Genomic DNA, 68,098 nt, shown 5'->3' on the forward strand with positions numbered 1-68,098 from the left:
GCTGTGAGAGAGCGCCCACCCGGGGTGTGTCCTCCACGGCAAGCTGGTGTCTCCCCTGGGGTGCCGCGGGGGGGCGCCGGTGAGCCCAGCAGGCAGGACCGCCCGGTCCCAGGTCCTGAAGCCCAAGCTCTGAGAACTCAGGTGTAGCCAAGTTCCCCGAGGCGCACTCTGCCCCACCCGCACCCCAACGCATCTGGTGCCCTTGTCCGTGTGCGTCTCCCTGCGAACCCCGGCCGGTGGCCTGCTGTCTACCTCCCCCTGAAGCTTCAGGGGCGAGGGCTGAGTGGGAGGAGGGTGCTCCCGGCAGGGCTGTGCCAGGCAAACCAGTCAGGCCTGTGTGGCAGAGCGGGCTGGGATGGGGCCCTGGGCGTGGGTGTGAGTCAGCAGCCCGGGGCTGGGGAAACGCTGGGGAGGAGGCTGTCTGGGGCCTCCTCCCAACAGGAAGCCTGGGGACGCCAGCACTCCCACTGGTCCTGTGCAACACCCCCAGGGTCCTCCCCCAAAGGCCTGTGTTCCTTGGGCCGGGGAGCTGCAACCCGGCCAGCAGGCATCACGAGCGCCTGCCCCGTGCTAGGGCAGGCTGGACGGGGCCCTGCTACCCCATCTCAGTCCACAACAGGCCATCTGGGCCTGAGACTCCGTCTCCTCCACCAGCCACTGGCAGGAGGCCACCGGGCTGGGCGAAGAGTTGTGTCATCGCCACACAGCCCCCAGACGAGCTTGGGCCCCCATGGAGCTCAGAGGAGCCCACTGGCTGGGGGCTCGCAGGCTAGTTGGGCTGGGGTCGCCCGTGGCCGGTGAGGGTCTCCCCTGGATGGTCAGTGTGACTGCGATGCAGCCATGGACCAGGGGCGGGGCGGGGGCAGGGAGGAGGCGCTGGGCGGCCCAGGGCAGGACCAGACTCGCCGCTCCGCACAGCCAGGGATCTGGTTGCCCAGAGTCACCTCCTCCAGTTTCTCGATCTCCCTCCCAGTCTGGCCGACGAGGCCTGTGGCCTGTAAAGTCCTGCGCCCTGTGTCAGCACGTTAGTCAGCCCTCGCACCCGGCTGAACCACCACGCCGCTGAGTCCCTATAAACTCGCCAGCGTGGCCCAGCCCAGTGAGTGGGGCCCGGGAGGCCCACAGGCAGCGCAGGGCCCAGAGCTGCCAGCCACAGGCACCGGCCCAGGGGCAGGGCAGGAGCAGAGGGCCCGCCGTGGCCTCCCAGCGATGCCCACTGCACCCGCCTGATCGCGGCTGGCTAGCGATGAGCCCGGGCCCCCAGGAGGCAGACAAGCTGGTGAAAGGCGCCGGATCAGGGCCATGTCAGGGAAACGAAGTCGGGCTCGGAAACCCCGAGGCAGGAGGGCAGGCAAGGCACAGCAGGCCTTGGGTCAGCAGGGCCCTGAGGCCCAGCCCCCGCCCCCTGCCGCAGGGGGCCCTCGGGACGAGGTGGGGGTGGCCCCCGCAGAGCACGTGACCCGCAACACGCAGGCTGCCCGGGGACGCCCCAGGGTGGCCGAGCCAGAGCGGCCCCGAGCAGCCGAGGGGCCAGTGCAGGCCACTGCGCTGGGGTCCAAGCCGGTGGCGGTGCCGGTGCCCACTGCGGACATGGAAGGCTGTGGGGCAGGGGGCCTGCCGGGCTTGGGTCCCGAGCTGCTGAGGCTCCACGAGGTCCAGCTGTGCCTGGCCCAGGAGCAGCTGCTGCTGGAGGACCGGCGGCGGCAGGTGCAGCTGCAGATGCAGCTGTGGCAGGAAGCGCAGCTGTGGCAGGAGCAGCTGTGGCAGGAGGAGCAGCTGTGGCAGGAGCAGCTGTGGCAGGAGGAGCAGCTGTGGCAGGAGCAGCTGGAGCAGCAGCAGGCCTGGGTGCGCGTGGAGGGGCTGGAGCTGGCCCTGGCGCTGGAGCAGCTCCGCAGCGAGGGCCTTGAGGTGCTGCAGACCCAAGGCCAGGTAAGGGGGCGGGGAGGCCCCGGACAGCCGCGGGGGCGCGGGAGCCATTCGAGCATCGCATGGATCCCTGCTGCGGCCGGCTTGGGGGGTGCTGGGGGCCGGCTGGGGGCCATAATCAGGCGCTCGAGGCGGGTGCCCCCTGCACAGGACACTCCAAGGACCATGTGGCAGCCAGTCCGCACAGGGTGGCCCAGGGCTACGCAGGGAGAGAGCGCCCAGAGAGGATACTCATTCGGGGACACTGAGGCAGAGGTGTTCGTACAGAGGACCCAGGCCTCCTGGTCAGGTGGGCCAGCGCACGGAGCTGCTGGAGCAGTCGTTGGCAGTGTGCGGGGCGTGTGGGGAGAGGGTGCAGCAGGACCTAGGTGGACGGTCAGCAGGTAGCAGCGGCGAGGAACATACCCACCCTCTCCCCACCCCACAGGGCTTCCCGCCCGGCCGCCCAGCCGCCTCCGCTGTTTACTGCAGGCTGTGTCCCCAGGGCTTGGGATCACAGCAGAAGCGTGCGGCTCTGAGCCCATCATCCTCATTCCAGAAAGGCTGCTTCCGCAGACGCCGCTGGGGCTATTTTGGGAAACTAGGGTCTAAACCCAGCTTGGCGTGGAAGGTCACGGCCACCCCAGCAGGGCGTGTGCGCTGCGAGCCCTCTGCGCTCCAGGGACTTGGGCCAGCCCCACTCCAAGCAGAGGGGCTGCATCTGGGGCATTGGGTGGGTGGTCCGTTAGCCAACACAGACCCCGGTGCAGGTCTGGGTGCCAAAAGGGCCCAGAACTGCAGCAGGAAGGTGCTGATGGCGTCACAGAGAACTCATGAGTGCCAGGACAGAGAAGAGATGCGACTCAGGGAATGAAAGGACCATGGGGGAAGGGGGAGGGATGAGAGGAGGTGCCCTTCCTGACCCACAGCAGGACAGAACCAAGGGCAAGCTGTTGCCATTCACTCTGGGGGCGGCCATGCATAGGGTGACCTAAGACAGCAGCTGCAGGCAGAGAAAAACAATGGGACGGCCCAGGTGGGATAGAGGGTCAGAGTGGACCACACTTAGCTTGAGAATCCCTCACATGCATTCTAAGTGAGCTCTGTCTCAGAACCTGTGCCCATTGCACCTGGGCCTGCGTCCCATCTCCACGGGCTCTAACGCTGTGCTCCTCCGAGCACTGCCCCTGAAACCCACCCAGGGGTACAAGTCTCACGGTCAGGGTCTGGAAAGGACTTCTGAGCTCTGAATCCTTGGTCGGCCGAGCCCAAGCCCAACTCAGAGACCCCCTGAAAGCCACTGTCCAAGGGAAGGGTCTTCTCAGAGCGCCCCGGGGGCCACAGCAAGGGTGTCCCAAGTCAATGGGCAGCGGCGGTGCTCTAGAGGTCAGACTCGCTTACCAGCCACAGCTCTTGGCTCCGCCGCAGGGGAGGACGTCTGCCGCTTCCCTGGTGCAGCTTTGGGCCCCCCTTTCTTGCTGGTCATCTGCCTGTGGGGGAGGGAGGAAAGGTCAAGGAGTGTGAGCTTAGAGAGGCCTGTGTGCACTGACAGCCTCACACCCCCTGCCCAGACCCCCTTACCCCAGCCTCCTGTGGCTTCTGGGCCCACCAGCTTGGTCCTGCTTTGTGGCCTGAGGGTGCCAGCAGCTCCCCAGCCGGATGGTTTCGAGGACCTCTGGCCCAGCTCACCCCCTTGCCCTTTCTCACCTGCCTCTACTCTCTGGTCCATCTGTCCTTCGGTCCTGGGCCCTGACAGAAGCCCCAGGCTGGGGGCTTCCTCCTAATGCACACGCCAGCCCGCTCTCGAGAATGCTCTCGCCTCCTCACTGCCTGCAGCCCCCCCGGGACACCGACACTCTGGGCCCCCAACCCTCTCTTGTTCCAGCTTTGACACGTGTTGTTGTCAGGGCCTGGAAGCAGTGCCTTCCTCCCTAACCCAGGTGGCTGACTCCAAAGTTTGTTTCCCTTGGGACAACTCCCTTGGCACAAGTTGGGTTGCGCCTCCCCTACGGCGCACCGGTGTCACCGGTGTGACCCTGTGCCTGCGTGCCCACCACCTTCTGGTGGGGGGGGGGTGTCTCAGAGCGTTTGGGGAAGGAATGAAGGAAACTGAGAGCAACCCTAGCAACCAAGAGGACAGGATCATGTGGCAAGACGGACAAGGAGGATGACCGGCAGAGATTGGCAGGAACAGGATTCGGGCATGGATTGGGGAGGGAGAAGCCTTGGGCAGGGCACTTGGCTTGGACACATGGTTGACCATAGGGCAGGCCCTAAGTGGGATCTGATGGGGAACTAGGGTTCTGAGCAAGGATCAGAAGTGTTTGGGGACTAAGGACTTCTTGGGGGGCAGTGTGTGCTCACCGGGCCACCTTCCGCATGGAGTAATGCTAGCAGCGAACCTGCTGAGAGGACTCTCAGCGTGCGTGTGGGGTCCTGTGCATCGCCATGCTGCTGCAGGGGAAGGGTCCTGGTGTGCTGCGGGATCCATGAATGTGGGCTTCCCTGCTGGGGTGTGGGGTGTGGGGTGTGGGGTTGCGGTGTGAGCGCTTCCCACGTGCATGCGCGGTCTCTTGTGTGCGTGTGCGGTGCTGTGCATGGAGGGTCTCGTAAGTGTGCAGGGGTCCCTGTGGTGTCCCAGGTACAGGGGGCGGGTAGCCCCGGTAGGTGCAGAGTCCTCCGTAGGTGGACGGGTCGGCGTGTAAGGAGGCAAGTGCGTGTGGCCTCCCTTGTGTGTGCCGAACGCCCTGTAGAGTCCTTGTGTGCGCGACTGTGGGGTCCGACCTACGCGGGGCGGTGGGGGGGCACCGTCCTGGGAGGGAACTGGGGTGTGGGAAGGGCCCTCGTGCGCGCAGGTGTGCGGGGGTCTGTGCGCGCAGGGTCTCCGTGTGCCAGCGGGGTCCCAGGAACCGGTGAGTACTGTGTGCGGAGGGCGGGGGGTCCTCCGTGAGGGCGTCGGGTTGGGGGGTGCCCGGTGTGGCGAGGGACTCCCGGTGCTCGCGGGGTCCCCAGGCCCGGGGCCGCCCCCGGCTTGGCGCCGCCCCCGCGGCCTCACCTGCCTCACCTGCCGCCCCCGCTCGCCGGCGAGAAGCCCCGCCCCCTCCGTCGGGCTGGCGGTTTCCTAGCGACTGAGCCGGAACTTCCGAGTCACCTCGACTTCCGGGGCGAGGGTCAGGGGTCAGGCATAGGGACCTCGAGCTCCGGCGAGCGGATGGGCCCCGGGGGCGGCGGGGGCGGCGGGGGGCGGCGGGGCCCGGGCGGCGGGGCGGCGGCGGCGGGGGCCGGGGCGCGGCGGGGGCCGGGGGGCGCCGGGGCGCGGGCGGCGGCGGAATGCGGGCGCGCCGCGGTGGGGCCGCCCCGCCCCCAGGTGCTGCCCGGGCAGGCCGGCGGCGGGAGCGGCGGGCGGGGCGGGGGCGGGCGCGTGAATCAGGCCGCGCGGCGGGCGGGCCGCGACGGGGAGTGGCTGCCGGACCGACCGGACCGCGAGGCCGCTGGGCGGCGGTCGGCTCCTGCTGCCCTTGTCCCGAGACCCCCGCGCACCTGGCCAGGTAGGGCCCCCTCCCCGGGCTCGAGCGGGGCGGGGCGCGCCGGAGGGGGTGAGGGGAGGCCGCGGCCGGGCCCCCGGGGGTGGGGCGGGGACGGCGCGCGCGGCGCCCCTCCGCGCGGCCTCACCTGGGCGGCCCCTCCCCCGCCCCCTGCACCTGGGTCGGGGCCGCGCGGCCGAGCGCCGGGCCGGGGGTAGGTCGCCGGGGCCGCGTGTGCCGGCGTGGACGCGAGCGCCCTCGCACGACGCCGGCCCGGCACGAGCCGAGTGGGAAGGGACCCCGGGCCCCGGGCCCCGGGCCCCGAGGCCAGCCCGCCCCGGGCCGTCCTTACTGGCTCCCGCCCTCGCGGCCTAGCTGGAGCCTGGGGAGGTAGCTGGGCCTGGCCTGGACCCCTCCCCGAGGGGGCCCCGCCCCGGGCTCCTTGGACCGGGGGTGGCCGGGAGGTCGACGCGCAGTCTGGTGTCCTGCGTGAAGTGCCGGGAGAGCGAAAGGCCTCGGTTCCCTCGCGCCCACGTCCCGGAACTGGGGCGAGTGGATGGGACACTGGGCCCCGGCAGCCGCCGGCTCCTTGCGTGCATGGAGCCCTTTTGGCCCTGCGGAGCACACCCCGAAGACTACGGCTCGGCTTCAGTCGGCGCGTCCCAGCGGGCGGGATCCCACCCCCAGCCCCAGGCTTGCGCAGACTTCTGCGGGGAACCCGCGCTCCCGCCCGTACCTAGCGCACGCTCACTGCGCCTTGAGTTCCTTCCAGTCCCCGACAAAACCCACCTCCTACCCAGGTGGGAAGGCCCTAGTTAGGGGCCCTGGAGGATTTGTCCGCCTTGTGCCTTGTGTCCGGGGTCAGAGGTCAGCAGCAAAGGAGCTGATTCCTGCTGAGTCATGGGTGGGGTGGGACGGGTGTCCCTCCCTCTCTCCCTTCAGGCAGGCGTTCAGTAGGCAGATGTGTGAGGGGGAACGCCATTGGGGCCCTGTCAGGGGCTGGAGAGGGGCCGCTGGCCAGTCCACAGTTCAAGGGTGTGCACGGTGAAAGGAAGAAAAGCAGTGGGCTTAGGGCTGTTGCTGTGTGAGGCCATGCAGGGCCCCCTGGCGTGGGCACGCAGGAGGGCACCCCCTTCCTGATGAGTACTGCCTGCTACGGTGGTTCCTGGGTGCCTTGGCACTGCCCTCCTCCCCATGGCTACCAGCCTGGACGGTTTCTGTTAACTCCCCTTCCTAGTGGGGTTGGAGCACAGGATCCCTCCTGTGTTCCCCCAGCTTGGGAAGGACTCTTTCTCAAATGTAGGGAGCACGATCGTGCCCCCAGGCCCTGCCTGGTCCAGCACAGACCCCATACCACGGAATTCCAGTCTTCCCGCCCCCCACCCTCTGTCGGGTCCTGGGGGAGGCCCCACTACAGGCAGACCTGCACCTGGTACCCTGGTGCAGTCCGCCCCTGAGACCAGTACGGGCATCTCTCGTGTAGCTGCGCGGAGTGATGAGGGACGGCAGATCTGGTTTCCTGCAGATCCTCTCCCTGGTAGCATGTCCCACCCCCACTGCACATCCAGTTGGCCAGTCAGTCCCCAGGGAGAGTGGACAGGGAAGGCGCCTCAGGTCATCGTGCACAACAAACAGTCTTGACCCCGACTCCGTCCAGTTCCCAGCTGTCTCCGAGCACCCAGTGACCCCGGCCGGTCAGCAGCACCCAGCCACTCCTGCAGACCGGGGCACACTGCACTCTGGCAGGACCAGCATCCAGGAGCCTGGGAGCTAGGCGGGATCTGAATCCCGCTCAGTCCTGGCCCCAAGCAGTGGCTGGGGTTGGGGGGGCCGGGCCTGGGGCTCCTTCCAGGGTAGGAGGAGGACTATTATCCGGGCGGTTCAGGGATTGGAGGTTCATGACCCCTAGGGGTTCAGAAGAGTCCCCCCCCCCCACGGTGGCCTTCCAGAGCTCATGGCCACTTCTGTCAGCCTAGGCCCCCTCGCAGGCCCCTTGGGGAGGCATGTGGACTGGAGTGGACCAGGCAGCGTTCAGGTGTCCTCGTGAAGTGGGCACAAGGGGAGAGGCACATATGGAGCCTGGGATGAGCCTGATGGCCACAGCCGAGAGTTCAGGCTACATCCAGAGCCAGGGGGCGGGGGGCAGCAGGGCCTGACCAGAGATGGAAGACCACCCCCCGCGCACAGCCCTGGGCTGAGCCATGCTGGACTCCAAGCTTGTGCAGTGAGAGGAGGCTGCGGCCGGATCTGCCAGGGGCGTGGTTCCGGGAGTTTTATCTAAGGTGGCACGGTGGCTGGAAACAGGGAGGGATGGGCCAAAGAGAAGGGAGTGGTCCTGGTGGACAGGGACAAAGGGCAGGGGTCAGTTTGGAGGGCCGTGAGGTGTGCCAACAAGTTGTGGGACTCGGAGTGTGTGACCCCACAGGACAGCTGCGGGTGTGAGAGGACTGCAGACAATGCTGGGTCCTGGGACAGAAGTGGCGACAGGTTTTGTAAGCTGAGCTCAGGTTGGGCCAGGCACGGTGGCAGGCCAGCCCTGACAGCTGCATTTTACAGTGGGGTTAATGAGCCAGTGGGGCACAGTGACCGGCCCTGAGGCCCCACTCACGCCCCTGTACTGTGGACACAGACACATAGGCGGGGGCCACCTGGCGTGTCAGCACGCACTGTAGTTCAGGGCCTATGAAAATGAGCTCATGCCCAAATGAGAAGAAAACGGCAAATACATAAAGAATTCGGCCTGGATTATATTTTCTTTATACCAACAACCAGAATGTATTGGGTTGTTCTTTTTCGTAATGGAGGTACAGAGAAGTACCTGGGTCACGGGCCGTCCGGGAACCCTGAGTGGGGATTTTGTGCAGCCGGAACCCCCGACTGGAAACCAGGGTGCGGGCACTCCAGAGGTTCCGGTGAGAGGAGGGGCCCCCGCACAGGGTAACATGAGACAGGGCCAGGGCACCTGTACCTGGGCCCCCCGCTGGCCTCCCCCCTGCTAGGGGACATCCTGGGGCCCAGGGGTGCCCAGAAGGCCTCCACGTGTGGCCTGCACTCCACAGCCCACCCAGGGTCACGGACAGCCCTTGCTACAATGTGTGTCCACACACAGCAGGGTCGGGGGAGCAGCCCCAGTTCCGCTGCCCCAGGAATGTGTCTCCTTGCCCCTTCCCCAGGCTCCTGGCCCCGACATGGCCCGTCGCTCCCAGAGCTCCTCGCAGGGGGACAACCCGCTGGCTCCGGGATACCTGCCGCCTCACTACAAAGAGTACTACCGCCTGGCGCTGGACGCCCTGGCCGAGGGGGGTCCCGAGGCCTACAGCCGCTTCCTGGCGTCCGAGGGGGCACCTGCCTTCCTGTGCCCGGAGGAGCTAGAGCACGTGAGCCGCCACCTGCGGCCCCCTCAGCATGTTGGCCGCGAGCCCCCTGAAGGCAGCCCCCCCAACGCGGACATGGATGGCTCCTCGGGCACCTACTGGCCCATGAACTCAGACCAGGCAGTGCCTGAGCTCGACCTAGGCTGGCCCCTGACCTTCGGCTTCCAGGGCACTGAGGTCACCACACTGGTGCAGCCACCCCCGCCGGACAGCCCCAGCATCAAGGATGAGGCTCGAAGGATGATTCGCTCTGCCCAGCAGGTGTGCCTTCGCAGGCTGGGTGGTCAGTTGGGGGAGCTGCCTGAGCTGGAGCCCCAAGCCTGAGTAGGAGTGGGGGGGCGGGGGCAAGCCCCACCCCGCCGGCTGGCCACGCCCCTCCAGCCTTCTTTCTGGGTCACGTGTTTGGTTATTGCACACTGTGGTTCTCCCTGCCCTCCTACGTGGCCAGTGTCCAGAAACTCCAGGGCTCTGGGATGGCTGGGCCCCCTTCCTGGTCTGGACTTGGGGTTCAGAGAACTCTCTCTAGTCGAACCTTTGACCCAGGCTTGGCCCCACCAAACAGGAACCAGAGATGGAAGCTGAAGGCAGCAGGTCTGGAAGCCAGAGGCCCCAGACTGCCCTCTGCACTCTGGAGCGCAGTGTCCTCGCAGGGCCAGAGAGCTAGGGCCTGGGTGGTGCCTCTGCGGCGGGTTGTGCGGTTGCATTTGCCTCCTCCCTTCCCCAACACGAGGGAGGCTCTGTGCCTGCCTAGGGCTCCATCTTGGGCCTCCTGGCAGCCAGCAGCCCCACACCCCCTCTGGTAGGCGTTCTCCTGGCTCCCCTTCCCTGGCAGGGCCCGCTGTCCCCAGGAGGGGCCAGAGGGCGATCTGTGGTGTCTGGGTGATCCTGACGCCCGCCCAGGCAGGCAGGAATGGCGAGAGAATGGTGGGGACAGCAGAGGGGTCTGTCCTCTGTCCCTGACCCGCTCCCCCGCAGGTTGTGGCCGTGGTGATGGACATGTTCACAGACGTGGACCTGCTCGGTGAAGTGCTGGAGGCAGCGGCACGCCGCGTCCCCGTCTACATCCTCCTGGACGAGATGAACGCGCAGCACTTCCTAGACATGGCCGACAAGTGCCGCGTCAACCTGCACCACGTGGACGTGAGTGACCCCGGCGGGGGTGTGGGGGGGAGGTGGAGGGCGCCTCGTCGGAGACCTAACGCCTCTCCCCCAACCCCCAGTTCCTGCGCGTGCGCACTGTGGCGGGCCCCACCTACTACTGCCGCACTGGGAAGTCCTTCAAGGGCCACGTGAAGGAGAAGTTCCTGCTGGTGGACTGTGCCGTGGTGATGAGTGGGAGCTACAGGTGCGCCCAGCCCGCAACCCCGACACCTCCCCCACCTAAGGGCAGCCTCTGCCCAAGCCCTGGTCCAGTAGCCCCTGACACGGCGCACCCCCCCCCCCGGGTCCTTGCAGACAGGACACCACAACTGCAGGCGGCCTTCGGCGCCCCCCAACACTCCCCCACACTCGGCCCCGCCCCTCTCCTTGACTCTGACCATGACACCCCCCCCCACCCGCAGCTTCATGTGGTCCTTCGAGAAGATCCACCGAAGCTTGGCGCATGTGTTCCAGGGCGAGCTAGTCTCCAGCTTCGATGAGGAGTTCCGCATCCTGTTCGCCCAGTCCGAGCCTCTGGTGCCCTCCGCCGGGGCGCTGGCCCGCATGGACGCTTATGCGCTGGCTCCGTACGCGGGAGCCGGGCCCCTTATGGGCGGCCAGGTGACCGGGGCGCCGACCCCCTTCTCCTTCCCCAGACGAGCACACCTCCTGTTCCCACCGCCTCGGGAAGAGGGCCTGGGTTTCCCGTCCTTCCTCGACCCCGACCGCCACTTCTTGTCGGCCTTCCGCCGGGAAGAGCCAGCGCGGATGCCGGGGGGAGCCCTGGAGCCGCACACTGGGCTGCGGCCGCTGTCGCGGCGGCTGGACGCGGAGGCGGGACTCGGGGGCGAGCCCGCGGGCCCGCGGGGCTTCTTCCAGGCCCGGCACCTGGAGATGGACTCCTTCAAGCGGCACAGCTACGCCGCCGCCGACGGTGCAGGCGCGGTGGAGAACTTCGCGGCGGCGCGGCAGGTGTCACGACAGACGTTCCTCAGCCACGGGGACGACTTCCGCTTCCAGACCAGTCACTTCCACCGTGACCAGCTCTACCAGCAGCATTACCAGTGGGACCCGCAGCTGGCGCCGGCGCGCCCGCAGGGCCTGTTCGAGAAGCTGCGTGCTGGCCGCCCGGGCTTCGCAGAGCACGAAGACTTCGCGCTAGGGCCCGGGCCCCGCTTCCCCGAGCTCGGCCCCGACGGACACCAGCGGCTGGACTACGTGCCGTCCAGCGCGTCACGCGAGGTGCGCCACGGCTCAGACCCCGCCTCGGGGCCGGGGCCCCGCGGCCTGGAACCCAGTGGGGCCCCACGCCCCAACCTGGGCCAGCGCTTCCCGTGCCAGGCGGTGGCGAGGCTGGGCCCGGATGCCGCGCCCGACGCAGAGCCCGAGCACAGGGGTGGGCCCGAGGGGCGGGCGGGGCTGCGGCACTGGCGCCTGGCGTCCTACCTGAGCGGTTGCCATGGCGAGGACGCCGGCGAAGAGGGCCTGCCGGCGCCCATGGAGGCCGAGGCCTATGAGGACGACGTTCTGGTGTCCGGGGGCCGAGTGGCCCCCGGGGACCTGCTCCCTTCAGCCTCCCGTGCACCCTTCCCGGCCAAGGGCCTGGTGCCTTGCTCCGGCGGCGGCGACAGCCCAGAGCGCGAGGGCCTGGAGGAGGCAGGTCTGGCCAAGCAGGACTCTTTCCGCTCCCGCTTGAACCCGCTGATCCAGCGCAGCTCACGCCTGCGCTCCTCTCTGATTTTCAGCGCTTCGCAGGCCGAGGTCGCCGGTGGGGCCACAGCGGCCACCACTGAGAAAGCGCAGCTGCTGCACAAAGAGCAGGCGGTCAGCGAGATGCTGGGCCCCAGTGGCGAGGCCGTGCGCTCCGCCACTTCCACCAAGGTGGCCGAGCTCCTGGAGAAATACAAGGGCCCGGCGCGTGATGCTGGAGGGGTGGGGGCCCCAGTCACAGTCGCCAGCCACAGCAAGGCTGTTGTGTCCCAGGCGTGGCGGGAGGAGGCGGTGGCGCCGAGTGGGGCGGGAGGCGAGCGCCGCAGCCTCGAGAGCTGCCTGCTGGACCTGCGCGACTCCTTCGCACAGCGGCTGCACCAGGAGGCAGAGAGGCAGCCGGGAGCTGCCACGCTTACTGCCGCCCAGCTGCTAGACACGCTGGGCCGGAGCGGCGCCGACCGGCTGCCCTCTCGCTTTCTCTCCGCCCAGGGCCGCTCTGCCTCCCCACAAGGGCGAGTCAGCCCCCCGCTGGAGGGGCATGGGCCACGCCAGGCACCTCACCCTGAGCCAAGAGGGAGCCCCACCTCTGCTTACCCTGAGCCAAAAGGAAGCCCCACCTCGGCCTATCCCGAGCGCAGGGGTAGCCCGGTCCCCCCTGTACCGGAGCGCAGGGGCAGCCCGGTTCCCGCTGTACCGGAGCGCAGGGGCAGCCCCGTCCCCGCTGTGCCCGAGCGCAGGGGCAGCCCCATCCCTGCTGTACCGGAGCGCAGGGGCAGTCCTGTCCCCGCTGTGCCCGAGCGCAGGGGCAGCTTGACCCTTACCTTCTCTGAGGAGTCTCCGAAGACTGGGACTGCGGAGGAGACGGCTGGCGGCCCCATGGAAGTCCTGCGCAAGGGCTCCCTGCGTCTCCGCCAGCTGCTGAGCCCCAAGGGTGAGCGGCGCACGGAGGAAGAGGGCGGCTTCCCAGCGCCGCAGGAGAACGGGCAGCCGGAGAGCCCCCGGCGGCCGTCGCTGGGCAGGGCGGATAGCACGGAGGCGGCCACCGGAGACGAGCGGGGCCCGCGGGCGCGCACGGCCTCCACCACGACCAACGCCTTGTACAGCAGCAACCTGCGGGATGACACAAAAGCGATTCTGGAGCAGATCAGCGCCCACGGCCAGAAACACCGCGGGATCCCCGCGGCGGCCCCGGGCCTGGCTCACAGCAGTCCTGAACTGGGCCGCTCCCCAGCTGCTGGCGGCCTGGCTCCGGATATGTCCGACAAGGACAAATGCTCCGCCATCTTCCGCTCGGACAGCCTGGGGACCCAAGGTAGACTGAGCCGAACACTGCCAGCAAGCGCGGAGGACCGCGACCGGCTGCTGCGCCGCATGGAGAGCATGCGCAAGGAGAAGCGCGTCTACAGCCGGTTTGAGGTCTTCTGCAAAAAGGAAGAGGCCGGAGCCCCAGGGGCGGGGGAGGGCACAGCGGAGGACGACACCAGGGACAGCAAGGTGGGCAAGTTCATGCCCAGGATCCTGGGTACTTTCAAAAAGAAGTGAGCCTCCTGCTGCCCCAGCCCCCGACCAGGCGCCTGCCTCACTGCCTCCCACCAGAAAAGATGCCTGGCGTTCCCCAGGACTCGGGGTGGAAGCGGCGGTGGTGGGGCGCGGCCCCACCTGGAGCTCGCCCACTGCGGCCGTGGCCTGGCCTGGCTCCTCCCTCATGCCACGCCTTACTCCTCCAGCTCCACCTCTGCCGCAGTGCCCCAACCGCCCCCTTCCTAGCATCCCCGTCCACCATCTCGGCTTCAGGGCTCCTCTAGACCTGCACTCACCTCAGGGCCTGATCTTTTTGTGCCTTAGGTCCCCACCTTTTCGGGGGCCCATCTTTTTGTGCCTCAGTCCCCCATCTTTGGGGGCCCCAGATCTCAGGGCTTCCGTGTCTCAGGACTCCCCTCTGCTCACTGCTCCCCTGCCCGGATGCTTTGCCACTTTCCTGCGTGCCGGCAGCCCAGCCTCTCTCTCTTCCCCGGGCCAGCGTCTCCCCCTGCACCCCGCGGCTCCAGGCTCGCTTCCTACCCCGCTGCATTCCCCCTCCCGGTCTCCCTCTCTGCCTCCTGGCACCCTTCTCAGTGGCCATTCACTGGAGGGGGATGGGGCAGAGCTGGTTCCGGCAGCTTGTGATGGGGGTGGGATAGACCCAGACCCAAAAGGGGTCCGTCTCAGGAAGCATGGTCCAGGGGCTTGCTGATGGGGCGGGGGGGTGGTGCCCAGGGGACTCCTGAGAGACCGTCCTGCCAGAACTGAGGCCGGCCTGGTGGCTCTTCCTGTGGGGCTCCAGCCAGCACCCCAGCCCCCGGCAAGGGCTGAAGGGCTGAAAGCCCCCGCGTTGGTAACACTCGGAAGCCGGGTCTGGATGGAGGCTTGTACTTGAACCTGAGGGCGGGGGTCCGTGCAAGGCTGCAGGACCCCTTCACGTGTCCTGTTCTGGATTCTTCCTGCTTTGTCACCAACCTGCAAAATGGAAGTTTCCCCGCCGCCCGTTTCTGTATCTCTTTCACCTCTGGACAGTGACTTTGATTTGGAATAACACGTTTTGACGCCACATGCTTAGGAAGCGCCACTGTAAGGGCTAGCATTGGGAAACTAGTATTTCTGCAACCTTTTTTTTTTTTTTTTTAAGAATAAGAAATGGCAGTCACTCAGCCTGGGAAAGGATTTAAGGAACGAGGCCGTTGAGCCGAGGTGGCAGTTCTGACTCCAGGCCCCTGGAGAAGGGCGGCAGGGGTTGGGGGACACTGGGTCAGGTGGAGGGGGTCACCGAGGAGCCAGATGCTCTCCAGTGTCCCTCGGCCTAGAGGCACTTGCTAACCCGTTTGCTTTCACATGTCTCGGCGCAGCCCTTGTCTGTGTCCTCCGCGTCGTGCTGAATGACACATGTCAAATGTGATTCTGCACATCTTGGTGTTAACAATAAAACACAACAACACATTCCTAAATATAGATACCTCCCAGTTAATACATGGCAAACGTTAGTCTTGGGAACTCACATTTCCTTCTGGATGGCCCCATCCCTTCGGGGAGCACTAGAGACTCCCCCCCCACACCTGTACTGCCATCACCTGTGGCCACATCTGACCCAGGAGACTCTCCATCTCCTCGCCCTCCCAGGACCTGCTCCCCTGCACAGGCAAACTGCTTTAGTCCGATAGTCCCACGTCCAGTTCTGCCAGCCCTCCGTATAGGCACACCCCGCTGGGGGCTCCTGGTCACCAAGCCCCTCTGGCCACGTGCCCAGGTGTCCAGATCTCTCAGCCATTCTGCCACCCCCCCCCCGCAGGGCTGGGCTTCCTGGGGCCCCACCTGCTCCTCTCTGGGCTATGGGGTTCCTTCCCTCCCCCTCATCCATCACCTGGGGGCTATGCCTCAGGCTCTCGGAACTCAGCCCACTCCCCCTTCACCCCCCAGCCGCCGGTCTTCCGACTGGCTCACCTCCAGGCCAGAACCGGGCCATCCGCTCTCACTTCCTCTGTGGGCTCCCTCCCAAGTCCCCGTCTGCTTGCCCCGTCGCTGGCGGCCCCCTGGTCTGGGCCCGCCCTCTGCCCGGCTCTCGCCGCTCTTCCTCCGGCGCCTCTAGCAGGTGCCGGCAGCCTTCACAGGTGCGCGGAGCTCCCGCTCCTGGCCGCCCAGCCCCCGGCACAGCACAGCCCACACCCTGTAGACCGTGAGCTCCAGCCGGCAGTTGGGAAATGGCCTGTGTTCCAGCGCCTGCCTGAGGTCAGTTGTGGTGCAAGGCTCACTTGGGACCGTGAGACAGGTGTCCCCCGGAGCCCCTCGGATCTCTTCAGCTCCCACTCTCCTGGACCCGCCCCTGCCAGGACAGACCAGCTGCCGGTCACTGTTGGTGGCCAAGAGCACAATGATCACAGGCAGGGGTTGGACCCTGGGGCACTGCCCTATCCTCTTCCACTTTTACTCTGGCTCAGAGTTGCAAATGCTGTCACGTGATGGTCTGCACTGAGGCAGCAGGTGCACAAGTCCCTACTCACGCACCCCCAGAACCTGAGGACAGGCTTGTCCCTCTGATGGTGCTCTGGCACCAGGCAGGCCCCAGACCATTTGTGGAGAGAGGATGGGAAGCTGGCCCTGAGGAGCCCCCCCAGGCCAGTCATTGGTGGTGTGAGCCTCCAGGGACAGCACTGGGCACCGGACAGACAGGAGCCACACAGGGACAGCAGGTGTCCACGCAGCTTCTCATGGGCTCTGTACTAGACACGGGGGTCCTCCGAAGGGGGTGGTTTCCAGGGAAGGGGTGGTGTGACCTCGGAGGGAGTCGCCACTGAGAACAGAAGATAGGCAGGCAGGCTGGAGACGGACACGAATTTATTGGAGGACGTGATTGAGGATGGGTGGGAACCTCACCCACCCCACCGGGGAGACCTGGACAAGCCCCCTGGATCTCGAGAATGTGGCCAGGCAAAAACGCAGGCCGGTAAAAGGGGGTTGTAGAGCATGGGGGACTCGGGGGGTAAATCTGGGGCTGGGAGAGGGGCAGGGGACTGGGCAAGGGGCACGGGCTGAGCAGAAGAGCCGGGCTGAAGGCCGGTGGGGCGGCTTAGGCGCGGGGACCCGGGAGCAGCGGCAGGCGGCCCAGTGCCGAGCGGCAGACGGTACCGTACGCTTGAGAGTAGCCCCCGAGCGCAGCTCTTGCGGCGCCCTGGACCCCCTGCGAGGCCGAGGTGCTGAACATCCTCCGGCCGGGCCGGGGCTCGGGCCGGCCGTCGGCGGGAAGCCCGCGAGGGACCTGCACACGGTCCAGGGGCGGCGTGAGGGGCGGGACCAGAGGGAGGGTAGGGCCCCGACTCGGGCGACCCCAGCGGCCGAGGGGGCGGGAAGGACGTCCCGGGAGCTCACCCGTCGCGCACCGCTCGCGCGCAGCTCTCGGCCCGGGTTCCAGTCGCTCCGGACTAGGGCCTGGATGGCCACCCGGGCGGCGGCCTGCCTGGCGAGGGAGGGGGCCGCCCCCTTGCCACTGGGCTTCACCTGGGAAGGGGCGCGCCACCGGGTCACTGCCCGGCCCTCAGAAGGGATTGAGGGGGCCCCTCCCGGGCCGACCTACCCACGAGGGTGCCGAGGGGGCCTCCGGCGTCGCCGCAGGGGGCCTCTCCCCTCTCCCGAGACCTCGTGGGGGCGGAGGCTGGAGCAGGGGGGCCGAGTTCTGCCGTGGAAGGTTCTTGGCTCCGCGGGCGACGTCTGTGGGGTCGGAAGATCAACCCCCGGGGTTAGTCTGGCGCAGCCGACGCCCGGTGGCTCCACCCGGAAGGGGCAGGGGCCGCGCCCGGTGCGGGGAGGCCGTCGGAGATCACACACCCGGCGCGGGCCGCTGAGCCGGGCCGCTCTGAGGTCTGCGTCCGGGGTTCCGCGTGGGCGAGCCCGGAGTCGGCGGAGGGGCGGCGCTGGGTCCGAGCAGGTGCGCCTGGGGCGGGGGGGCGCCGGGTTCTGCGCCCGGGGGTGTGCCCCCCACGCCCTTCTCTCTGGGGACCCGGCTGTTGGCCCTGCGCTCCAGGATCATCTGCGGAGAGGGAGGGGCGCTCAGGGGTGCACCGCGCGGGTGTAGAGGGTCCGGGGGTCGCTGAGGCAGGGGAGGGGCTCGAGGGTGAGCGCGGATGGGGGACGTCAGTGGTCGCCGCCACAGCACCTGATAGACGCGGCTGCGATACTCGGGGGCTGAGAGCTGAACTCCTTCGAGCACCGGGAGCCGCACAGCTGAATCCAGGGTCCACTCACGGGCCGGGCAGTGGAACCTGCCGCGAGCCAGCGAGGCGGGCGTGGCAGAAGCGGGACTCTCCGTCTCTCCAGCCCGGCGCAGATCCGAGACCCAACATCCAGCCCCAGCAAGGGAGGAGCTGGCCCGCGGCACCCTGCCCTCTGCACCCCGCCCGCCCCGCCCCTACCTCTGCACGTAGGGGTGCTGCAGTGCCTGGGCTGCGCTGAGCCGCTTGTCGGGGGCAAATACCAGGAGGCCCCTGAGGAGATCCAAGGCCTCCGGGGGTGTGTCTGGCGGCAGGAGGGTGTCCAGCGGCTGCCGTGGCCTGCGGGCGCCGGCTACTGTCCCCTCTCCAGGTGCAGGCTGCTCCCACACCCATATCTGTGGCAGCTCTGGTTCCGACCCTGACCCTCTGCCCAGCACCCTTTAACCGACCTGGTGCCTCTCTGTCCCCATGCAACACCCTCAGGCAGTCTGGCAAGGGGCGAGACCCCTCCCCGCCTTGCTTCGGTCCCGTCCTCTCCAAGCCCTGCTGCGTTCCTGTGGGCCTCCCCACACCTCCGGCCATGCTGGGGGACGCTGAAGGTTCCTCATTATTAGTGTGACCAAATAGCTGGCTGTGGGACCGCCATCAGAAGCCCAGGGCCCAGGTCTGGGCTGGCGGACTGGCCCACAAGTTGACAGGAAGAGTGTCAGAGCCAGGCTCCTAAGCACCCCCACTCACCAGGCCCGTAGGCAGGGCAGGATCGAGGCACTGTAGCTTGAGCCAAGAGCCAGGAGGTCTGCAGATGGGTGGACGGAAGATGGTGTGTGACTGGGAGGGCCTGGTCCAGTGGGACCACTCAGGGAGGTCGGGGGCCAGTGGTCTCTTCCTGCCCTGGGGAGTACCTGCCTTTCCAGGCGTGGGCTTTCTGGCAGGACTGGGAGCTGGAATGCCTAGATTCACGCTACCTGTGCCTGCCCTTGCACAGTTTTCTCCTCCCGCTCCTGCACACGCACTCCACATCTGGGCATTCCCTCCTCCATGGAAGGACCCCTTCCCCCCCCCCCCGGTAAAGCAGAGACTCAGGGAAAGACAATAGGGCTCCCCCCACCAGGTTCTTCCCCTCTCTTTTGCCCTGCTCCCCAACGCCCCCAGGGAAGAGGAAGGACTCCCTAGACTACCTGACCCCCACTGCTATCTTCCACCACCTCTCCCCCCACCCTCTGCTGCCCCGCTCCCAGCACAGCTGCTGGACCTGCTCCCGCCAGCCCCAGCTCCTGTCCTGCCCCAGCTGGACCCTTTATGGGCACTGCTTGGCCCTCAGGGACCTGTAGCTCCCCCCCAGGCCTATCATGTGTAGGCCCTGCCCTTTCCGGTCTTCCCGAGGCTCTGGACCCTTCCCCTCCCTTTCATCCCCAACCTCCTCTCCACCAGTCCTGGCCTGTCCCGTGCTGTCCCCTACAGCTCTGTGTGCTGACCCTCAGACTCCCTGATGCCCCGCAGGGCCCTGCACACACTCACCCTCCTTGGACGGCGGTGGGATGGTCTCCAGGATGAGCTCCAGCTGGTGCAGCGTGGACGTGCCTGGGAACAGGGGCCTTCCCCGAAGCATCTCCCCCAGGATGCAGCCCAGACTCCACATGTCCACCCCGGGGGTGTACCTGGGGCAGGAAAGGGTGCACGCATGGGGAGGGGACCCTGGAGGCAGAAGTGGAGGGAGGAGGAGACACAATCAAGGGGGCAGGGTCTGGGGCACTGGAAGGGAGTCGGTGAGGGCTCACGTGGGGGCCCAAGAAGGCCTGGGGGGCCCTGGCTGAGTGGGAGGCTATGGGGGTGCTGCAGCGGATGGTGAGGGTGTGGGGGGGCTGATGCTCTTACCAGCTGGAGGACAGCAGCACCTCGGGAGCCCGGTACCAGCGCGTGGCCACGTAATCTGTCAGGGCCTGGCCCTCAGGCCCCTCAGGGAGGCCACCGAGGGAGCGGGCGAGACCAAAGTCACAGAGCTTCACCGAGCAGCTGGAGTCCAGGAGAATGTTGGACGGCTGCAGGGGAGGAGGCAGGCTGAGCTCTGTCAGGGGTGGGTGCACATGGTGGGGGGGACGGGGCCCACGAATGGAGCACAGGGGGGCACCTTCTGGTCCCGGTGGATGACATGTCCCGAGTGGATGAACTTGGTGGCCCGCAGGAGCTGGTAGATGATGTAGCGTTTGTGGGTGTCCTTCAGCAGCCTGCCTTTACAGATGACGGCGTTCAGATCCGTGTCTAGGGGAGCATGCGGGTCAGCCCGGGGGCCTGGGAAGAGGGCACGGGTCTGCCCCTCGCTGGACCCCTCCCATGGCCGTAGCCCCCAGGTCCCACTGGCCTCCTTGCAGCCCTGTCCCTGACCCTGTCCTGGGCACACACACGTAGTGGTTCCGTCAGCTTCTTAGGCCTGTTGGCTGCCTTGGTTGGTGTAGCAATGAAAGTCTGTGGGATTACGTTTAATACTTTATTTCCTGTCCCTTTGTTTCATAAAATAGGTAGAAAAGGGAAAATACAGCTGCAAGCGGCAGAGAAAGCAGGAGCCTGCAGAGATGGGCTCAGGGGGTCACTGCCAGGACCCGGTGCTGACACACGCCTGTGGTTTGTCATCGGGCACCAAGGAACTGTCCCAGCTGGCCACTATGGTGGCCTGGGCAGCGGAGGGACATAAAAAGGGGGGCAGGCCCCGGGAGGGCGCAGCACCAGGGCTGAGCAAGGCCGCACTCACCCATAGACTCAAACACGAGGTAAATGTCCCTGTCGTTCTCCGCCCGGATCACATCCAGGAGGCGGATGATGTTGGGATGGTCCCCAAGTTCCTAAGGAGAGAGCCTGGGGCTGTGTGCTTTGAGGGGCGAGGGTCCATGCTTCCCCCCTCGTTTGGAGCAGCTGCACCTGGGGAGGAGGTCAGATGGCCCTGGCCACTTACCTGGAGCAGTGTGATTTCCCGGAACGTTCTCTGGAATGAGACAGAAATATGAGTGTGGGTTTGGATCTTGGAAGGCTCCATAGGGACTGATTCTCATTGCGCAAGCCACTGGACCACAGGGTCACCGAGTAGATGGCGCTCTGAGCAGTGACAGAGACCCGCTGTGACAGAGCTACCAGGCACCAAGCAGCAGGGCATCACCCCACACCCCCACCCTTGTCCCTCTCACTCCTCTTCTCCACTACTTACCTGGGCATCCGTCTTATCTCTAAAGGCATCGAAGATTTTCTTGATGGCCACAACCTCACCAGTCCTCCTATCCACTGCCTTCCACACGATGCCATAGGCCTGCAAGAAGGCTGGTCAGCTTGCTGGGCGCAGAGCCAGCCTCCTGCCCCCTCCCCTGCCCCACCAGACTGCTCCTCCTGCCTGCTCTGGCTGCTGGGAGGGAATGAGGGTGTGGTGAGGGGCTGTGGCTCTGGGCGAGGAGGTCCCTGCAGCGGCGGGCTGCTCAGCCTACTGCCCAGGACCCCGGCGGCTTCCAGAGGAGGGTGACAGGAAGCAAGACCCCAGAAAGAAATAAGGTCACAGATGGGAGATTGTGGATAGGAGAGGAAACCTGTTCTGGGCCCATTTATCCTCTTTCACATCCCCCTCCAGCCCATCAGCAAATCCTACTGGCGCCACACTCAGAATTCGTCAGAATCCGACTACGTGCTACCATCTCTGCTGCTGCATCTGGTCTGAGCCTCTTGACTCTCCCACATCTCCTGTCTGGATCAGTACACTAACCTCTTAACTGGTCTCCTTAGCCTGCACCACCGTCCATCCTCTACATACCAGACAGGGTAACTTGTGGCACCAAAGGCTGCTACCACCCTCTATGTCATGCTCAGCAGAAGCTCTTGCAGTTTCCCAAAGGCTCAGGTGATCAGAGCCCTCCCTCAGTCACTCCTATCCAGGTTGTACCAACTCTGCCTTTTCCCCACAGCCAGTAGGTCCGTGCCGCAGGGCCTTTGCACTTGCTGTCTGCACTGTTTGGAACATTGTTTCTTTCCTCCCCCATTACACACCCAGTCACCCACCTTCACATACACTTTTTTTTTTTAAGATTTTAATTATTTATTTGACACAGAGAGAGAGATCACAAGTAGGCAGAGAGGCAGGCAGAGAGAGAGGGGGAAGCAGGCTCCCCGCTGAGCAGAGATCCCAGGACCCTGAGATCATGACCCGAGCCGAAGGCAGAGGCTTAACCCACTGAGCCACCCAGGCGCCCCTCACATACACTCTTACACACAATCCCACATGCTCTCACACACAATCACAAATGTACGTTTGCTCACACAGGGTTCTGGCTCTCACTCCATGCCCATCTACCCACTCAGCCCCTTCCTGGGCCGGGCTTGGGATCCACCCATCGCCCTCAGCGACTGGAATGGTGGGCCCAGTCTCCTTGGAGTGTCCTGTGGGCACTAGAAGTGGCAGCTGGGAGCAGGGGACGCTCGGTGGGGTCTGGGGAGGGGATCTGTCCAGGGTCCCACCGGCCTGAGACCACTGTGGGCCCCCTGGAAGTAGGCACGGTTAGAACCCCGTTACAGGAAGCTGAGGCCCGAGGGGCTCGGTGGCTTGCCCAAGGCCACCCTCCAGTCGGTGGAGAAAACTGGTAGTGAGTCCAGGACCCCCGGCAGTGTCGGAGAGAACAGACCTCCCACGGGACCTGCCCCCGCCCCGCAGGTGGCCGGGCTCACCCCCTTTCCCAGCCGCCGCTTGAGCAGGTATCGCTGGGCTACGTGGTGGTCCACCTCCGCCGCGCACATGCCGTCGGGTGGGCGTCCGGAGGCCTCCGGACACCTGCGGGGCTGGAACTGTTGAATCCGGTTGCCTTGGAGACCGCCCCTCCTTGCGCTTGCGCTTGCGCCTGCGCCGCGCGGGGTGGGGCGGGGTGGGCGGCCCAGACCCCACCCAGCGCCCCGCCCACCGGCTCCTAGCCCCGCCCCCGCCTGCGAAGCCCGTGGCGCGGGGCGTGCGTTCGCGGGGCGCCCTCCGCCGGGCCGCTCTTCCCGCCGCCTCCCGCCTTCCCGCGTCCCCGCCCCCCAGGAGCGAGCGGGCCCTGAGCGGGCGGGCCAGGGGCCAGGGGCGCCGCAGGAGGGGCTCTCGGGCGCGCCGGAGGCGGGCGGAGTGCGAGCGCGAACCCCGCGTGCTGAGAGCGCACTTGCCGGCACGCGGGCGTCTGCCCCGGGAACGGCAGCGTCGGCCGCGCGGAACCGCACGCGAATGCCGCCCGCAGCCCTGCGTCCAGAGGCCCGCACGCGACGGACACAGAGGGACGGACACCGAAACGCGGCCACGGCGTCCGGCGGCTGCGCAAGAGGAAAGACGCTGCAGGAGCCACCGGCTGCGCGCGACATCTCCAGGCCCGTCGGACCCACGCTTCCGGGCACCGGCCCTTCACACTGACCGGCGGGGATGCCGTCCACGGCTCAGCGGCGGCGCCTGCGGCGGGCGCGAGGCGCTGGAACCTCAATGCACAAGCGGCTAATCGTGGTGAAGCTCCCAAGGGTGTACGCTTGGGCCTAAGTTACCCGAATCCTGCTCTGTAAGTACAAGGTTGTGTCTCGGTGTAGAGCTGGAGGATGCGCCGAGAAGCAAGGTGGGAGGGGCGGGTCTCCTGGCCCGGGAGAGTATCCAGCGCCGGACACGATGCCCTCCCCCAGAAAACGGCCGGAAAACTGGACCAAACGTGCAAAACGACTTTCTGTGAACTGGACAACAGACAGTGCAGGGCTGTGGTCTTGGGAAACCAGGAGCAAACAACCTCTTGACTTTGGTGCCAGCTCTGTGTCAGGGAGGAGTTGGGGAAGATTTCCACCGGTCTGCGATGGGGAAACTCAAGGACTCCATAAAAATCTCCTTTTTGCTCTGTTCCTGCTTGGATTCTTGCTAGGACCTGCACCCCCATCACATCCAGGCCTCCGATATACAAGTAGTATATGTCCTCCTTGTAAGGGACAAGGAGTCCGTGATTTCTCTGGAACAGATAGCGCCTAGGGAAGGACCAGGTAAGAATGAGCAGACAAGTCATCAAATGCATATCCCGGCCCGCCAGGGCCTCACACCTCCGTGCTGAGGCCTCCTAGCTCCTGGGAAAACCACCTGAGCCTCATTTTTGTTCTGACCACGTCCTGGATGCCTGAGGGGACAAGTAGACCAGGCCACCATCCTTGATTAAAAAAAAAAAAAAAAAAAAAACCCTTCCCCAAAGACTCAACTCATGCTCCTTTCCTTCCTGAGTCTCCCAGATGCTCTGTATCTGCTCTTTATCAATAGTTCTGCTTTCACGTCCTGCTGGCTCCTGTTTGACTTCTATCTTCCATGAAGCCGAGGACCATCCTGGCTGGTCCTGCGGGACCCCCTGGGTCCTTGGACCCAACCTGTTGGCATCCAGTCCACAGAAAGAACAACTTGATGGCAGGGGATGGGGGACGGTGTTGCTGAACAATTTTCAGGTTTCACGATGGTAGGGAGGTCATAGCCAAGCGGACGCCACGGCATCTAGGAGAGCCCCCAGACAGGTCACATCTCAATAAAGCGACTAAGCGAGCTCTAGACTAAAATCTATTGCACACCCATCATGAGTGTGAACAAACCTTAAAAGGTACAGGAAGCTACAAACATCACCTAACTGCCAGCCTAAAAGCGCCAATGTTCTTTAAAGGGAAACACCAAGAAAACAACACTCAGTAACAGAAAATTCAAAATATCCAGCATCCAGAATGTCATGAAAAGTTACTAGATTGGGGCGCCTGGGTGGCTCAGTGGGTTAAGCCGCTGCCTTCCGCTCGGGTCATGATCTCAGGGTCCTGGGATCGAGCCCTGTATCAGGCTCTCTGCTCAGCAGGGAGCCTGCTTCCTCCTCTCTCTCTGCCTGCCTCTCTGCCTGCTTGTGATCTCTCTCTGTCAAATAAATAAAATCTTTAAAAAAAAAAAAGTTACTAGATTGGGGCGCCTGGGTGGCTCAGTAGGCTAAGCTTCCAACTCTTGTTCTTAGCCCCGGTCTCAGGGTTGTGAGTTAGCATTGGGCTCCACGCTGGGTGTGGAGGCTCCTTAAAATAATAATTTTAAAAAAGTGACTAGATTTACCCAACTAAAAATATGGGCAAAGAATTTGAATAGACACAGCTCTGAAGAAGATATACAAATGGTCCACAGCACATGAAGAGTGATTAATGAACATCATTAATGCAATCAAAGATTCATGAAATCCTGTGAGGGGACTGCATCAGGTGGAGGCCAGGAGTGTGTCCGGGAAACCATTTACCAAGGACAGAACAAAGGAGACAGGAGTTTACTGAACACAGCACCAGGAAGCAGCAGGCAGGACAGCAAAGGAGACTGCCAGGAGGGAGGTGTTCCAACAAGTACTTGCGCACAAGTGTTCTTAACATTCACAAAAGCCAAAAAGTGGAAACAACCCGAGTGTCCACCAAGTAGGGAATGGATAAGCAAGAGGCGGTTTATCCACACAGTAGAATGAATTCAGCCCCAAGAAGGACTGAAGGTATGCTACGTAGTACAACGTGCTGCACCTGAGACACCGCGCTAGGTGAAAGAGGTCACAGACAGAAGATCACGTACATGATTCGACGCACATGAAACATTTGTAATAGGTACGTCCGCAGAGAGAGCAGATTGGCAGCTTCCTGGAGTTAGGGAAGGAGGATGGGTAGTGACTGCTTAATGAAAACAGGGTTCCCTTGAGGGTGGTGCCAATGTTTTGTGACAGATAGAGGTAGTGGTTACAAAGCATTGTGAATGTGTCGAATGCCGCTGAGAGGTATACTTTAATGTAATTTTATGTCCATTTCACCTAAATAAAAAAGTTACAAGGCTTGTGAGGAAGCAGGAACACATGACTCATATCCAGGAAACAAATCAGTTGATAGAACTAGACCCATAAATGACAGAGATGATGGAATTGGCAATGACTCGAAACAACAGCTGTTACATGTATGCTCATGGATTTAAAGGAAAACATGAATATGAGATGAGAAGTTATAAGTTATAAGAAATAACCCAGTGGAATTTCTAGAAGTTAAATTATCTGAACTTAAAACTCACTGGATGGACTTAACACCAGAAGAGATATCAGCGAACTTGAAGACACAGCAATAGGAACTATCCAAATTAAAACAGGGGAAAAAATTAAATTGAAGAAACTCTGAGAAAGTATCAAGAGAAGAGAGTGATGCAGAAAGTATATTTGAGAGAGTAATGGCTGAAATTTTTGCAAATTTGAAGGAAAAGTAACACACTCACAGATCCAGGAATTTAAATGAAACCTAAGTAGGAAAAACACATAGGGAGCCATAATGAAAAACACAAAGGGAGCATATGATAACTAAATTGCTGAAAAAGTGATTAAAAATACTAAAATTATCCCAAAAAACTTAATAAAAGGGGGGAACAAAAATAACTATAACCACAGATTCTTGTCAGAAAACAATTTCAAGCCAGAGGACAAAGCAAGGACATCCTTAATGTGCTAAAAACAAAATAAAAATTACACAAATTAAAACAAAAACTGCCAATCTAGAGTTATATACTCAGAGAAAATATCCTTCCAAAATGAAGACAATACTTTTTCAGACAAACAAAAGCTGAGAGTATATAACAACTGTAGACTTGAACTACAAAAAATGTATTTTTTAAAGATTGTACTTATTTGTCAGAGAGAGAGGGAGACAGCGAGAGAGCAAGTGAGCGGCAGGCAGAGGGAGAAGCAGGCTCTCCTCTGAGCAGGGAGCCCGATGCGGGACTTGACCCAGGATCCCAGGATCATGACCCGAGCCAAAGGCAGACACTTAACCATCTGAGCCACCCAGGTGTCCCTGAACTACAAAAAAATATTAATGAAAGTTTTCTTGAATGAAGAAAAATGATTCTGGATAAAAATCTGGGTTGACAAATAAAGAAAAAACCCTAGAAATGGGATATAGTGGCTAAATATAAAAGACATTTTTCTCATCTAGTCAATTTCACTGAAAGATAGTTGACTGCCCCAGCGAGACCTGGTAACTCAATGATATGATCAAAAGCCTATCTCAAATCCAATCATGACAAGGATGAGATACCACCTCGTGCCCATTAGTATGGCAAGAAAACTCCAAAAACAAAAACAAAAACAAAACAAAAACCCAAACCAAACCAAAGAAATAAAAAACCAAAAAACGGGAAAATAAAAAGTGTTTGTGAGGATGTGGAAAAATAGGAACCCTTGGACACTGTCCATGGGATTAGAAAATGATGTAGCCAATACGGAAAACAGCATGGTGGTGCCTAAAAAAATTAAACTTAGGGACGCCTGGATGGCTCAGCCCTTAAGCGTGTGCCTTCAGCTCAGGTCATGATCCCAGGGTCCTGGGATTGAGCCCCATATTGGGCTCCCTGCTCGGCGGAAGCCTGCCTCTCCCTCTCCCACTCCCCCTGCTTGTGTTCCTTCTCTCTGTGTCTCTCTCTGTCAAATAAATAAAATCTTTTTAAAAAATTAAAATTAGTGGGGCACCTGGGTGGCTCAGTGGGTTAAGCCTCTGCCTTCGGCTCAGGTCATGATCTCAGGGTCCTGGGATCAAGCCCCGCATTGGGCTCTCTGCTCACCGGGGAGCCTGCTTCCCCTCTCTCTCTCTGCCTGGCTCTCTGCTTACTTGTGATCTCTCTCTGTCAAATAAATAAAGATTAAAAAAAAAAAAAAAATTAAAATTAGAATCACCACATGATTCAGCAATCCCACTTCTCGATGTGTGTGTGTGTAATCTTAGTGTATAGTTTCAAAAGAACTGAAAACAGGGTCTCAAAGAGATATTTGCACATCCCTTGTTCATAGCGTTATTCACAACAACCAAGAGGTAGAGGTGACCCCAACGTCCAGTGGTGGGTAGACAGATAAACACGATGTGGTATAAACATATAACGGAGCACTGCTCATCCTCAGAAAGGAGGGAAATCTTGTTACACGCTACAACATGGACAACATGGACACAACATTGAGTGAAATAAGCCAATCACAAAAAGACACACACTGTGTGATTCTTCTTGTACAGATATCCAAAGTAGTCAAAGTCACAGAAAACCAGAAAGCAGAATAGTGGTTACCAGGGGCTCTGTGGAAGGGAGAATGAGGAGTTACTGTTTAATGTGGACCAAGTTTCAGACTGCGAGATAAAAAAGTCCAGGAGATCAGTGACTATGTGAATATATGTAACAACGTAAATGTATTTAACGCCACTGAACTATACACATAAAATAGCTAGGGTGGTAAATTTTATGTTGTTTTTTTTTTACCACAACTAAAAATAATTTTTAAATAGAAAATTGACTTTAAAGTAGATATAGTAACAATATATTGTGAGGTCTAAAACCTGTAAAAGCAAAATGTATTATGCCCATACGCAAAGGAGGAAGATGGAAACACACTATTGTAAGGTTCTTACATTACATGTGAAAAATGACAATATTATTTAAAGATATATATATATATAAAATAAAAGTATTTTTACTTTTACTTTTATAAAATAAAAGTAAAGTAAAAGTAAAAATAAATAAAATAAAAACAAAGAGGCATAACTAATAAGCCCATAGTCTAGATAAAATGAAACATTAAAAATTACTCAGTTAATCAGAAAAAAGGCAGAAAAATGAAGAAAAGGAATAAGAAAGAGCTGAGACAAATAGAAAAGGACAGTGAGATGGTACACTTAAACACAACCATATCAATATTTACATTAAATGTCGATGGTCTTGTTACTCCAATCAAAAGGCAGCATTTATACAACCTTATTTTTTAAAAATCAAAAATCCAAGAATACGCTATCTGCAAACATGCACCTTAATCATGAAGACACAGATGAGTTAAACGAAAGATGCTGTGGTCTGAATACGGCCACCCACCGGCCCCTGCCCCCTCCCCCCCCATTCCTGTGTGGAAACATTAACTCCTGTTGAGATAGTATTAAGAAGTGGGGCTTCCCGGAGGTGCTCAGATTGTGCAAATAGAGCCCCTGGCTGGAATTAACGATCTTTTCAAGAGGCACCTAACCTTCCATCATGGAAGAACCCTGAGCGGCTGTGCACCACGAAGAGGGCCTTCTCTAGATTGCAACCATTCCGGCCCCTTGATCTTGGACACCTTTTTTAAAGGGAACTCCACCCCGCAACGTGGAGCTCAAACCCATGACCCTGAGATCAAGGGTTGCGCGCTCCACTGACAGCAGCAGCCTGGCCCTGATCTTGGACGTCTCAGCCTCCAGAACCACGAGAAATAAACTTCTGTTGTTCATGAACCACCCAGGCAGTGGCATTTTGTCGTGGCGGCCCGAACAGACTAAGACAGACGGGAAGAGATACACTCTAGGAGCAGCTGTCGCAAGAAAGCTTTAGTGGCCATGTTAATGCAGCACAAGGCAGACTCCGGGACACGGACTGTGAGAAAGGGGCACACTTCGCTACGATGTGAGAGTCGAGTCACCAAGCAGACACCGCAATGCTGAGAAGCCTGCGCACCTAGTAACAAATTCTCAAAACACAGAAAATCTGAGAGGACTGAAAGAAGTAATCAAATCAGCTGAAGAGTTTACAGTCCTTTCCCAATGACGAGTAGAGCAGGCATGCAGAAAATAAAGATGCAAGGGACCCAAGCAGCACTGTTGTCCGACTTGACCTAATCGACATTTGTATAACAATCTCCCACCACCAACAGAACACACACTCTTCTCAAATGTGTACAAATGTCACCAAGCCATGGGGCGCCTGGGTGGCTCAGATGACTGGGCGTCTGCTTTCGGCTCAGGTCATCATCTCAGGGTCTGAGGATTGAGCTCCACATTGGGCTCCCGACGCCATGGCAGGTCTCCTGCTGCTTCTCCTTCTGCCTCTCCTCCTGCTTGTGCTCTGTCTCTCTCTCTCTCTCTCAAATGAATAAATAAAATCTTTTAAAAGAGAGAGAGAGAGAGTCTCTAAGATAAACCATATTCTAAGTACCATAAAACAAAGATCAACAAATTTTAAAGGACTGAAATAAAGTACGTATTTATGAAATAAAGTATGTTCTCACAGAATTGAATTAGAATTAAATATCAGAAAGATATTTGGAAACGAATTTGGAGATTAAACAACACATAAAAGTAAACAGTGGGTCAAGGGAGAAATTACAAGGGAAATCAGAAACAATTTCAAGCTGAAAACAGGAGGCGGGAATGAGCAGGGTGCAGCTAAAGCAGCACTTGGAGGGGAAATCATAGTTGTAAATGCTTGTATCAGAAAAGACAAAACGATTTCAGTTTTCACCTTAAAATACTAGAGAAAGGACACAAAATTAAACCCACAGTAGGTAGAAAGTGGATGGAGATGGAGGGAGGCGTGGTAGCTAGTTGGCCAGGCTGCTGAGCCTTGGACGCACTGATGGAGAGCCCATGGCCAGGAGAGGGGCAGCAGGATCCTTCACGAGCTTGTTCAGAAAGAGCCTCTCCCCAGGGGAGTTCGGAGCAGTCCCAGGCAGCTGCTGAGGGCAGTGGGAAGTGAGATCACCAAAGACATGGGACAGCTGGCACTGCCAGCCCTTCTTTTTCCTGCCTTCCCCCACAAACCCCAAACTAAATGAGGTCTTGACCCTCCATTCTGCCACCGAGAATGTAGCCCATAAGCAAAAGTTTATCAGTTTATTCCGCAAAAAGGAATTCTGCAAAGTGGACTTTATTACATTTAATTATCGAGTCAATTTTTCAGTGGGCATTTGATTCATCCGATAGTTATTTTTAAAGCTGCTATTGTGTTCTCTCTTGTGGCCAGATGTCTACGTATTCCAACTGTACCCTGTCCAAATACGCTTGCAGATAGAAATTTGGCCAAGGAGATTTTATTTTCTCACCAGTCGTTAGCAACAATAAATTCTGTCGCAGCTGTGACCCCCAGCCTTGCTCTGAGCACGTTATCAGCTTTGGTATTTATTATGCATCAGCTAAAAAGTGGACTGTGTATTTAATTTTTAGCTGATACAAGGCAGTATCGGGAGTCTGCGTCCAGAAGACCGACCGGCGGCGGGCGGTGAGCAAACGCCAGGCCCCGGGTTGAAGCTACATGGTCAGCACCTCCAGCTTCACGAATCACCAACCTCCCTGTGATTCAGGAGACCCGATCCGCACGGTCCCCACCTACCAGACTGCAGACTGTCCCAGCCCTTGTGCGTGGGCCGCACCCCTTCCTGCAGGTCACAGTCCAGGGGTGGGGGCCTGGCCCCACCCCTCAGTGTCAAGGTCTGAGTGCCTAGCACTGCTGTGTCCCCTGCTGCCCACCCCAATTCTCAAGCACAGCGTCTCCCCACAGCGGGGATGGACATGGTCCGCACCTCCAGCTCCTGGATCTCTAAAGTCGTCCTCCCCTCTCTCCTGCTGCCCGCGTGGGCTGTGGACTCAGGTACTGCGGGTGACTCCAGGAAGGCATGCTGGGGGTGTAGATGTGCTCACCTCTGAGATCATCAGGGTCCCGGAGGAGGCGTGCCCCTGGCTGGGCTCCCCCTCACAGCTGTCTCTCAGGGACGTCTCCGAGCCAGCCTGCGGAGGCTGGCGTGGGCATCGCTCTCAGGGCCTGCGGGGGCCTCTGGAAACTGGGCATCCTTCTGTTTGTCACCCTCTTCCTCACAAACAGAGGTAGGTGAGCACCCTTGGAGAGGGGGGACGCAGGCTGGCTAGGACCACACCCCAAGCTCCAGCCTTCTTGGCTTGACCTGTTCCAGGGAGGAGGAGGGAGCCAAGCCCAAGGGCCCTGGGCTCCAGCAAGACCTTTCAGAGCTCATCGGCCTGCCCGGAAGCCGCACGTGTGCTGACCCTGAGCAGGCCAGCGCCTTGGGTCACCGCCTTGCACCGTGGAGCCCCTCCTGGCTTCTGTGGGCTCCGCGTGCACCCCCAGGGGCTCCTGCTGGCTCTGGCCTGTCTTTGCTCCTCCTCATGGCACCGTGTGTCAGGGAGGGCACAGTGCTTCCTGCAGGGGCAGCTGTGGCTGTGGGAGCTGACACACATCGTGGCCTGGACCTGGGCATTCCACATGGGGCTGACTGTGAACCTGGTGTGGGTCTGGTACAGGTTCCAAGGTACCTGGCTGTGAGAGGGAGGCCCCTTGAGGAAGGGTCCTGGCCCACAAGCCCAGCTTAGAGCCAGCTCCCTGGTCTGGGGGTGTGGGCCAGGGGCGGGGCGGTGAGGGAGGAGGCAGGCAGGCAGTACCCAAATGAGGATATAAGCAAGGGGACAGATTTGGGTCCCACTCGGGGCCCAGACAACAGCCAGGCCCGGGCCCTCCAGGGCTTGACCCCAGCCAGAGGACGCACTGGACAGACTCTCCTGGGTCTTGCTCACGTTCCTGCCCACCGTCCCCTTGGCTGTGGTGACCACCGTCAGTGCTGTGCTTCTGATCAAGGGACGAGGTACAGGACTGGGACATACCTACCGCCAGACTCCCCAGGGTCCCTGCCTCCCGCCCAGGGCTGTGTTTCAGGGTCAGGTCTTCTCCATCACCTGACCCCACCAGTTCTCCAGGCTCGCTCGGCCTGGGCAGGGAGAAGGGTCGGTGGCCACGTGCTGGCCTCACTCTGCTGTGGGGTGGGGTTCCATAAAGGGGGCGTTATGGGGCGGCCCTGCACCCCCTCATCGGGGCACTGCACAGAGATGGGGAAACACTTGCCAAGTGGTAGTCTGCACGGTGGGAAGAGCCCACCGATGTCCCGCTCACAGCCCTGCTGCTTCCAGGGGTCCTTGGACAAGTCGCCCTGTGCCTCAGTTTCTCCATCTGTGAAATGGGAGCAGAGGCCGCTGGAACTGCCCCCTCAGGGTCATGAAGTGCGCAACCCCACTGGCTACTCCTGAGGGAGGGGCTCACCCAAGTGTCAGGAGCTGAGTAGGGAGGGTGAGCCGGACAAAAGGCACAGCAAGACCCGCAGAGAGTGCGCCCTCCAGCCTAGAGCGGCCTGCTGGGGCTGGGGTGTGGGGCTGTGTGGGGTGGGCACTAAGTAGCCTGAGCAATAGCGTGAGCAGCTACCCAAAAACCCGCCCTGGGGTTCCCCGGCAAGCTGCCAGCAGAGCGCTGGGAGAGGACGTGAGGGCAGGGCAGTCGGGGAGGGGGCAGCCTTGGCCGCAGCTGAGCCACTGCTCACCCCCCTTCCTCCTAGTGTCTTTCCAGCTCAGTGTTCCTGCCAGGAGATGAGTGACCCCTCACCCCAGACCCTCCCCAGCCTGAATCTGGAGGGACAAAGACCACCACCCTATCCACAGAGTGGGGGAGGGGGCAGGAACCCCAATTGTGGGGAAGAGATGTCATAGGTAAGGCCTGGCTTTGACTCCAAGCCCTCGGAGGTTGGTTCTGTCTCTGTGGGCGGCGGGGAACCCGGAGGACACAGCACGCGAAAGGCCCCTGGGGTGCGGGTGCATCTCAGCCTGGGGCCAGGCACTCAACCCTTCCTGGGAGAGGGGCGGCTCCTGCAGCCAGCCTTGCAGCCGAGCCTGGGGGCGGAGCGCGGGCCAGGGAGCAGGTGGACAGGGTCCCCGCCTTCCCCTACCCTGGGGCCCTGCAGCGAGGCCCCGACGTGGGGGCCGACTCCAGGGGGTGCAGAGGCGCAGAGGGAGAGGACGGCAGGTGCTGAGCGGCGGGGAGGAGCCAGAGCTGGGCGCGGCCCAGAGCGGGTGAGGGCGGGACCCAGGCTGTGGACCCGCGGGGCTGGGGCGCTGTCTGGGTGAGCCCCGACTGCTCCAGGGCTGGGTGCGGGGCCGGCGCTTCCCACGCGGCTCTCCAAACCATTGGGTCGGGACTGCAGCCATGGGAAGAAGGGAGCGTCGGGGACACTGGAGGCAGAGAAGAACAAGGCGCTCGCCAGCCCTGCCCTGGGAGGAGCCATCTGGGAGGAGCCATCTGGGAGCCGCGAAACCGAGACGAAGCATGGAGAAATCCGGGAGGCTGGCGCGACTTGAAACCCGATGCCCCTGGAGCCCTCACCGGCACCAGAGATTAAAGGGCGGAGGCCAACCAGACTCCCTCTCCCCGAGACAGCAGTGTGGGGCCTGCAGCCCGGGAGGGGAAGGGGCGGCCTGCTGGCATCCGTCGAATGGGGACGGTGGCCCCCGCCGGGTGCTGAGGGCGACCAAGGGGAGAGCGCTGCCGGCGGTCCTGGGAGCAGAGCACCCCTGGCTGGAGACGCCAGGCTCTGAGAGAGAAGCAAACTTTCTCAGGGGCGGGGGAGCCCCCGCTGCACAGTCGCCCAGTATCTTCCCTGATTCTACTTGGTCTTTCCACCGGTTTCTGTAAGAAGTTGACACCAATTTCATATTAAAAACTAAAGAAAACCAATACATATGTGGGCACCCGGTGGCTCTGTCGGTTAAGCTTCCAACTCTCCCTATCTCTGCTAGGCCTTAATCTCTCAGGGTCGGGAGCACACGTCCCACACTGGGCTCCATGCTGGGCGAGGAGCCTGTCATTCAAGGCCGACATTCAGATGCTGCTTATGAATCAACGTTTCTTCAAAAGTTCCACGCCAAGTGGAAGCGTGCATCGTCCTGAGTGTATGTCATTTTATTCTTTCTCATAAACCTCACTTTTTACTAGGAAGAAAACGCCTCTTCTGTGTTCGTAATTGGAAGAGGCTCTGCCCCACACCCCATGCGGCTGTGGCCGACAGTAGCAAGTCCAGAGACAGGACGGTCATCGCAGCTCTGCAATCAGCCTCCTAACACGCTTTTCCACACAAGCCTTCCTACCGATGGGGGTTCCTTCTGGCCTGCTCCTCCCAGACTCACCAGTGGACAAGTCTGAAATCTGTCCACGCTACAGCAAACGTGGACAGACGTAGGCAGTGACCTATATGACAACAGGACCCAAACAGGTGTAGATTTAAGGTGCAGGTCAAAGGGGAGAGAGAGACACCTCTTGGACGGGCATCTGACAGCCTGGGAGGCGTGGGTGCCGCTGCTGTCAGCACCGCTCCCAGACCTAGCCAAGGTGGAATTATATGAAGGGTTTATGGCGCTGTTTTCCACATGTCACAGCAAAAAGAGCAACAGCAAAATGCTTGCTGGACCCCTTGCTCTCCAGCCATCCCCCCAGCTAGGAAGGGAAGCTGACCCCGGTCTGGTCAGTGGGATGAATGTAAGGGCCTACTTAGCCAGAGCGAGCCATTTTGTTGTTTATGCAGTAAACTTAGATTGAACCTGCCCCTGCCCCCAAGAGGAAAGCGCTTAGAAACAGAATTGGTGAAATACGGCCAAATAGCCCCCAATAACGGAGTCCAGATTCAAGGATGTGTCAGGCCAGATGGAAACGTCCAATCAAGGGAAAGCGCACGTATTACCTCCCTACCCGCCGAGGATGTGTTCCGCCAGGTGGAGACGTCAAATCAGGAAAGCACCTCCCTAACCACCCAAAACTGTGGGCCCTGCCTTTTGGGCGCCAATTCTGACCAGAGTGATAGGCTAGTTCGAATAACTGCTATAGGGTGAACTGTAATTCAGCTGGCCGCCCGTGTGTGGCCGGGCTCACCACAAGGCCTTTGCTCTACAAAAGTTAGTCTGTGAGGCTGGGAGGGGTCGCCCCTTTGCAAGAGTCGGCCCTGGCCGGTCAGTTTGATTCTCGATGCTTGGCGCCAAATAAAGCCCTGCTTAACTTTCGCTTTGTATCAGTCTCTCCTTTTGTCTGCGGACCCTTTCAATGAGTTGAACAGGTGCGCACGTGTGGGCGAAGGAGCCCCACAGAGGAAATCCCAGAGAGAGAAACAGCGGACAACCCACGAACGGACACGATCTTCCTAGTAACCCTAACTCCCCCGGGGGCCTCCAGAACGAGTGAAGAGTCACGAAGTGCTTCGAGGAAAACCAGGACCCCCAGACAGCAGAAAAGCGGTGGGGCGCTCTGTCCCGACAAGCTAGAGGGAACCTTCACAGCGCAGGGCGGGCGGCTTGCTCACGGCTGGAGACCGGAACTTGGGGAGCCCTCTCCCACACGGGGCGACCGGGCCGAGAGTCCGCTGCGGCGCAGACGGCGGAGGGCGCAAGTCCGGCACTGGAGCGTGGGGGCTGCCCCGGCTGCGGGCGGCTCGGCCAGACTCGGGGGCAGCGTCCTCCTCCGGAAGCCCGAACCCCGCCGGCCCGGTCGGACCTCTGCAGGGCGCCCACGCAGGCCGCCACGCACCGACTTCGGGGCGAGGGACTGGACGGAAATGCCCGAGGGGGGTCAGCCGTTGTCCGGGCGACGGGGTGGCTCCGGGGGAGGGCGGCCGAGTTCTGTCTCCGCGGAGACCGAGCAGGCTCCGCCAGCGCCACGGAAGGCCGGCACCCCCGCCCGACGGCCCAGGCCCAGGCCCGGAAGGAGCCCAAAAGGAAAGGCTGGAGACGACACCCTGAGCCCCAGCCTGACCCCTCCCCCATTCTCGTGGCCCAGGGCCGCGTCCCACCCCGCCAGAAGACGCAGGCCGGGGGAAGGCAGGGCCTAGGCTGGAGGCGCGGGCCGGCGCCCCAGGCCGCGGCCCATGGCGCCCAAGAAGCAGCGCGGGCCCGGCGCGGGGCGGCGGCCGGGCGCGGCGGGAGACGGCGGCGAGCGGCTGTCGGAGCGCGGCCAGTACCTGCAGCGCGAGCACAGGCTGCTGTCGGAGCAGCTGGACGCCTGCGAGGCGCGCGTGGACCAGGTGCTGCGGGACAACGCCTGCCTGGACCGCGAGGCCGCGCGCCTGCGCGAGGAGAACCGGCTCTACGCCAGCTACGTGAGCGCGCGCGCGCAGCGCTGCGCCCGGGCCGTCGTGCGGCTGGACGCGCAGAACCGCGTGGACCTGACGCAGATCCACTGGCAGCGGGCCGAGCTGGCCTCGCTGTACCGCGGCCGCGAGGACGGCGTGCGCGCGCAGCTGCTGGACACGGAGGCGCGCGCGGCGCGGATGGCGCGCCAGGTGCAGGAGCTGCGGCCCTACAAGGCTAGTGAGCGCGCGCCCGGCGGGCGGGGGGGCGGGCGCGCGCCGCGCGTCCCCGCGCTGACCCGCGTGTCCCCGGCCGCCGCAGGAGCTGCAGCTGGAGCAGTTGGCGCGGATCCGCGCGCTGGAGCGCGAGCTGCTGCACATGCGCGTGGAGCACACGCAGCTGCTGCACCGCGTCAAGGGCCGCTTCCTGGAGGACAAGGCGGCCTTCGAGCGCGAGGCGCGGCAGCGGGTGCAGTCCCTGGCGCGGCGCGCGGAGCGGGAGGCGGCGCGCGCGCTCGTCCTGCACACGCAGGCCATCCGGGCTGACAACGCGCGCCTGCGGCGGGAGCTCCTGCGGCTCCTGCGCTGGGCCCAGCTGCTGCACGACACGCGGCGCCGGCTTCTGGAGCAGCGGGACCAGCTGCGGCGCGAGCATGAGGACACCCGGGACCTGGCGCGGGTGCATGGCTGGCTGCGCCGGGGCCGCGACGGACCGCCGCTGTGGCAGCCGCCGCCGCCCGCCTCGCGTCCCGGGTCCTTCGCCCCCTCCACAGCGCCATCGAGCGTGGCTCCCCGGGCCCCGTCGCGCGCGGGATCCGGGTCACTGTTCCCGTCGCACGTGGGCCCCAGGATCCCATCGCAGGCCCCTTCGAAGGCCGGTTCACGGGTTCCTTCCCAGCACTCATCGCGCGCGGACTCCCGGGTCGCGTCCCTGATCCCGCCCCACCGGGGCTCCCGGGACCCGTCCTTGACCGTGTCGCGCCCAGGCTCCCAGGTCTCTTCGAGGTTCTCCTTACCTGGGCCCGCACACAGCACGACTCCCTCCGCTCAGCCTGTCCTGGGCCCAGGCTCTTCCTGTCCCGCGGTCGAAGGAGACGGCGGGCGCTGACGCCGTGGCGGAAGGCGAGTGCGGGCGAGCGCGCTGGGACGCGGGCGCGGGCGGGGCAGCTGAGCGCGCGGCGCCCGCGGACTGCGTGAACGTGGCGTTAATAAAGGTGTGACCGGCCCTCCTGGCTCTGGCGCCACAGGGACCACTCACTCTGGCTTCCAGTTCCCTAACTGCGCGGTGGCCTGATGCGTTCCTCTCCTCCTCGGCTGACCCCAGCTGCCCCGCAAGCGGACCACACCAGTATCCTCCCGCCGGCGCTGGCAGAGACGGACGTCGCCCGCACGGACAGAGGCTGCCAGAGCAGGAAAGGAGGCCAGCCGGGAGGAGCTGGGCGACCAGGGGTTGTAGCCCGGAGGGCCAGCGTGCGATGACCTGCGGTCAGGACGGCCACTGGGGCGGGGGCGGGGGAGAGTGGGGCTGCCACCAAGGGCCACGGGAGGAGTAATTTTTAATATAATTTCCAACAGAGAAAAGTTGCTGAGTACAGAGAACTCCCGTTTACCGAGATTCCGTCCCCAGGTCTGTGTCTGCATTTTTCCCTGAACCACTTGAGATTCGGTTCAAGACATTATGCCCCCTCAGTTAGAGGATTTAAAAATCCTTAGTGTTCCTGAGCACAAGAATGTTCTACCTTACCCCGGTACGATGACCCAAATCCGAAAATTTAGTACAGAGAAAACAGTATTCGCTAAGCCCCAGCTCCTACGAAAATGTCGACTGTCCCGCTCTCCGGGGCTGCACAGGGACGGCATTCAGTCCGTGCGCCAGGGCTGGCCAGTGGGACGCCCCTCGGTTGTGGCTGTGGGAGGTCCAGCAGCTCCTGGGGGAGGCCAGGTCCCGCATACCCTCAGTACTGACCCAAGGGCTGGGGACTTCATCCTGACCACAGAGGGAAGGTTCTTAGAAATCCTGAGTCTTTGGTTGCGCCCTGGGCCCAGCGCCCGCTAGGCCCAAGCAGGAGGTGGTCGCGGCCCGGGCTGGGGCATTCCGGCGGCGGCGGCGGAGGGCAGGGCTGGGGGAGCCTTGGGGACTCGCCGAGGCAGCCGCCCCTACCGTGGCAGGGGTCCGAGCAGCAAGTCCTGATGGCCCGGTCAGCCTTAAAATAAAACTGCCAGTTACTCTGCAGAAACAGGTTTGTTCAGCATCGCAGCCCGAGACCAGCCGTCGGCACAGTGTCAGAGAGGGAAGGGCGCGCCCGCGGGCGGCTGTAAGGAAAGAGCCCGCCGGCCAGAGGGAGTGCAGCGGTTTCTTGAGGCCGAGCTGTTGGTGGGGAGGGGAGGAAGCCGGTCTTCATCCCGCTGGGGTCCGAGCTGCAGTGCCTGCAAGGTCCCCGCGGGGTCCTCGAGAGCGAGGCCGGCGTGACCGCTGCTCCTGGCGGGACGAGGCCGCCGCTGGCTGATGATCACCGCCCGCGCGGGAGGACCCCGGGGGTCGGCCGGGACGGATGGAGACAGGAGTTCGGATCCCAGGTTTAACGTGGAGCCTTTAGTCATCAAGGGCAGTGTACACTGACGGCGAGCCACCCAGGGGCAGTGGGCAGAAGCCCCGCCCAGCCGCACCTAGCTGTGTAGACGGTTCTGTACGCTTCGCAACCCCCCCCCCCCGCCCCCGCCGTGAGACTTCAGTTGGAATGTCCGGTCCTGGGTGGACAGGGTTCTCCGCCCCACCCAGCAGTAAATATAGCACTCTTGCAAGGGCTCAGCATTTCTCTTTCAAAGGACCTAAGGGGGGGGGTGGCGCCTGGGTGGCTCAGTGGGTTAAGCCTCTGTCTTCGGCTCAGGTCATGATTTCAGGGTCCTGGGATAGAGCCCTGCGTCGTCTTGTCGGGCTCCTTGCTCAGCGGGGAGCCTGCTTCTCCCTCTCCTTCTGCCTGCCTCTCTGCCTACTTGAGATTTCTCTGTCTCTGTCAAATAAATAAATTTTTTAAAAAATCTTTAAAAAGAGGGAAGGGAAATTGTTATGGATTAACAGACTTAAGATACTTTTCCACTAAATGCAACATACAGACCGTGTTCAAACCCCCATTCTAATTTGAAGTGTTAAATCAAGACGAAGTGCTTTGGTGCTCATGAAGCTAGTAAGCAGTGGTGTGCCCCACACTTCCTCTTCCTGGGTACTCCTGGCAACGGATACTCCAGTCTCTCTTCTGCCCAGACACCCCATTCTCAAGACCCTTTAGCCCACTGATTCCCATAAAACAGCTCCCTAAGAGACATCACTCGGACTGGGCATTTGTCCATTTCTCCTTGTAGTTGGGTCATTTTTACTTTATGTATTTTGAAGCAATTGTTAATTGCATAGGAGTTTAGAACTCTTCCTGTAGTTCCTTTCTGCAGTATGGGGGGGTCCAGCTCTCTCACCGGTCTGCACTATTCTCCTTTACACCTCTCCCCGCAGTCTGTCTGTATTAAGATGGCTGCTCGAGCTTTCTTCTGGTTTGTCTTGCACGCCACTTTTTTTTTAAAGATTTTATTTATTTATTTGACAGACAGATCACAAGTATGCAGAGAGGCAGGCAGAGAGAGAGGAGGAAGCAGGCTCCCCACTGAGCAGAGAGCCTGATGCGGGGCTCGATCCCAGGACCCCGGGACCATGACCTGAGCCAAAGGCATAGGCTTTAACCCACTGAGCCACCCAGGCACCCCTGCATGCCCCTTTCTATGGGTGTCCATTTTATATTTCAGATGTGTCCCTAGTAACAGTTATAAGTGGTGCTTATTATTTTAAATACAGTCTAACAGGGGCACTTGGGTGACTCATTTGGTGAAGCATCTGCCTTTGGCTCAGTTCATGATTCTAGGGTCCTGGGATGGAGCCAGGTGTCAGGCTCCCTGCTCAGTGGGGAGTCTGCTTCTCCCTCTCCCTCTGCCCCTTCCCCCCACCCCCTGTCCCCACTTGTTCACTCTGTCACTCTCTTAAAAAAGTAAAAAAAAAAAAATCTTAAAAATAATACAGTCCAACAATCTTCATCTTTTAACTACACACTATAGTTATTTTATATTCGTTGATTTGCAGTATTGGTAGTATTTTTTTTAAAGATTTATTTATTTATTTATTTGACACACAGAGAGAGAGATCACAAGCAGGCAGAGAGGCAGGCAGAGAGATCGGGGGAAGCAGGCCTTCACTGAGCAGAGAGCCCGATGCAGGTCTCGATCCCAGGACCCTGAGATCATGACCTGAGTCAAGGCAGTGGATTAACGCATGAGCCACCCAGGCGCCCCTACTGGTAGTATTTTTTAAAAGATTTTATTTATTTGGGGCGCCTGGGTGGCTCAGTGGGTTAAGCCTCTGCCTTCAGCTCAGGTCATGATCTCAGGGTCCTGGGATCGAGGCCCGCATTGGGCTCTCTGCTCAGCAGGGAGCCTGCTTCCTCCTCTCTCTCTGCCTGCCTCTCTGCCTGCTTGTGATCTCTGTCAAATAAATAAATAAATAAAATCTTTAAAAAAAAAAAGATTTTATTTATTTGAGAGAGAATATGTGTGTGCAAGTGGGGGAGGGGCATGCAGAGGGAAAAGCAGACTCCCCACTGAGCAGGGACCCCCCTCCCCCCCAAACTAGGCGATGTGGGGCTGGATCCCAGCACCCTGGGATCATGACCTGAGCTGAAGGCCCATGCTTAATCCACTGAGCCACCCAGGGGCTCCCAGTGTTTTTGTTTTTGTTTTTGTTTTTGTTTTTCAGTTTATTTTATACTTTGTGTTTTCTTTCTCTTTTCATGTTTCATTTGTTTTCCTCTACTTGTATGGAAATCAACTCTTCTTCTCCTCTTTTAGTGCTCACTTGAAAAATGGAAACATGCACATTTAAGTTCATAATTCATGAAGATAATACATTTTCCCTCCTCCTAACCCTCAGAATGCTTTAAATTTCCATCACACCTTCCCAGTCTGAAAAAAACAAAAAACAAAAAACAAAAAACCTTCCCGGTCTAGAAGCTACTGAGAACAAGATGACCCACAAATCAGACATCATTACTTTCCTTGTGAAAATTCATCCAGCTGACACTCGGCATGTGAGACGCGTGTGTATGTGTGTTTTGATTCGATAATGTTTACTTTAGACGTCCTGCTGAGCTGGTTCTGCCGCTCCCTTGTCCTTGAGCAGCTTTCTGGCCTCTCTTGTCTAAACAAGCTGCTAAAACTCAGCCATGGTCTGCCCTGTCCAGCCACTGCCCTGAAACCACTAGGAGGATGGAGGAGAGTGTGACCCCTCGGGCCCCTGAGGCTGGGCCACATGGGACACTCAGCCTGCAGGGTGCCCACCGGGGGGGTCGACCCAGCTGGGCACCTGCAGTCCAGGCCTCCCTCAGATGGTCATGACTGTCCTCCTCTGTCCCCTCAGCACCTGCCCACTGCTGTGGCTCCGGCCCCAAGTCCCATGGGGCTTTCCCCATCGCTGCCTGAATCCCTTGCCCTGGAACTTCCAGGCCAGGCCAGAGAGTGGGGATCACCCACAGCCATGCTCTGTCCCCTCCCAGAAAAGAGCCAATGACCTTTTTCAGCTTTCAAATAAAATAAACTAATAGCATAGAGAAAGGATAAGTCTTTATGATGATGTAAAGAAAAAGGCCAACTACACACCAGGATAAGCAGGTGCACGACCTGGAGAAGAAGCCCCCCTCCCCCACACTGCCCAGGCCTCAGAAGGGCGCAGGAGAAGAAGCATCATGGGGGGCGGGGAGCAGAGCGTGGAGGGCCTGCCGGCCGGTGCTGCTCCTCCGTCTGAAGCAGGCATCCTTCGATTCCGCTGTCTCCTAGGACCCTGTTCCGCTGTGTGTTGTATATTGAATTGTGTCCCCCAAAAGACACGTTCAAGCCCTAGCTTCGAGTGTGAGCTTATCTGGAAACAAGGCTACAGCACTCACATGGGTGCAGGGTGGGCCCTCGTCCAGGGGGATCAGTGTCCTTGTAAGAAGATGGGCACATGAAGACAGATGCGGGAACACCCCTGACGGCAGAGGCAGAGCCGCGCTTGTAGGCCTGGGCGCCCCAGGTGTCATAGGCACCACCGCACGCCAGACCCCGGAAAGACTCTCCCCCGCACGCTTCAGGGGCAGCACGGCTTCCGCCTGGGCCTCAGGCTTCCGGCTGCAGTACCCAGAAGACAAATTTCTGTCGTCTTCAGCCGCCCCAGGAAACTGCCCCAGCCCGTGTGCACACACACGGTGGCACCGTCGGCACAGACATGTCCTCTGGCGGGACGCATAGTACAGCAGCCCGTGGTGGTGTTGAGAGGACAGGGACAAGGAAGGCCCACGGCAGACCAGCCCAGCACCTGTGGACGGACGTGGGGCTCCGCAAGCGTGAGGCAAACAAACGGAAATCACAGGCTCATTCACGCAGCGTGTGACAAGCCCTGGGGGACCCGCTCCAGCAGTCACAGAATTCCCCTGGGGACAGGCCAGAGGCCGGGATCTCCCGCTTCCACTCTGCCTCCCACTGTATTCAATGAGCTCATGTTGAACTGTAACGTGGAATAAATGTCACTAAGACAACATGCACTTGGCTCTCTTTTCTAGACAAAAGTCGCCTGAGTAATTGATCAAGGGAACCACCTCACTGCACCCTCCCCGCCGTGACTGTCCGCAGCTTCTCATCGGACAGTCAGACCCTGGGGCCTCCCGGTGAGGGGCTCTCAAAGGGTCACAAAGGACAGGGATGAAGGAGCGATACTACACCACCTGGGCTTTCTAGGACCCAAATGGGGGGTCCCAGGCTCCCGAGAAGGCCAAAGACGGGATGGCAGGCAGCTGCTGGGGGGAGAACGTGTGCGGAGGGAGGAGGGACCTCCATATGGCACACGGGGCCCAGGCCAACCCACAGGGCGCTCTGAGTGTCCCCCCGGGGAGAGGGGTGGGTGGCCGGCCCCCAGTGAAACGTGTATTCTGGCCCAGAGCAGGCTCGCGTCCTCCGTCCCAAAAACTGCAGATAAAAGAGGCAGCATAAGGGCCTGGGGGCTCAGTGGGTTAAGCCTCTGCCTTCGGCTCGGGTTGTGATCCCTGTGATCCCGGGGTCCTGGGATCGAGCCCCACGTTGGGCTTTTCTGCTCAGCAGGGAGCCTGCTTCCCTCCCCACCTCTCTGCCTGCCTCTCTGCCTCCTTGTGATCTCTGTCTGTCAAATGAATAAATAAAATCTTTAAAAAAAATAAAATAAAAATAAAAGAGGCAGCATAATGGGGGCAGCGCGCTGCTGGCCAGGCTCGCCTTCTCTGAGAAGACTGATACTTCCTCTCATGGGTCACTCTGCCCCCAGGGACGTGGGGATATTGTCCAAACCTGACCTCGGTGCTCCGTGGCCAGCAAACAACGGGCGCACAGAGTTTGTGGATGGAGACGAAGAGGCCCAGAGGGCTGTGGGATGCTCACGCCTCCACAACTGCAGGCGCGCCTGGGGTGCGCGGCCGAGGGGTCTTCTGGGGAAGTACAGGATGTCGGCGGTGTCCACGGGGATCTGGTGGGAGCTGCCAGCCGGCACGCTGGTGCCGGTCCTCGGGTCTCCTTACAAAGCTCCTGGAACAGAGGGTTCTCAGGAGAGACGACTGAGGGGCCAGGGGAGGCCTCAGGGAGGAGGAAACGCGTTCAGTGGGAGGTCATGCCTCGCCCAAGCACTAGCGTGTCCCCCTTAACTCCTGTCCATCTTTCCGTACGCACGCTGCTTTTGGTGGCAGCGAGGGCTGAGATGCAGACCTCGCCGTGGCCTTCCGTGGCCACACTCCGTGATCCCCTGCGTGAGCCGTCACTCGGTGTACCCCAGCATCTGCCCACAGAGCCGAGCGCAGACAACTCCAGACGGGACGCGGCCTGCCGGTGCAGCCCAGCCAGCCTGGCCCTGCCCGGTTCCACGGCCCGGAGCACCCGCAGGGCCCACTCGCATCCTTCCGGGCGCGTCAGCGGACGGAGCACAGCTGGCTGCCCAGCTCTGTGCCGCTCCCGCTTCCTTCCACACAATCGCGTCAAGAAGCGAGAGATGAAAACCCCGAAGCGGGTGACCAGACAGCCGGTTCCCGCAGCACAGAGCTGGGGCGGAGTGGCCTCCTCAGCGCCTCCTGCCCACGGATCCGGGCCGGGCCATTACAACCCGCGCTCAAATGCCCTTCGAAGGCCTTCGCAGCTCCACGCGTCGGTGGGAACACACCGGCCGCCTCCCTGCCCGACGGCTCTGAACTGGGAGAAAAACACCGGCACTGCCGGAAGCGGCTGGAGTCTGTGGGCGCCGGACGCTCCCGCACTCCGTTGTGCAGACCCCCATGTATGCTGGGGACCTTGGGGGCCGTGGCCCCTGGCTTCACTCGCCGCGCCAGGCCTGTGCTGTGGGAGCAGCGCCCTCCTCCAGCTGGTCTGCAGCCCGAATGACCCAGGGAGGCTCCTGCCATGAACCCAGTTGTACCCCCAGATTCCTACGTTGAAGCGCCAACCCCGGTGTGGTGTGCTTGAAGGTGGGGCCGTCGGCAGGTGATCAGGTCAGATGAGGTCATGAGGGTGGGCCCCCACGAAGGCGTTTGTGCCCCGGTAAGATCGGACAGCAGAGCTCCCCGCACCACCAGGTAAGAACACAGCGAGGAGGGGGCCGTGTGCAGGCCAGGAAGTGGGTCCTCGCCAGAACCCAGCCCTGCCGGCACCCCGGTCTCAGACTTCCAGCCTCCAGGGCTGCGAGAAACCCGTGTGCTGCGTAGGCTGCCCAGCCCACGGGGTTGTGTGACGGGGCCGAGCACAAGGACAGATTCTGTCACTTGAAGGCTTAGCGGCTATTCTCAACCATCTTCAGTACATGTGTTTTATTTGTATTTATTTTTTATTTTTAAAAAATATTTTATTTATTTATTTGACAGAGAGAGAGAGATCACAAGTAGGCAGAGAGGCAGCAGAGAGAGAGGAGGAAGCAGGATCCCCGCTGAGCAGAGAGCCCGATGTGGGGCTCGATCCCAGGACCCTGGGATCATGACCTGAGCTGATGGCAGAGGCTTAACTCACTGAGCCCCCCAGGCGCCCCCATCTTTTGAATGAATGAATAAAAGAATGAATGTGTTTATTTATTTACTCACGTACGTACTCCGGAGAGCGAGCAGTGAGCAGGGCTGGGGCAGCAGGAGACGATCGCAAACAGACCCTGGGCAGACCCCGGGCTCAGCAGTGCTCCTGAGAGCAGAGGCAGGGGTGAGGCCCAAGGACCAGCAGACCCCACGCAGGCCTGTGTCACCGAGTACCAGGGTCTGGCCACAGGACACCAGGAGACCACCGTTGCCAACGGCCCTTGTTCGCGACCATGAACAAACAAGCACCAGGCGCCGAGCGCGGCCGGAGAGGCTGCACGGGACGGCAGCGCCGGGAGAGCAGTGGCCACGCAGCCAGGGCCGCTCGCGGAGGGTTTGCGGAGCACAGCTCTGGCCGCGAGCTCTGGCCAACGAAGGCGGCTTTCCTGACCCTCTGAAGTGCTCGCAAGTGACACAGGTGCTGGCCGCAGGGGCTGCGCTTCTGGGGGTCACGGGGGTCACAGGGCACAGGCTGGAGGACCCCGACCTAAGGAAGAGTGTACCGGGGCCCCAGGGGCAGGGAGAGAAGCTACCAGAGGAAAGTCTGTCCCCTCGGCTCAGGTCAGTCGAACAAGGGACTCACTCCAGCAAAGTGGCACGGGAGGGACAGAGGAGCACACAGAGGAGCTAAAACTGCAAATGGCAGAAAACGGAAAATCGAGTCCAGTGTCCCCCACCGTTGCCTCATAGTCAGGTGAGCTCCAAGGGCCCCAGCGGGCGGGCTCTGGGACAGTGCAGGGGGCTGGGGCGTCCCAGCAGCAAGGCCCTGCCAGGGGGTCCTGGTGCCCAGAAGCTGTGCAGCCCTGCCTGGTTCTGAGCCACTCACCCTCCAGGCCGTAAGCGTCCTTCCAACTGGGTCTCTGACCTGGGGATCCACACCAGCCAGCATCTCCTGCAGACCCGACCCAAACTGCAGGCCACACCACCCTCCTGTCCCGCCTCACACCGTCCCCCATGCTTGGCACTCCCCAGGGAAGCGCTCGGTGCAGGAACGCGGCCACTGCACCCATGGCGTCCTGCAGCCCAGCTCGCAAAGCAGCTGCACACCCCACTGTTCCACTGCGAGAGGAAAATGCCATCAGCAGATGCCCCGGGCAGCAACTCCTCTGGCTTCCCGAAACTCAGCTCAGCTCACTGTTGCAGGAGAGACGAGGTCTGGTCTGGGACCATGGAATCCTTCTCAAAAGACAGAAAAGGTTCCGTTTCATTTGTACACACAGAGCAAGCATGCCAGGGCTCAGGCCAGCCCGTGGGCGGTCCTCCAGAGAAGTCACCCCGAAGCAGAGACACCGGAAATGGAGAAGGGAATGGGGGCATCACGGGAAGCCGGATGGGCTCTCCCCACGTGACCCTGCTGTTGCGAAAGGCCCACGGAAGTTTCCCGCAGCTTGAAAGCTAACCATGGAAAGGTCTGATGGAGCAAGATGGGGCTGCCTCCAGGGGGGCATGGAGAAATGCCCTTGGCCAGAGTCGGCCCCTTTACAGCACACAGGACAAGAACCCGGGTTCCCAGCCCCCTCAGCCTGGCCTCGAGGTTCCAGGGCCAGCCAGGCACCAGACAGGTTCTGGAGGCCAACGGCACAGCCCTTACCCTGCAAAGCCAAGCTCCTGAAATGGCCCAGCAGCAGCCCCAGGAGAGGCCCTGCTGGCCAAGGTCCAGATGCTGCCACTCTTCCCGAGAACTGTGTGCGCACGTCCTCAAAGGTCCCTGCCTGGCTCCTGTAACACAGACAGCTCGCACCAGGAGCAGGACGTCAGACACGGCCTCTCCGGAGGCTGCAGGACAGTGAGAAATGAAGAAGCTAAAACTTGCATGTTCAGTCTAGAAGAAAAGAAGGGGGACAGTCCCCAAGGAGGAAAAACCTCAAGAGGCCTGAAGCTTCTCCAGGGAAGACGCCTGTCACGGGCTGTGTGCGTCCCCCCAAACTCACATGTGGAATCCCTGACCCCCGGGATGGCTGTAGTTGAGAGTGCAGCCTCTAAGAGAGTGATTATGGTTAAAAGATCCTAAGGGTGCGTCCCTGATCCCACAGGGTTAGCGTCCTTGTAAGAGGAGACACCCCAGAGCTCGCTCCCTCTCCCTCGGGCTGCAATCCATGAGCCAGGAAGTGGTTCTCCGCAGGACGCAAGTGGGCAGAGACCTGATGCGGGACTTCTAGCCCCCAGAGTGGGGAGAAACACATAAAACGCGCCTCCAGGACCAAGCTGCGGCTGCTCTTGCCAGCCTAGCACCGAGGAGAGCGGTTCTCTAGGACATCTACCACAGTCTTTTTTTTTTTTTTTTTAAGATTTACTTATTTATTTTAGAGAGAGTGAGAAAGCAGGGAGAGGGGCAGAGAGAGCGAGAGAGAGGTCCTCAAACAGATTCCATGCTGAGCGGGGAGCCCGACGTGGGGCTCGATCCCAGGATCCTGAGATCACAACCTGAGCTGCAATCAGGAGTCAGAAGCCCCCACCTACCACGGTCTTAATGTAAATGGTCACCTTCCCCCCAACTCCACAGATGAGAGTCGCGGGCTGGCAGCTGCTGATCTCTGAAGCCACCAGCAGGAGCCCCTCCCCATGGAGGCGCTGGGCACTGGGGGCTCACCTGGGGCACATCCATGGGGGAGACGGTGGACGGTGGGGCTGGGGTGGCTCTGGGGAAAGGCAGGTGCAGAGAAGCAGCTGATCTGGGGAGACAACGAGTGAGCGAGGCTGCAGTCCCGAGGCCCCACCTGACCCGAGCTGCACCTGCTCAGTGGACCGGGGGAGTCGGGAAACACGGGGCTCACAACTGCTTCTGCAGGGTCTGCTCCAGAGCAGAAGGCATGGCTGAGGGTGGGGAGGGGCCAGCATCACTGCAGAAAACAGGACAGCTGGGGCGACTGAGTTTTACCTTCCATACGCACGGGCCCAGACATTCTAGAGAGCAAGGCATGGTGGGGCACAAATGGCGGCTGAGAGCTGCCACTGAGGGCCGGAAGCCGGCAGCTCTACTTCGCCCATGGACCTGCAGAAGTGGGGGCTAAGAGCTCACTGAGGCAGCCTGGGTTCCTCTGCAGGACACGAGCCCAGACAGCCCATTCCCAGGGTACCTCATGCAGAGACGTCCTCCTGCACTTCCCCCACGGACGAGGACCTGCCGCAGCCTTCCCCCAGAACCATGGGCATCCTTCCTGGGGCTGGGCACTAAGCCACCCGTCCCCTGCACTGGGCGGCCGGGGTCTGCTCAGCTCCAGCTTCGCCCCCAGCTCTGCTCAGAGCCACCACGTCTCCTGCCACCAGGGGCTCCTGTGCCTTTCCCAGGCAGCACAGGGGCCCCGAGATCCAGGAGAGGCTGGTCCCCAAGATGCCCCGAGAAGAGACAAACCAGCGGGAGGAAGGTGCCTAGTTCCCCATCCGGGGAATGAAAGAACGAGACCTCATTCCAGATCACACACACCAACTGCGGCGCGAAGGGCCCCGTGCGGCAAAGGTCCACTGAGGTCAGCAACTGGGTGAAACGCATAAATTCCCTTAAAAGCACATCGTGAAACTGAGAAAAGAGAAAGAAACACTCTTCCCCTGGAGAAAAGAGCAGCCTCAGCTGGCTCACGAGGCAACTCCACCAAACCCTTAAGAAGGAGCAGCTCCCGCGTCCGAAACCCCCAAGAGACAGGCGGACGGACAGGCAGACGGACAGGCGGACGGACAGGCGGACGGACAGCCACCACCCGCTCGGCTCCTGGCGGCCTGCGAAGCCCGGACGCCAAAACCTGACAGACGTTATGGAAAAGTGCAGGACCGTCTCTCTCTTCAGCACACAGACATTATGTTCTTAAAGATTTATTTATGGGGCGCCTGGGTGGCTCAGTCGGTTAAGCATCTGCCTTCGGCTCAGGTCATGATCTCAGGGTCCTGGGATCAGTCCCCGCATCGGGCTCTCTGCTCAGCGGGAAGCCTGCTTCTCTCTCTCCCACTCCCCCCGCTTATTTATTTATTTGAGAGAAAGAGAAAGAGCAGGAGCAGGGCAGGGGCAGAGAGAGAGTCTCAAGCAGGCTCTCGGCTGAGCACGGAGCCTGGGGGGAGGAGGGGGTGCTCAATCCCACGACCCCAAGATCATGACCTGAGCCGAAATCTAGAGTCAGAGGCTTAAAGGATGGAGCCACCCAGGCACCCCGGACACACACATTCCTAACAAAACGTCAGGAAGCCCGATACGGCAACATGTACAGAGAACTCTAGGTCACGACCAAGAGGAATCATCCAACAATGCAAAGTCGGTTGGCCTCCGTGCGCTGGAGGCGGGGACTCGGGGCTGGAAGGGCGGGAGAATATCGGCCTGCTGGGGAACGACGCCCTCGTGAGCCTTGCCCGCGCAGTCACCGCCTGGAGACTGCAGGACCCTCTCCACTCGGGTCCTACAGTCTTGCCCCCTCCTCCCGGCAGCTACCCCTCTGAATGTTGTGATAATCATTCATTCAGTTTTTCCTTTTGACACTCACGGGTGTTTACGTCTGATTGTTAAATGTGTTCCTGAGTACGACCTTCGGCTGGAGATTTTCTTTATGTTTTCAGGAGCAAGGCATCAGCTTTATTCAAAATGGCTTCCCCAACTGTTCCTAAATCATTTGAAAAGGAGGCAACACAATCACCCACTTAGACAGGATGAGGAGGGACACCCAGGGGCCAGGTCAGTTAGGTGTCCGACTCCTGATTTTGGCTCAGGTCATGATCTCAGGGTCGCGAGATCGAGCCCCATGCCGGGGGCTCCATGCTAAGCCTGATTAAGATTCTCTCTCTCCCTCTGTCCCTGCCCCCCCTTAAAAACACAGAATGAATGAGAAAACCCAATCAAGTCATAGGATTACCTCAACAGAAGCAGAAAAGGCATTTGTTAAAATTCAGCATCCAATTCCAATGAAAACTCTTAACAAGGAACTCAGGAGAGCCTCCTCCACCAGACCTCCAGCCAGTCTCATGTTTAACAAATACTGAACACCATCCCTCTCAGATCCCGAATAAGGCAAGGCTGACCACTCCCGGCTTCCCCTCAGCTTCTCAAAGGTCCAAGCCAATGCGAGAGACGAAGAAAACTCCAGCCCTCAAGAGACAGAGAAGGAAGTGAAACTTACTATCCAAAGATGACATGACTGTTTCTAGGAAAATCCTAAGAAATCTTCACACAAACACTCGAGCTAATGAGTGAATTAAGTGAGGTCAAAGAACATAAAAATCCCTTACGTTGCTACTAGCAATGAATAGTGGGAAAGTGAAGTAGAATTTTAAAAGTAACAACCACAAAAAGTCAAACAGTTAGTGTGGTGGAAGGAATCCCTAGTTCCCTGCACAAAACTGAGGCCCATGGCACTTCCTGAACAACAGGAGCGTCTTGTGTCCGAAGGAGCCCTCTCCGGGCTTCTGCTAATGCAGTGACTGGAAAAGGCCCTTTGAACCACAGGACAGGGGCAACCAGAGGACTGGAACTTTTGGTCCCCCTGACCGCCTCCCCCCGGCCCCGCAGGAGGGGCGAGGGGCTGGATGGAGACTCCATCACCCAGGGCGCACAACCTCGTCATCACGCCCACATAACGACGCTCCACGAACAGCAGAAAGGAACAGGTTTGCAGAGCCTGCAGGCTGGTGACCTCCGGGACGGGAGCGGAGCGCTCAGAGCATCCGGGAGCTCCGGGCCTCTCTTCGTCCAGCTGTTCCTGGGTGGAAACCTTGTCTAGGAAACTGGTAATCTAGAAAGTGAAGTGTTTCCCTGCGTTCCGAGACGGAACTAACTGCCCCCGAGGAAGGGGTCCTGGCAGCCTGCGACCCGCATCCGCTCCGTCAGCAGCACAGGCGACTCCCACGGGCGACCTGCGTCTGAAGCCGGAGGAGGGCGGACGTGCGGAGCTGAGCCGTCCGCCCGGGACAGTGGGACCGGACGCTGCCTGGCGGCACAATTCCGTGAACCGCCTGCAGCTGTGGGAGGGAACCAGCGGCCGGCGCTGTGGAACGAGGGACGCACAAGCCTCTACGCCCAAAGGTACAAACGGCGAGAAGCAAACCTGACGGCTCACGTTAAGCGAGCGACAACCGTGTGCAGGTGTCACGCTCCTGCCGTCCCCGGGGCTCTAGAAACCAACGCCTCCGCGCGTGGACCCAAGGCAGGCACGTCCAGGCGGACTGTGCACCGGGTGCGAGAACGCGAAGGGCCTCAAAGGACCGACCTTGAAAACCGAAGCGGGAAGTGGTGCAGCTCGATCCGAGGCCGAGTCAAGTGCGGGTGGAGACGCGGGGCGGGGACGGAGGGCGCGCTGCACCGACAGGCAGGGTCCGCACGGTCAACCGTACCCGCGCAGCGCGGGGCACAGGCAAGGGCTGCTCCGAGGGTTCGGGACTCCGGAGCCGGCGGGGAGGCGGTAGCCCTTGCCGCGCCCCGGATCAGGTCAGGGCGGACCGCGGCGCACACGCGGAGGCCGAATCCGGAGACTCCCAGAGAGCAGAGAAGCGCGGGTCACCGCGGGGCCCGCGCAGGTTCCTTCCTGCGGCCTCAGGACGCTCAGATCACCAGGTTCGGCGTCATCAAACCCGAACCTCTCGCCCGCGCAGGGGAGTCCGGGAGAGGCCGCAGGCGGAGGGGCCCCGACGCGCACCTCCCAGAAGGACCCGCACGCGGAGCCCGACGTCCCGCACAGCGGCCGCGGAAAGGAAACGCTGAAACCGGGAAGAGCACGTGAGCGCCTCCCCGAGGGACCCCGGCCGGTCCGCAAGCACGACCGCGGCGGGAGGACGAAGCCGGCGCTTCCCGGGACCCGCGGCGGCGCCGACACCGCCGCGCAGCGGGAGCAGCCACGCCGGGGGACGGGTCAGCGACGCCGAACCCGAGCCCGTGCGCCAGGTGGGGCGCGCGGCAGGGGCGCGGCGGACGCGGGGAGGCGGGGTGGTTCCGGGGAACCCCTGCGGTGACGCGGCGCGCGGGGACACTCGCCCTCCCGGCGCGGCCGCGGGGGAGGCGCAGGGAGCGCGCTGTGGACACGCGCGTGCGTGGGACACTGAGGCCGCAGCGGGACGGAGTCCGGATCCCAGCGGGGCCGGGCAGGGACTGGCGGGGCGCCCGCTCGGAGGACCTTCCCGACCCGTCCAGCCGCCGCCCAGGGCCTCCACACATCGCCCCACAAGAAGTGCCACCGCCCAGGGGCGCGTCTCTGTGGTGCGGGCGGGAGGCCGGTGGGGCGCGGAGGGCGCGGACTCGGCCCCGGCCTCTCTCCCCGCGCCCGCCGCTGCCCTCCAGTCCCCTCCCCGGGTGTGCGGGGCGCTGCGCAGCCAGGAGCCTGGAAGGCCCGTGGCGCCGCTTCCCAGGCCCTTCCGTCCCGCGGGGTCCCCCGTGTCCACCCGTGCTGCCCCCGTGGGACCACCTCCCCGGGCCGCCGGGTCGCCAGCTCCGACCTGCCTGGCCAGCGGGGTTGCGGCTTTCCCTCGCCAAGACCTTTCTGCTTCGCTCCTCTGGGCTGCGGGCGCAGACGCGGACCCAGAATTCGTCGTCGACACTGGTTGCGGGGCGCCCGGCGCGGTCTGTGCGTGTCCAGGCCGGCGTCTGGCCCAGTGTGGGGTGAGGAGTCCAGCCCCAGCACCTCGGCCGGCCACACGCCCCAGGTCCAGACTCTAGATCTTACAGAAGAGGAAGTCTGTACCCCTAAAGCACCACTGGCCACCCCCAGCCCCGGCGACCACCGTGCCGCTCCCTCTGTACCCGCACGCCCTGTGTTAGGTGGACTCCCGCCATCCTGGCCTCCCCGGGCTGGGTTTGGCTCCCTCAGCGAAGGCCTCCCAGGTTCCCCATGTTGCAGCATCAGGCCGGACTCGCTTCCTCTGAGCAACGCTCCACTGCAGAAGCCACGCACTGCTCATGCGTCCATCCCTTGGTGGCCGCCTGGGTTATCCAGCTTCCAGCTACTGCGGCTGCTCCGGCAGCGGCTCTGGCATGTGAGGGTCCCTGGGGGACCCCGCTCTCACTTCTGAGTGTGGACCCACAGAGAATTGCTGGGTCTAATGGTAAGTCTGTTTTTAACTTTCTGGTGACGGTCACACTGCTTCCCGCCAGGCCAGCCTGCCACATGCCCACGCACAGCACAGCACACCCTCACCGACACCTGTTCCATGACTCCGATGGTCACCATCCTCACAGGTGCGCTCCTGGCCATCCAGATGCGCATTTCCCATTAAGGACAGCAGGCCTCCTCTCAGGGCTTCCGTACAGATACTGCTTTGGACAGAGGGTTACTGAGGTCCATTGCCCATCTTCGAATTCAGTGGCGTTGCCGTTTTTAGGGGTCCTTCATGTATTCTGGGTACTAGTCTCCTACGACGTAAGTGATTTTCAAGTCTCTTCCTCCCATTCTGTGGGTGGCCCTTTTATCTGTTGAGTGTCCTTGATGCACAAGTTTTTAATCTTGATGAAGTGACCCAGATCCACGTTTGCTTTTGTTGCCTGTGCATTTGGCGTCACACCCAAGACATCATCTCCGTCTCCCTGCATTTTTCCCTGGGAGTTCTATGGCTTTAACTATTAAGTTTATGCCTTTGGTTCACTTGCAGCTAGTTTTTATATAGTTTTTACATGCAGTGTTAGGTGAGCACCGAACACCCCTTCTCTCGAACGTGGGTGTCCAGTTTCCCCAGCACCATCTCTTGACAAGACCATCCTTTCCCCACCGAATGTCTTGGCCCCACTGCTAGAAATCCTCTGACTGTATACAGAACAGTTTATCCCTGGGCTTTACTGTATTCCCGTGGTCTGTAGGTCTGTTTATGCTAGTACCTACCACCAGACTTGATACCCCTGGAAGCTGGAGATCTGGCCCCAGCAGATCGAGTCCGCAATACTGCATGATTCCATTGATATAACATTGTTGATACGACAAAATTATAGAAGCAGAGAAAACATTAATGGTTGCTAGCTGAGAAGGAGGGGTTTTAGGCGGAAGGGAAGTGAATATGGCCATAAAAGCGTAGGGAGGGAGAGATCTTCTGGTGAGCAAATCTTGGAATCCTGGTATCAATGTCCATCTCCTGATTGTAATGTTGTACTACGGTCTTCATGATGCTGCCATTGGCGTAGGCGGGGCAAACAGAATACACAAACCCTCTGTGTTACACCTTACACGTGGATATAAATCTATACTTATCTCAAAAAGTTTAAGAATAAAAACATGACCCTGGAGGATGCCTGAACTAATTAAATCAGCCTGTGCTCCAGTAGGGCAACCCCAGGGGCTGTTAAAACTCTCCAGGTGATGCTGAACCACACCCAGGGGCGATCTTTTTGCTCCTGGGGCCTCCACCTGGCTCCCTCTGCATGGAGCACAACTGTGGCTGTCCTGGTACTTGTCAACGGTTGGGGAGCTGGGGAGACCTAGCCCCCTACGTGAACCCCTCCTAAAGCCTGAGTGGGAGACCCCAAGAGGGATGACCTAGGGGAACAGCACCATCCCAGGAAGAGCTAGGAGGGTGTGCAGACCCCTCATGGGAAGTCCAGTGAACCTGGTTCATGGACGGGAAGACCTTAACCATGAAGGCACGTGCTCAGGCACGTGGCTTTGGCTCATTCCCTTGGTGAGGGGACACGGGCATGGGGAGCAACTGGGATCCCAGCAGTCCATTGCCGTGGGAGACCTCTTAGCCCAAGCCCTGATCAGATGTCCCTATACCCCTGGGGTGTGTGGACACCCAGCCCTGAGCCCTTTCGCCTCACCTGGGACTGTGCTCCACCCAGCCTCCCTCTCCTGCTACTGCCCCAGCGACTTGTTCCACAGCACGTGTCCACCGCACGCTACACACCAGGGCACTCCCCACACCCCAAGGCAGGGCAAGACTTGGCCCCTGTGCCACCAGCACCCACCACCACTCAGTGTAATAGCCAGATGGGCTCATTTGGAGGAGTAGGAGCATGTGAAGCTTAATCTCGGGACTGTGAGTTCGAGCCCCACGCTGGGGGTACAGATTACTTAAAAATTAAATCTTAAAAAGAGAGAGAAAGAGCCATAATGGGAAAGATTCTAAATTTGATGGAAATAATAAATCCAAAACCAATAACAAAGCCAATAAACCCCGACTGGGATGAAAACAAAAACATACCAATGCACATCATAGCCAAGTGGCCGAAAGCCACTGATGAGATCTTAGAAGCACCTAGAGGAGAAAAAGATAGAACAAGAAACAAAGCCAGAGATGACTGCAAATGTTCATCAGAAGTAATAGGGCAATGGAAGGACATCTTCAAGGTGAAGAAAGAAAACCCGTCACCCTAAAACTTCATGTCCAGCAAAAGTATCTTTCAAAACTGAAGACAAAACACAGATATTTTCAGCAGACCAGAGCTGAAACTTGCCTTGAGGCACCTGCAATAAAAGAAATGATAAGCACATTATTCAGGCTGCAGGAAACAAAATGTAAGCTTGGGCCAGAAATAGTAAATGTGTGAGTAAATGTCAAAGCCTCTTTCTTCTAATGTTAAAATTGCATTAAAATAGGGGCACCTGGTGGCTCAGTCGGTTGGGTGTCTGCCTTCGGCTCGGGTCATGATCTCAGGGTCCTGGGTTGGAGCCTTCTGTCCAGCTCCCTGCTCAGCAGGGACCCTGCTTCTCCTTCTGCCCCTCCCCCCACTTACGCAAGCACGCACTCTCAAAATAAAAATAAAAATAAAATAAAAAAAATTACTGTGTAAAGTAAAAGTAATTATGGTATGTTCCTAAGAACATATTTAACAGTAAAACGTACAACAAAGGACACAGAAAGGATGGGCAGGGGACACGCATACACACTGTAAAACAGAGAGCAACGAAGTAAACAAATAGGGACAGCAAATAGGAAAACGGAGATGAAGTGAAGTACCAACAACTACTCAACCCAGAAGAAGTCAGGAAAATGGGGACAAAGCCGCTGAGCAACAGAGCAACAGCAGGGGTGGGAGTTTTAAAGTCAGCGCCTGCGGGCTCAGTGGGCTAAGCCTCTGCCTTCAGCTCAGGCCATGATCCCAGGGTCCTGGGATCCAGCCCCGCATCAGCCTCCGCTCCGTGGGGAGCCTGCTTCTCCCTCTCCGTCTGCTTCTGCTCTCTCTGCCCAATAAATAAATAAAATATTTTAATAAATAAAATCAGCCACATCAATATTGAAAGCAAACAAAGTTTAGACTAAGTACAAATACTACTTACCAGACTGGATGAAAAAGTTAAGACCCAACAATGAGCTGTCTCCAAGAAACACACTTTAAATATGCTAACATACTTAGGTTAAAGGAGAAAGAACCATTGTGCCCTGGAAGCACTAATCAAGCCCCGAGACAGAGGCATCACCTCTCAGACACAGAGGATCTCGGGCTTGAAAAAATACCGGAGATAAACACAGGGACACAAGAAAACCAGCAATTTTAAATGTTTATGTACCTAAAACCAGGGCTGCAAAACACATAAAAGTTGACAACGTTAAAGGAGAAAAATACAAATCCACAGTTATAATTAGTGAGTTCAACACTCGTTTCTCAGTGACAAAAAGTAGAAAGGAAATCAGGAAAGACAGAGGATACTTCAACAAGCCCATCAGTAATGTGACCTAAGTGCCACGTATAGAGTGCTCACACCCAAATAACGGCACAGCACAAATACTTCCCAAGGGCATGTGGAACATTCACAAAGATAAGCCGTCACTTGGCCCATAAAACAAGTCCTGAATTTGAAAGTGTTAATATACAGCATATGTTGTCTGATTACATAATGGAACTAATTGAGAAATCAGTAATAAAAATGTATTTGAAAAATGCCTCAACTATTTGGAAATCAAATAGACTTCTACATAAGTCACAATCAAAGAAAAAAATCACAAGAAATCAGAAAATACTGTCAGGGGTAACTGGGGTGGCTCAAAGGTTAAGTGTCTAACTCTTGGTTTCGGCTCAGGTCATGATCTCAGGGTCATGAGATCAAACCTCCCAATGAGCTCTGTGCTGGGTGTGGAGCCTGCGAAGATTCTCTCTCCCTCCCTGGCCCCCCACCACCACATGCCCTCTGTCTGAAAGAAACAAGGAAGGAAGGAAGGAGGGAAGGAAGGAGAAAGAAAGAAAGAAAGAAAGAAAGAAAGAAAGAAAGAAAGAAAGAAATCAGAAGATACCTTTCCTTGAATGATTATGAAAACAACATATCAACATTTGTGGAATTCAGCTAATGCAGTACCACAAGGAAAAATGTTAGCTTTTAAGTATTTATATGAGAAAAGAAAAACGGCCTAAAACTAGTGATATAAGCTTCCACTTGAATAAGCCAGAAAAGGAAAGGGAAGTTAGCTCAAAGTGGAAGGAAAGAAATAAAATGATTCTGCTTCAGTGAAACAGAAAATAAATAGAGCAAAATCAAGGAAAATGAAAGCTACTTCTTTAAAAGCAGCAATAACATCGGTAAATCTCTGGCTAGATTGACCAAAGAGAGAAGGAAGACACAGATCACTAACACCAGGAAGAAGGAAATTCATTTAAAATATAACTAATTAGGGCGCCTGGGTGGCTCAGTGGGTTAAAACCTCTGCCTTTAGCTCAGATCATGATCCCAGGGTCCTGGGATCGAGCCCCGCATCAGGCTCTCTGTTCACCAAGGGAGCCTGCTTCCCCCTCTCTCTCTGCCTGCTTCTCTGCCTACTTGTGATTTCTGTCAAATAAATATATAAAATCTTTTTTAAAAAATAAAGAAGAAATACTAATTGCAAGCTGGTGCAGCTACTCTGGAAAACAGCATGGAGATTCCTCAAAAAGTTGAAAATAGAGCTATCCTGTGACCCAGCACTTGCACTACTGGGTATTTACCCTAAAGATACAAATGTAGTGATCCAAAGGGGCACGTGCATCCCAATGTTTATAGCAGCAATGTCCAGAATAGCCAAACTATGGAAAGAACCTAGATGTCCACCAACAGATGTATGGATAAAGATGTGGTGTATATATATATACAATGGAATACTATGCAGCCATCAAAAAACGAGATCTTGCCATTTGTGATGACACGGATGGAACTAGAGAGTATTATGCTGAGTGAAATCAATCAGAGAAAGACAATTATCATATGATCTGCCTGGTATGAGGAATTTGAGAGCAGGGTGGGGGGTCATTGGGGGACAGGAAAAGAAAAAATGAAACAAGATGGGATCAGGAGGGAGACAAACATAAGAAACTCAATCTCACGAAACAAACTGAGGTTCTCTGGGCGGGGTGGGGGAGGGATGGGGTGGCTGGGTGGTGGACATTGGGGAACGTATGTGCTAGGGTGAGTGCTGTGAAATGTGTAAGCCTGACGATTCACAGACCTGTACCCCTGGGGCAAATACATTATATGGTAATAAAAATAATTTAGAAATAAAAACAAGAACTATTATTATTACACAAACAACTTCAGAAAAGGATATGGGTATACCAATTCTTTTTATTTTTTTAAAAAGATTTTATTTATTTGAAGAGAAAGAGATCACAAGCAGGTAGAGCGGCAGGCAGAGAAAGAAGGGGAAGCAGGCTCCCCGCTGAGCAGAGAGCCCGATGCGGGGCTCGATCCCAGGACCCTGAGACCATGACCCGAGCCGAAGGCAGAGGCTCAACCCACTGAGCCACCCAGGTGCCCCATGGGTAGAACAATTCCATATAAATCAGAAATCAGAAGTAAAATTCTTTATCTGCCTAGGAAATGCTTAAGAATCTAGAAATACAGGGGCACCTGGATGGCTCAGTCTGTTAAGTGCCTGACTCTTAATTTCAACTCAGGTCATGGCTTCAGGGTCTTGAGCCCTGAATCAGGCTCTACACTCAGCAAGGAGTCTGCTTAAGATTCTCTCTCCAGGGGCCCCTGGAGGGCTCAGTGGGTTAAGTGTCTGTCTGTGGCTCAGGATATGGTCCCAGGATCCTGGGATCAAGCCCTGCATACAGCTCCCTGCTCAATAGGGAATCTGCTTCTCCCTATCCCTGTTTCTCACCCTGCTTGAGCTCTCTCTCACAAATAAAATGTTAAAAAAAAAAATTGTCTCTCTCACTCTGCCTCTCCCCCCCACTTACATTCTCTAAATAAATCTTAAAGGAACAACAACAACAAAAAGAATCTAAAATTCTAGGGCGCCTGGGTGGCTCAGTGGGTTAAGCCTCTGCCTTCGGCTCAGGTCATGATCTCAGGGTCCTGGGATCGAGTCCTGCATCGGGCTCTCTGCTCGGTGGGGAGCCTGCTTCCCCCTCTCTCTCTGCCTGCCTCTGCCTACTTGTGATTTCTGTCTGTCAAATAAATAAATAAAATCTTTAAAAAATTTTAAAAAAGAAGTGAGGCAAAATGGCAACATGCGCATGAAAAGGTGCTCAACAGCACCACGGAGCAGACAAATCCAAATCAGAAACACAGAGACACATCACACCTACTTGGGGCGGATCACATTTCAGGCGAGTTACGCGACCAAGGCTTGGCAAGGGATTTGAAGCAACAGGAACATACATACTGTGGGAAGAGTGTGAAATGGTGCAACCACTATGGAGAATTTTTGGCCATTTCTTATGAAAACACACTCATAACCCAGAAATTAAGTTCCTATGCATTAGCCCAAGAAAAATAAAGAGGCATGTCCAAATAAATACTTTTACACAAATGCTCATAGCAGTTTTATTCATAAAAGCCAAATCTGGAAACCCAAATTTCTATCAACAGGCGATGAACAAAAGTTTGTCCGTTCAATAGAACACTACTCAGCAGAGAGACACCCAAACACATAACTACTTGGTTGAGTCTTTACAACATGCCAAAGCAAAAGAAGTCAAGACACATAGAATTATATACTGTATGGGTCCATTTATGTGAAGCCCTACAAGTGAAACTAATCTACACTGACCCAAAGCAGGTATTTGGGACTAGGGCACAACTAACTGGGAAAGGGCAAAAGGGAACCTGTTTGAATGATAAGAACATTATTTTTCTTTATTCTAATGGTTGTTACACAGGTATATGGTTTCTCAAAACTCTGTACACTTTAAATATGTTTTACTGTATGGAAAATAGATGTCACCAAAGTTGATTGAAATGGCCTTGATAATCTCTCTTCTGTACCATCTGTAACATCTCTAGTAATGATTTTCCAGAAGATGTACTGTATGCCCCTCTTTATCACTTACCCCTGAAGGTTTCTAGTGTTGCTGGAATTTAAAAACTCAGAATATGCCCATATTGGGGGGGGGTCATGTAATTTCAAAACTGGTTGTTTTTGTTAATGTTCAGAGAAAAGAAAATCAGAGGCAGCAACTGAAAGTTGGGTAGACCATTATCTACTGTGTACTACAGCTCCCCAAAGATATGTCTACTGCCCCTCTCCGTATCTACAGATTCCTCTCCCAGGTCATCCTCTTCTCTAGCTGCCATGGCACTCGCTCTCTCAGTTCTAGGGTCACCTCTTCTGTGAAGCTGGCCCAGATCCTCCACAACAGATCAGTCTCCTCCTTACCTATGTTCCTACACAATGTGGAACTTCTACTTCAGCACTTAACTCTATGCAATGATCTGTCTTCCCCATCAGAATCAACAATTTCATCTGTTTCCCAAGTGTTCAGACCCAGTCCTTTTAGATCAATACATTTTCAGATAAATGACAAAATGAGCCAGAAAGCAGAGAAAGTGACCATAAGAGATGAGGTCAATCGTGGAACTGCTGAGACAGGAAACCTTGAGCAGTGCACTGCGATTGTGTGCCCCTTGAGTGGATTAGAAAAATACACAGGCAGCCAGGTGAAGACAACACTCCCCAACAGCAAGGAGACGGTCATGGGTGAGCTCTGAAGGCATAAACACGAGGCGCGCTGGTCTTCCACTAGCTACTGCTTACAACTTCCAAGTTACACAGAAGCAGAAGACATCAACAGAGCTGAGAGAGAAGATACTTCCAGCAGACCAGCAAATTATACTGTTACAAAACAACAAAACCCAAAAACGTAAACTACAGCAGCACAAGGGAGAGAAGAGCCAGTGACACACAGATCCAGCTACGCTTCTTACTGCCCTGCACCAGGTGCCACGGACACATGAACCCATCGACTATGACCAAGTCCTTAAGGAATTAGTAGTGTACTAGTGAGAGATGGTAGATAAGAACATCATTTTGATACACCAAAGCAAGTGCAGTAACAGAAGTGCACGCCAGCAACACGAGCACAGAGGGGTAGCTGGCTGAGCCTAACATGGGTCTTGACTCCTGGTAAGGAGCTAACCAGGTGTGCAGTGGAGAGCGTTCAGACAAGGACAAAGAGGAGGCAAGTACAGCTTGGGTTAAGCGGGAATGTCAAGCAGTTAGAGCTGCTGCGGCGGGAGGTTAAGGAGTGGGAGATAAAATTCCAGGAAGCAAAAGGCCTTAGAAAGCAGGACTGGGAGCTTGGAAATTATCCTAAGGACAACGGGGAACCAACCTGTGGTTTGAAATAACGAAGGTCTTTCTCCAACTTGCCTTTTTGATAGACCAAAATTAACCATGTGATATTCTTTTAAGTATTAAGATTAGATACATAGTTCTGCTTTAAAAAGTATTTTTAACTCGGATGGACTGTAACTGTGCAGTAACACGCAGAAAGCTTCTTTAGACCTAGCCCCTCCCCCAGCATTATTCCAGCTCCATCAGCTGTCCAGTCACGTGGCTCTCCTGACGTCACACATTCGTAGTGGGGAGGACAGCAGCCCAGTGCTGCTGCGCAGTGGTAGGTGACAGCCCAATCTGAAAGCGGCCCTATCGAGGACTTTGGAAAAAGCCGACACATCCAAAGTCATACCAGTTAGGAGTCATGCTACTCCTTCTAAACATCACTGAGTTGGAGAGTAAATATTTTATAAGTTATTTGTGTGTTCCCCCTGACCTGCAGACTTCTCACCCACATGCATGGCGGTCTTACTCAAGGGAAGTCCCTCTTGGTGAACACCTTGATTATTTTTAAAGTTTGGGGTTGAGTTGAAGTCTTTCCCATACTGACTACATTCATAGAGTTTCTCTTCAGTATGAATTTTCTGGTGTTGAAGGAAGTTTGACCTTTGAATAAAGCCTTTCCCACAGTAACTACATACATAGGGCTTTTCGCCAGTATGAATAATCTGATGCAGAAGCAGCTTGGAGCTCTGAATGAAAGCTTTCCCACAGTCCTTACATTCAAAGGGCCTATCCCCAGTGTGGATTTTCTGGTGTTCGGTGAGATGGGCTTTCTGGAGAAAAGCTTTCCCACATTCTTTACATTCATACACTCTCTCTCCAGTGTGGATTTTCTGGTGTCGAATAAGGTACGAACTCAGAAAGAAAGCTTTCCCACATTCGTTACATTCATAGAGTTTCTCTCCAGTGTGAATTCTCTGATGCTGGGTAAAGTTTGATGTCTGGCTGAAGCGCTTCCCACACTCATTGCACACATAAGGCCTTTCCCCAGTATGGATTCTCTGATGTTGAATAAGCTTTGAACTCCGAATAAAGGCTTTCCCACATTCGTTACATTCAAAGGGCCTCTCTCCAGTGTGAATTCTCTGATGTTCAATGAGGTCTGAGCGATGACGGAAGGCCTTCCCACACTCCTTACATTCATACTGTTTCACTTCTGTGTGGATCTGATAATGTCGAATAAGGCTCGAGCTCCTAATGAAGGACTTTCCACACTCATTACACTCATAAGGTCTTTCTCCTGTGTGAATTCTCTGATGGCGAATAAGCAATGAGCTCTGGCTGAAGCCTTTCCCACACTCCTTGCATTCAAAAGGCCTCTCCCGGGTGTGAACTCGCTGGTGCCGAACCAGGTCTGAGCTGTGATGGAAGGCTCTCCCACACTGCATGCATCGGAATGGTTTTCCTCCTGTATGTGCTCTCTGGTGCTCAGCGAGGTCTGTGTAATGAATGAAGTCCTTTCCACACATGTTGCACACATAGAGTCTTTCTCCAGTGTGCACTCGCTGATGCTCAACAAGGTGAGAGCTCTGGCTGAAGCTTTTCCCACACTGCTCACATCTGTAAGGTTTCTCCCCAGCATGAGAAATCTGATGTCTAACTAGGTCCGAGTTAAATGTGAAGCTTTTGCCACAAATCTCACACTGATGGGCTTCCCCTTCCACAAGCTCTCTCTGGAGAAGGAGGAGGTTTGAGCTTAGAACTGGGCTTTCTCCTGATTTACTGCCCACCCGAGCTGCCTCTCCTGCTTGGATCTTCCAATGGGTAATCGTCACCCCCCTGAAACCGCCCTCCTGAGGGGGGCAGCTCCCCTCTGGGTTTCCCAAAAGTCCCTCTAATCTGGGTTCAGGGAATGCCCCAGACTCAGAGGCAGGGGGTTCCATCACTGTGAGTGTTTCTGACATGTTCTCAGGCAGATTTCCATCCTCAGAAATTCAGGCTCCAGAGTCACCTTCTTGTCACATGTTTCCTAGGTCAGAATCTGAAATAAAGGAAAATAAGATCATCTTTTCCCTTTGTCAAGAGACAGAAATCTAGTGGAGCAGGTGGGCGGTAAAACACATTCAAAGAGTGGGAAAGAGGACTACTTCCTCTGCCCACACTCTTTGCCCCAGTGTGCATCTTAGCTACCTACTTCATCCACTTGAGAAGGCTTCTCTGGGGCTCCACCTCCAACACCCAACTCCAGGGACAGAGTGGCTGGATAGTAGATGGGGAGAGATGTGGTTTGGACTCTTAAAAAATTAAGACATATTTCCAAAGAAACACAGATGTACTGATCTTGCCACCTCTTCATTGTCCTCCTTTCCCTCTGTACCCAGCTTAGATCCCATGTTCTATAGTATTATGTTTATTTTGGGTTACATACTCTAATCATCCTAACTCCCCCTGCCCTTCCTCTATCATCCCTGCACTGGAAAACCCCAACTTGGGTTAAATTCCATTTGCTTCCCATTCTGTGTCTGCATCTATGCCAACTGAGCTCTCTCTACACTTACAATCCCTTGGTTAATGGGACCCTGAGAGCCACCAGCAATCTCTACACTTTCCTCATTCTCCTAAGAGATCACCCCTCCTTTGTCCTCTCTTCTCACCTAACATTCCCTCCTCCCTCTCAGCTGATGTCCTTGTTTATCTCAATGAGAGGAGAAGAAATGAGATGAGAATGCCAATATTCTCCTACCCAGTCTACCAATCTGTCTGTCTATACCCAAGCCATGGCCTCCCTCCTTACATGTGTTATACTGTCCTTGATCCAATTTAGAGTGAACACCTCCATCTGGGCACAAAAACCCACGCCTCCTCATCCACTCAATGGTACCAAGGCTCCTCTGCACAAGTCTAGAGCTGGAATGTTCACAGCATTCACGTCCACCAAAATAACCAGTAAGGGGATGGGCAGATTGAGGAGTACTCCTACCAGGGAATAATACAGAGCAACAAAAAACTGCTATACAAAAGCAAAGGTGAGCCAGAGAAGGTAGGCACGAAAGAGTTCATGTTGCATGATTCTGTTCACATCAAGTTAAAAAACAGACAAAAACAATCCATGGTGGAGAACTGAGACACTGCTCACCTTTAGGGAGAAGATAAGGATGGCAGGGAGTACAGGGGCACTGGGGTGCTCGTGATCTATATGGCACTCTGAATCCCACAGGCGTGTCACTGTGGAAAAGCTTGTGCAGTCGGGAGTTATTTAACCTTACAGTTGCTGGGGTGTTGTGCCCAGCTCCCCTGCTCAGAGCTATACCCCCAAATCTCCACCCCGCTGGGAACCACTTGTAGGGAGGACTCTGCCTTTCCCAAGGTCTTGCCCTTCCCTGAAAGCCCACTCTTGGCTGCCCATCACTGTAGGACAACACACCACAAACACAGCAGCAGAAAATGGCACGTCTGTCACCTCACACCTCTCAAGGTCTGATGTCCAGCCCAGTGTGACTGGGATCGCTGTTCACACAAGGTGTCGGCCAGGCTAAGGTCACATCTGGAAGTGCTGGGAAACCTGTTCCCAAACTCATTCAGATGCCAGTGGAAATCAGTTCCCTACAACTACAGGACTGTCCCTGAGTCCTTGCCAGCTGTCTGCTGCTCTTGGCTCCTAGAAACAGTGCACAGAACGCCTGACTTCTCTTCTGCCACCAGCTGCAGAAAACTGCTTTCCAAGGGGAGGTATGATTAGGTCAGCCCACCTGGAGAGCCTTGCCACCTTACGTCCCCTAACTGACTTACATCTGCAAAACCCTCCACGGCAGCTGGGAGGAGGTGTGTGTACCTTAGGGGACAGGAATTTTGGAGGGCCATCTCAGATGCCTACCACGCCACAGCCAATGTCTGGTCCATCACAGGAACCAAGAGTGCCCTGGCAGCAACTCAAGTGTTATCCCAACCCAAGAGCTCCACTGGGACTGGCCACAGCCTCAGTTCTGACTCCACTGTCCAATACGGCTTTCCTTACAGACGCATCACTGAAACCTCTACACAGCTGAGTGCACTTCCAGGGAGTTCCATCCAAGACGAGGCCACACAGGGGCACCTGGGGGCTCAGTCGATTAAGTGTCTGCCTTTGGCTCAGGTCGTGATCCTGGGGTCCTGGGATCAAGCCCCACGTCAGGCTCCCTGCTCAGTGGAGAGCCTGCTTCTCCCTCTCCCACTCTCCCCCTGCTTGTACTCTTCTCCCTCCTCTGTCAAATAAATAAATAAAATCTTTAAAAAAAGATAAAAATGATCCTAAACAATTACTTCTTGCCCCAAACCTGCACCAGAGGGAAGCACACCCTGCTCTGCACCCCATGAAGGGACAGCTTCCAGACATATTTCCAGTGTGGCCATCAAGGACAAGAACCTGCCTCTGAAGGCAAAGCTGGGGGTTGGGGGGTACAGCAGCAATGGGAGCAGAAGCACAGGAAGTGACCAGGTAACACGTGCTCTGTGGCCCCAAGAGGGCTCCGTTTCAAAATGTTTTTCTCTTTTGTGTGAGCTAGAACTTGCATAAAGCACACACATCTTGAACTCCTGTGACACCAGTTTAAGCACTCCAGGCCAACACAGAACATTTCTGCCACCCAAAAGGCCCCTCTCCAAGGGCGACCCCTCTTAGTACAGATGAATTCTGCCCATTTAGGATACATCAGTTAGGGACACCTCCCCAGCTCTGTCAGCAGAGCGGTGACTCCTGTTCTCGGGGTTGTGAACTCCAGCCCCATGCTGGGCACAGAGCTTACTTTAAAAAAAAAAAGAAATTTTCATTTAAACGGGATTATACAACATGTTTCTGTGCCTGCATTTTATTCATCATGTACCCATTTAAACAAAAAGTTTTTATTTATTTACTTGAGCAAGAGAGTATGCACAGGCACAAACACAGGGAGGGAGAATCCCGAGCAGACCCTGTGCTGAGTGCAGAGTCCAACTTGGGGCCCGATCTCACGACCCTGAGATCATGACCTGAGCCTAAATCAAGAGTCAAATCTTAAGCAACTGAGCCACCCAGGAGCCCCAATATGTACCCATTTTTTGCTGAATGAGAACACGTACCATAAAACTCACCATCTTTAAGTGCATAACTGAGTGTGTTTCAAGTACTCCTAAGACCGTGAAACCACCACGACTACCCACTTCCAGAACACACTCGTCCCCCCAGACATGTACCTGCTCAGCACTCCGCCTGCGGAAGTCAACACCGCAGGCAGCGCACTCTTCTCACTGGCGCACGGCACACCACTGCGTGCACAGGTCACCATCTTACTTCTCACGAACACCTGAGCTGCCTGTGGTCTGGGGTGACAGTCAGAGCGGCTGCACACACTCCTGTACTTGTCTCATGGTAGATGAGGGTCCTCGCTTCTGCTGGGTGTAGACCTGGGAGTGACTGCTGGGTCCCAGGTCCTGGCACTGCTTCCCTTTAGCGGTCACCTGGTCAGGACACTTCTTCCTTTGGGAACCAGCACAGCCGTGGGCGGCGATTCTTCCCCTCCCTGAGGGGCAAGTTCATATGGTCAGACTGCTTTCGGTGGGTGCTGGAGACAACAGTCCGGGCGGCCGGCGCGGGGATGAGTTGAGAGTCTGACTGTGTGCACCTGCACTGGCACCTGATGAAAGAGCCACGCCCCACCGCCTGGGCCAGAGGAAGTACTTGGTGTGGGACAAAGAGTGGCCAGTGGGGTAAACTGTGGCCGACTCAAGACTGCCCAGAATCTCTGCTCCGAGTGACAGAAACACAACTGGAAATGAGAAGGCATGTGGCCCCCCAGCCAATGACTACACTTCCTGGAGTCCCCTGAAGAGAGCTGTGACCCCATGACTGAGCTCCAGCCAATGAGCTGGAAACGGAATGCGTGTGCGCAAGGCCCCCACCTCCACACACCCCCACCTCGACACCCTGATGAGGCAAAGCGGCCAGGCTCCCAGGAGGCCTTGACAGCCAGAGCCACCCAGGTAGGCAAAGTGGAACCAGAAGTTAACTTTTTTGTTAGAAACACTATTTTGAATCTGTTATGGCGACTTGAATAATGCTTAGGTAATGCTAAGAAACAGGCTGATTACTCAGACCAAGGCTCCCAGTGATAAAGAAGAAACTGAACCCACACACCAGTGACTGGCAACAAGGACGAGGAGGCCTGTGTGCTAATTCACCCACCAGCACAGCCCCCGGGAGCGGCTCAGCAGGGCTCAGCGGAGCTGGGGCGCGTCCCAGACGAAGCTGCTGCAGGTACCCACTGAGGACGGTCTTCAGAGTTAAAGGCTCAACAACTTGGTTTAAAAAATATGTATTTGGCTGCTTATAAAAATTACTTTATTTTTTCAAGCTATAAGTAAATTATGCCAATTGAGAAAACAGAAACAACAGAAAACCTGAAAAAAGAAAAATAAAAGGAACTTTAACCCCACTACGAAGATGACCACTGAACATTTTCCTCTGGTCTTTTTCCTGCACTAGTATTTTTAGGAAAT

At 58.0% G+C, this 68,098-nt stretch overlaps 4 protein-coding genes across 8 annotated transcripts in view; 2 read left to right on the plus strand and 2 right to left on the minus strand.

The window, feature by feature from the left end:
* The first annotated feature begins 5,379 nt into the window (after nt 1-5,379).
* LOC111146731 (family with sequence similarity 83 member H) lies at nt 5,380-14,294 on the plus strand. 2 transcript variants are annotated; one of them, XM_022502410.1, is made up of 5 exons: nt 5,380-5,453; nt 8,603-9,064; nt 9,779-9,943; nt 10,024-10,148; nt 10,366-14,294. In XM_022502410.1, exons 2-5 carry the CDS (start codon nt 8,618-8,620, stop codon nt 13,193-13,195), a joined length of 3,567 nt encoding a protein of 1,188 aa, XP_022358118.1. In that variant the 5' UTR covers nt 5,380-5,453; nt 8,603-8,617; the 3' UTR covers nt 13,196-14,294. The 2 variants fall into 2 exon arrangements, with proteins under 2 accessions (XP_022358118.1, XP_022358119.1); XM_022502411.1 differs by lacking the exon at nt 5,380-5,453 and adding an exon at nt 5,779-7,711.
* A 1,956-nt stretch (nt 14,295-16,250) lies between these two features.
* LOC111146788 (mitogen-activated protein kinase 15) lies at nt 16,251-22,216 on the minus strand. Its single transcript, XM_022502469.1, has 14 exons — nt 22,084-22,216; nt 20,585-20,683; nt 20,336-20,365; nt 20,135-20,225; nt 19,517-19,647; nt 19,264-19,427; nt 18,907-19,046; nt 18,127-18,184; nt 17,590-17,727; nt 17,334-17,439; nt 17,006-17,207; nt 16,755-16,888; nt 16,550-16,678; nt 16,251-16,439 (listed from the first exon to the last, which is right to left on the minus strand). The coding sequence occupies exons 1-14, from the start codon at nt 22,150-22,152 to the stop codon at nt 16,251-16,253; spliced, it is 1,680 nt and encodes a 559-aa protein (XP_022358177.1). The 5' UTR covers nt 22,153-22,216.
* Nucleotides 22,217-35,888: 13,672 nt separating this feature from the next.
* LOC111146746 (coiled-coil domain containing 166) lies at nt 35,889-37,545 on the plus strand. The gene is made up of 4 exons (XM_022502427.1): nt 35,889-36,326; nt 36,412-37,083; nt 37,181-37,303; nt 37,414-37,545. Exons 1-4 carry the CDS (start codon nt 35,889-35,891, stop codon nt 37,543-37,545), a joined length of 1,365 nt encoding a protein of 454 aa, XP_022358135.1.
* Nucleotides 37,546-59,697: 22,152 nt separating this feature from the next.
* The window catches only part of LOC111146680 (zinc finger protein 623), an 11,610-nt gene continuing 3,209 nt past the window's right edge, over nt 59,698-68,098 (minus strand). The window contains exons 2-4 of one of the 4 annotated variants that reach the window (XM_022502336.1): nt 66,797-67,999; nt 63,783-63,847; nt 59,698-63,629 (exon numbers count right to left, since the gene is read on the minus strand). In XM_022502336.1, the coding sequence (XP_022358044.1) occupies nt 62,053-63,552 (1,500 nt within the window). In that variant the 5' untranslated portion in view covers nt 63,553-63,629; nt 63,783-63,847; nt 66,797-67,999 and the 3' untranslated portion in view covers nt 59,698-62,052. Of the gene's footprint in view, nt 63,848-66,796; nt 68,000-68,098 lie in introns of all 4 variants that reach the window. The other 3 variants (XM_022502337.1, XM_022502335.1, XM_022502338.1) reach the window with 3 other exon arrangements.

This window comes from Enhydra lutris, unplaced genomic scaffold, assembly GCF_002288905.1.
Source record: "Enhydra lutris kenyoni isolate GAN:26980312 unplaced genomic scaffold, ASM228890v2 scaffoldscaffold14, whole genome shotgun sequence".
Taxonomy (NCBI): domain Eukaryota; kingdom Metazoa; phylum Chordata; class Mammalia; order Carnivora; family Mustelidae; genus Enhydra; species Enhydra lutris.

Bases quoted from the DNA above. Each gene is read 5' to 3' on its own strand.
- LOC111146731 (XM_022502410.1), top strand. From the start codon at position 8,618: ATGGCCCGTCGCTCCCAGAGCTCCTCGCAGGGGGACAACCCGCTGGCT. The intron at 9,944-10,023 runs GTGAGTGACCCC...CCCAACCCCCAG, and splicing joins TCAACCTGCACCACGTGGAC to TTCCTGCGCGTGCGCACTGT. The intron at 10,149-10,365 runs GTGCGCCCAGCC...CCCCACCCGCAG, and splicing joins GTGATGAGTGGGAGCTACAG to CTTCATGTGGTCCTTCGAGA.
- LOC111146788 (XM_022502469.1), bottom strand. From the start codon at position 22,152: ATGTGCGCGGCGGAGGTGGACCACCACGTAGCCCAGCGATACCTGCTC. The intron at 19,648-20,134 runs GTGAGTGCGGCC...ATGCTCCCCTAG, and splicing joins CCTCGTGTTTGAGTCTATGG to ACACGGATCTGAACGCCGTC. The intron at 19,047-19,263 runs GTAAGAGCATCA...TTCCTGCCCCAG, and splicing joins GTGCTGCTGTCCTCCAGCTG to GTACACCCCCGGGGTGGACA.
- LOC111146746 (XM_022502427.1), top strand. From the start codon at position 35,889: ATGGCGCCCAAGAAGCAGCGCGGGCCCGGCGCGGGGCGGCGGCCGGGC. The intron at 36,327-36,411 runs GCTAGTGAGCGC...CGGCCGCCGCAG, and splicing joins AGGAGCTGCGGCCCTACAAG to GAGCTGCAGCTGGAGCAGTT. The intron at 37,084-37,180 runs GTCTCTTCGAGG...CCGCGGTCGAAG, and splicing joins TGTCGCGCCCAGGCTCCCAG to GAGACGGCGGGCGCTGACGC.